General features: G+C 68.8%; 3 protein-coding genes across 3 annotated transcripts in view; 2 read left to right on the forward strand and 1 right to left on the reverse strand.

Annotated features, from left to right (window-relative positions):
* Positions 1–2375: 2375 nt before the first annotated feature.
* FAT2 (FAT atypical cadherin 2) lies at positions 2376–33594 on the forward strand (the record flags this gene model as incomplete). The annotated part of the gene is made up of 26 exons (XM_084242497.1): positions 2376–2518; positions 4184–4325; positions 5527–5748; positions 6083–6294; positions 6475–9752; positions 10433–10747; positions 11713–11771; positions 11852–12151; positions 12717–12927; positions 13953–14092; positions 14516–14797; positions 15638–15848; positions 16312–20379; positions 21529–21725; positions 23133–23286; positions 23602–23835; positions 25320–25703; positions 25942–26156; positions 26538–26675; positions 26893–27036; positions 28556–28753; positions 28930–29737; positions 30373–30518; positions 30956–31758; positions 32035–32498; positions 33092–33594. 26 exons carry the CDS (start codon positions 2376–2378, stop codon positions 33592–33594), a joined length of 13971 nt encoding a protein of 4656 aa, XP_084098623.1.
* A 13361-nt stretch (positions 33595–46955) lies between these two features.
* LOC311176528 (proton-coupled amino acid transporter 1-like) lies at positions 46956–53178 on the reverse strand. Its single transcript, XM_084242119.1, has 10 exons — positions 53021–53178; positions 52446–52536; positions 52113–52201; positions 51818–51913; positions 51454–51538; positions 51063–51281; positions 49962–50060; positions 48888–49054; positions 48541–48710; positions 46956–47817 (listed from the first exon to the last, which is right to left on the reverse strand). Exons 1-10 carry the CDS (start codon positions 53161–53163, stop codon positions 47546–47548), a joined length of 1431 nt encoding a protein of 476 aa, XP_084098245.1. The 5' UTR covers positions 53164–53178; the 3' UTR covers positions 46956–47545.
* Positions 53179–66848: 13670 nt separating this feature from the next.
* LOC311176858 (proton-coupled amino acid transporter 2-like) overlaps positions 66849–67056 on the forward strand; it is a gene marked incomplete at both ends in the record, with an annotated part of 11262 nt that continues 11054 nt past the window's right edge. Inside the window, one exon of the mRNA XM_084242498.1 lies at positions 66849–67018. Coding sequence (XP_084098624.1) covers positions 66849–67018 — 170 coding nt within the window. The remainder of the gene's footprint in view (positions 67019–67056) is intronic.

Raw genomic sequence — 67056 nt, forward strand, 5'->3', positions numbered from 1 at the left:
CCTGAGGTCAGCTGCTGCCAGATACCGGCCTTGCCAGCTGCGGGGCCCGGGAGGCTGCGGGCGCTCTGGTGGTGCTGTGGCCTCTGCACCAGCTGCCACAAGCCGCGCCCACCCGGGGCCTTTGCACCTTGTCATAAAAGCCAGTCCCCTTGGAGGGGCTGGGGGCGGGGCCGGGGCCCTTCCGTCTGCGCCCCCGATGGGCTCCTTCAGAGCTCCCATCCCGTGTGCTCGGCCGTTGGGGGCTCTGGGTGTTGGGTCCGGGCGGGCGAGAGCCGCCGTCACGCTGCCCACCCTGAGGTCTCTCCCTGGAGACCAGCCAGCACACCCTGGGCACATCTCGGGCCCTCACCTGGCCTCGACCCCCACCTGTAAAATGCAAGTGCTCCACCCGGCCCAGAGGGGCTCAAGCCAGAGAGGGGGTCAGAAAACCGCTCAGACAGAAGCAGCTGCCCTGACCCGAGCACAGCAGGCAGGAGAGGACCCGGGACCGGCCGCCCGTGGCTAGGAAATCCGCAGTTCACCTTCCAGCGCTTTTACGTAAATGTCCTCTCTTTCATTAAAAGCCTTCTTTGAAGCCCTATGCCAGAATCTCTGGCGAGCTGGCGAGCGAGGCGTAACGTGCACACACGGGGCTGGCGAGGGCTCGGGGCTCCTGCAGGAGGAGCCGCGCCTTCCAGGAGCCCAGCCTCCCGGGCTGCCCGCTAGCCTGGGGGCAGTCCCTCAGGGAGAACGTGGCCCCGGGGGCATTGGGGGTCTCCTCTCTGCAGGATGAACCCCTGCCTCGCAGCCGCTGTCCCCAGGGCGCAGGTGAAGGCGGCAGCCTCGTGGGCCTCATGATGGCTGCACTGAGGCCGCTCCCGGAGGGGCGGGTGGACGCGGGCGCAGCAAGCACAGCCTCCCCCACCTGCTGCCGGGGGAGCCCCGTCTGGCCCAGGTCCCTCCCGACCTCCGCCCTCCCGGGCCAGGAGAGGCCTCTGGGGACTTGGAGGCAGGTAGAAGTGGGTCACCTGGCTCAGCAGATCCAGATGCCAGTCGCCCCAAATTCCCCGCAAGCTCGTGACCACTGCTCCTGAGCCGCACCCCGCGGTCTGACGGAGCAGGTCTGGGCGGGGCTGGGAGGAAGCGGTCACCCCACCCCGGCTCCCCGGAGGGGGTCCTGCTCCAGGCCACCGCCGCCCTGCTGGGCCCCTGAGCCCTGCCTGCGGCGGGGGAGCACAGGGCTGCAGTGCAGGGATGGGGGCCTCAAACGCAGAACTTGGGGACTTGAGAATGGACTTCGGGGCGCTTGTGTATGAAACTGGGGCTGGAGTTCAGAACTCGGGGGGCTTGGTTTGGCACTGAGGGTCTGGAGTGTGGAAGTGGGGGTTCGTGTATAGAATCAGGGGCTTGAGTGCCCAACTAGGGGGTTCGAGTCCCAACTGGGGGGACTCGAGTGTGGAACGGAGGGTCTCGGTGTGGAATTGGGGGGCTGGCCAGGAGGCCCCAGCGGCTGGCCAGTCTCTGTGGGTGGCCTGGTGTCCTGGCCATGGCCTCTGCCCGCAGTCAGTCCGTGCCTGCTGGCTGGGTCCCCAGGGCTCTGCTCGGGGGGTCGGGCCTCAGGGACAGGCCTGGGGCGGGAGGGAGGCCTGGATGTGGCGCTTCTGCTGTGATGGCCCTTGGCCGTGAGAGGGCCGGGGTGGATGTCCAGGAGGACCACGGGGGGAGGCGGCCGGAGCAGGCATACAAGGGTGGCTCCCCGCCCGTGCTGCGAGGGCTGTGTGACCCCGGGTGCCTCTCTGCACCCCTCATCGCCAAGCCGGAGTGATTTCAGGCTCAGGGAGTCAGCATCAAAGCAGCCGTGTGTACAAGGGCTGACCGCAGGGCACATCCCGCCGCTCACTGACCACACGGCCCTCAGGGAGTCTCCACAGGCGGGGTGGGCAGGCAGGGCGGGGCCAGGCCCATGGCAACGGCAGAGGCCGGGAAGTGCGGGGCTTGCTGGGGTCCCCGAAACGTCACGGGGAGAGTGTGGCCTGCCGTGGCGGCCGCAGAGCCCTGGCCAGCACTATGGATGGTTCTGGAAGGCCCGAGACGGCCTTCTCAGTCCACACTTGCAGACGAGGCTCAGGGCCAAGCTGGGGCTGGGGCAGAAGCCGAGCCTGGACAGGGTCCCCCACCCTGGGCCCAGCCCCGGCCTGAGCAGTGGGCAGAGCTGTGGGAGCGGCCAGTGCCTGCATCCCTGGTGGTCCCTGCGCAGGGGACAGGGCTCCGGCCCAGTGTGCACGTGTGTGTGCGTGGCGCGTGCAAGGGGCCTGGGCGGGGTCCAGTTGTTGGACACACTAACAGCAGCACCGTCGTCACGCTGGCCCGTGACTGACCAGTGACCTATAACCGAGATGTCCCCACGCGGCACCGAGCCCGACGCTCACTACCGGCTGTCAGTCGTCCCGCGGGGCAGCCCGGCCCGTTCGCTCCGTGCCCCATGCGGGCAGGCGGCCTTGGGGGCGGGTCTGGCAGAAGCGGCCCCCGCAGCCAGGCGGTGAGCAGGCAGCGGCAGCCGTGGCCCGAGGAGCACGGGGTGGCCCCAGGGGCCGGGCACTGGGACTCCCAGCTCCTAACCCCAGCCCTTGGGCCCGCCTCGTGCTGCTGAAAGAGGGGTCCTGCTCTGGCCGGGCGTGGGAGGGCCCGTGGCTCGGGCCGCGCTGGCAGCTCTAGGCTGCGAAAGCGGCCTGGGGTCTCAGGGGCAGCCTTGACAGGCTGTGAGACCTGGTTTCCAGGACCGCGACCTCTCCCCTCTGGCTCTGCGTGGCCCCCGCATGACCTGGCCACCCCCTCCCTGCATGTCCTGAGAGGCCCTCCCTGACCCTGCGTGCCGTCTCTCTGGTCCGGCTGCACGGCCACCTCCTGCTGCCGCGGGGCCCTGGCACTGGCTGCTCCCCCGCCTGGAGCCCTCTCAAGACTCCGGCCCTCCCCGCCATTCCTGAGATGTCCATGTCGCTGCGGCCCCCGAGCCCCGGCCCCTGACCTCCCGGCCCCCGGCCCCCCGACAAAGCAGCACTCCCACCCTCCGACCCTCCCGCACGCCTGGTCTTCACCTCAGCCTCCGCCGCCTGACTGAGGGTCTTTGTCATTTCTGCCCTGCCCGAGAGCCCGTCCACGAGAGCCACCCCCGCCCGCCGGCTGTCCGTCCCAGGCCCTGGGCCAGGCGCAGGACGTGGCACCGAATGAACGAGCAGTCAAGGCAGGCTCCTGGGAGACCCCGCTTTATCCCGGGGCCCCCCGAGACATCAGGGTCCAGGCCTCCCAGCCTCGGGGCCTCCCGGAAACAGCACCACTGACCGCACGGACGGGAAGGGCGGATGCTGTCGTGGGTGAGATGTTCCTGGGCCTGGATGTCTCCTTCCTCGGAACTGAGAGCTTGGCAGGCTGGTTGGGGCTCCGGAGGGCAGGGGGCCCCTCCAGCCCCAGCCAGGCTTCCTGCGCCATCCATGTTAAATCAGAGCCCCAGAAAATAAACACCAGCCCTCCATGGAGCCACCCGCAGCTGTGCCCGGGGCCAGGTGTGGGGGCCGGGACAGCACGGCGGGGACGCTGGCCCTGAGGAAGCCGTGGCCAGCCCCGAGGATGCTGTGGCCAGCCCACCTGAGCGGGGCCGGCAGCTGCTTGCACCAGTGCCAGGGTGGTGCGGGCACGACAGGTGGCGGCTGGGTGGGGCGCGGAGCTGGGTCCACACTAACCCGCGCGGTCTCGGCCCCCGTGCCTGTGAGCTGCGATGCCAGCGTGCAGATGCCAGCCGCGCGGCGGGAAGGAGGAAATTGGGGCCGGTGTTCCTCCACCCCCGCCGGCCCCAGAGCTCCCGACAGCCTCAGGCCAGGCTACCTTCCCGCCACCCTGGGTTCTGGGAGGGGCCTCCCGGTGGCCCTCCTGCCGCTCACCCCTCACCTTCCCAGCCCGCCTGCCTGCGCCCTGGGGAGCAGGTGGAGGAGCCGTCATTACCTGCATTTTACAGGCAGGTAAATTGAGGCTCAGAAGTGGCTCTGTGGCTGTCCAAGGTCACGCGTGCCCCGAGGGCCTCTGACACCAGCCCTGTCCCGCCGGCGTCCAGCTGCTTGATGGCTGGCTGGTGGGGCCGAGCCGTCCCGGCTCCTGAAGGCCGCCCAACCTCCCAGGGCGGGGCCCCGAGTGGGCAGAGTCTTCTCCCCAGCTCGGGCTTCAGGCTGAAGTGGTGGCTCCTCTCGGGAGATGCGCCTGAGGACAGCAAGGGTGTCGGGCGCCCACGCCCGTGGGCAGCTGCCCTTTTTGGGCTGGCCGGAGACTCGGAGCCCACGACTGGCTTCTGGGGCCAGGTACTGGGTTCTGAGTAGCCTCGCCTGGGAAGATGGCGCTGGCAGAGGCCTTGGCCCGGCCAGACCCGGCTGCAGGCGGCTGGCACGGGACTAGGGACTCCTCAACATCACCACATGCTGCACCGACCCGCCTCAGAGAGTGCGCCCCACCTGCGGCCACAGCCAGGGTCTACGCAGGCCCCCCACCCTCCCCACCGTGGACGGGCTGGGGTGAGGGGTGCTCACATGTGGCTCAGTGCATGGCTGCAAGGGGTAGGCGCTGCCCACATGCTCCTGCGGACCCGCAGGTTCTGGACCCCGGGGAGCCCAGGCCCCGGCAAACGTGGGCCATGCTCCCAGGGCTGCCCGCGGGCCCCAGGCTGGGGCTCAGCTGAGTGGCTCCCTGCTCCCTGGGAGGAGGCCGGACCTTCTGCAGAGGGCCCAGAGGACCAGCCCTCCCACCTCCAGCGGTTGCGCCTGGGCCTGGGCCTGGGGACAAACGCTCACCAGTGCCGGGAGCTCCTCGGGGGGCCAGGCCCCTCCCCAGCCCAGGAGTGCGTCCTAGGCCCTCAGGGCCGTGAGGGAAGGCAGCACCCGGCCCCTCTGCAGACCAGAGGCTGAGGCCAGAGCTCGGGGCGGGGGCTGGGACCGGCCCGTGGACCCTGAGGCCGCAGCTTCTGCCTGGCCCTTCGGGGAGGCCCGGCCTGCCTGCTATGGGGCGAGCCCTCTCTGGGGTGGGGACCTAGTCCCCAGCTTCAGAGGAAGGGCGGCTGCAGGGTCTCCCTCTGTCGCGGCTCCGAGCGCGGGCTTCGGCCTGGCCGATGGTGCTGAGTGGCCGCCTGGGGTCCTGCCCTGGGTCCCTGCAGCTGGCGGGAGCCCGGGAGGCAGGGCAGTGGGCAGGGGAGGGCACAGGCCAGGAGGGCCACGGAGCCGACCACTGACAGCGAAGGGCCGGCCAGGGAGCCCTGCGCGAGGGGAGAGCGGACGGCTCCGGCAGCAGGGCCTGGGGAGCAGGCGGCCTGGGAGCCTGGGGCTCGGGCTGGAGGCTAATCCTGGGCGCGGGCAGCAGGGAAGCAGATAACCTGGTCTATGTTTTCACAAGATGTTTCAAAGATGTCTGAGGCGTGGTGGGCCCTGGGGCCCTGCGCCCCCACCCAAGGGCGCCCTCTCTGCACCTTGGCCCCCTCCGGGGAGAACCCCCTCCCTGCACTCGTCTCTGCAGCTCCGAGGCTGTGCAGCTGCCGAGCAGGATCGTGTCAGGGCCTGCCCGGCGCGGCTGACCTGGGAACAGGAACCTTCCGCGGGGCAGGCAGAGGAGGGCGGCCGGGCGCGGGCGCGGGCGCGGGACCGGACCCGGGTGAGGACGTGCCTCCAGAGCCGCCAGGGCCGGGTCCCCTTCGGCTTGGCAGGACGGGGTGAGCACGGCCTGGGCCCGGCTGCAGGGGTGAGCGGGGCGGGCGGGAAGCCGGGCAGGAGACGCCGTGCCTGCCGCCGGCTGCGGGACCCCCGTGCGCAGGAGCCTCCTCCCTGCCCCTCTCCTCGGGGGCCTGGGCTCGGCTCGGGGGTCCCCAGCAGGGTGGGGAGGGGCAGCGGGAGCACGGCCGCAGGATGGGGCAGCTTGGGGTTCTCTGCCGCCAGGGACTTTCCGAGCCGAGCGAGCCCGGGGTGGGGGGGCATCCCCCCTCGTGCGGGCGTCCTGGGCGGGTGGTCTTAAGGGGCCGGCAGAGCCCCCTCCCCGGCTCTCGGAAGCCGCACAAGCCCCCTCCCTGCCCTGGCAGCGAACCTCGGCCTCGCCTTTGAAGACGGCCGGGAGAACCGGTCGGCCTGCCCGCTCCAGGAATGCTGGCACCGCTGGCCGCTGGCAGCTGGTCCCGCAGGCGGGCGGCACGGCCCAGCCCGAGGCGTCCGCAGCCCAGCTGCCCCCGCCCCACCCCACCCACGCTGGGCCCCTGCACAGCTCCATTTTGACCCGAGAAGAGCCGGTGGGCAGGTTGGGGGAGAGAGGTGGACAGCCCCAGGTCTCAGGGTGGTCGCCCCCATTCCCAGCAGCCCAACAAGCCCCGGCCAGGGCTCCCCGGCCCCTCCACGCGCTGTGGGGCACCCCCCTCGCACACTGGCCAGCCCCCACTCGAGGCAGCCTGCTCCTCATTCTCTCCCCCCCCCCCCCCAGGGCTCTGGAGCTCCCCATCATGGTTGTCGCCTTCCTGGGCTTTGCCGTGCTCTGCCTCCACGCCGCCGCCTGCGAGCAGCCCCTGGAAGGGCCGGGCCCCCCCTTGGCCTGGGGCTTCACGCACCCCGTCTACAATGCCACCATCTACGAGAACTCGGCCCCCAGGACCTACGTGCAGAGCCTGGCGAGGATGGGCGTGCGCCTGGGGGCGGCCGGCTGGGCCGTGCGCTTCCGCATCGTGGCGGGGGACGCGGCCGGCGTGTTCAGGGCGGAGGAGCAGGTGCTGGGCGACTTCTGCCTCCTGCGCATCCGGACCCGGAGCAGCAGCGCGGCCCTGCTGAACCGGGAGGTGCAGGACAGCTACGACCTGGTGGTGCAGGCCACGGAGGGCACCCAGCCGCAGGACGCCCTGGCCCGGGTGCGGGTCCGCGTGCTGGACCAGAACGACCTGAAGCCGCTCTTCTCCCCGCCCTCGTACCGGGTCACCATCTCCGAGGACACGCCGCCCCGGACGCCCATCTGCAGGGTGACGGCCACCGACGCTGACCTAGGCCAGAACGCCGCCTTCTACTACGCCTGGCGCGCCCGGCCCGAGGCCTTCGCCCTGCACCCCACCAGCGGCGTGGTCACCGTGGCCAGGAGGCTCAACGCCACGTGGCGGGGCAGGCATGAGCTGCAGGTGCTGGCTGTGGACCGCACGAGGAAGCCCTCCGAGGGCGCCAGGGCAGGCAGCCTGGCCCCGCTGCTCATCCATGTGGAGCCGGCCCCCCGGCGGCCACCGGCCATTGTCTCGGTGCGGGTGGCCCCGCTGGGTGGCAGCGAGCAGGCCACTTACGCCACCGTCATGGTAGACGTCAATGGCTCGGGCGCCCACGTGGACGCCCTGGACATCGTGGACGGGGACCCCGGGCGGCTCTTCAGGGCCGTCAGGTCCTCCTACACCCGGCGCGGTGAGTTCCGGCTGGTGGCCACCAGGGACATCGACTGGCTGGAGCACCCGCACGGGTTCAACCTCAGCCTCCAGGCCCGCGGCGGCGGCCAGCCCCCCTCCCAGGTCAGGGCCTTTCACCTGCCCGCCTGGACGCTGGCGCCCCTCACCTTCGAGCAGGCGGTGTATCAGGTGCGGCTGAGCGAGTGCTCCCCGCCCGGCAGCCGCGTGGCCCTGGTGAGGGTCAGCCACGCGCCCCCCGGCCTGCGCTACCTGCTGCAGCCCAGCCCCGAGAGCGCGGGCTTCAGACTTGACGCCGACACTGGGCTGGTGTCCACCACCAAGCGCCTGGACGTCCGGGCCCACGCCCAGCACCAGCTCCTCATCAGAACCGACCCGGGTCTGGCCACCGCTACAGTGGCCGTGGACCTGGTGGACTGCAACGACCACGCCCCCGTCTTCAGCAGGCCTTCCTACGAGGCCGCCTTCGACGAGAACGTCCCTCCCGGCACCAGCGTCTTGACAGTGGCCGCCACGGACCTGGACCTCGGGGACAACGGCCACATCAGCTTTGCCATCGCTGGCCCCAGGCCTGTGCCCTTTTCCATCGACCCTGACCTGGGGGTCATCGCCACCTCCGCGCCCATGGACTACGAGCTCATGCAGAGAATCTACACCTTCCGCGTCCGGGCGTCCGACTGGGGGTCCCCGTTTCGCCAGGAAAAGGAGGTGTCTGTCTCACTGAGGCTCAGGAACCTGAATGACAACAGCCCCATGTTTGAGGCCGTCAACTGCACAGGGTCCATCCACCAGGACTGGCCGGTGGGGAAGCCACTGGCCACCCTGTCGGCCATAGACGTGGACGAGCTGCAGAACCTGAGGTACGAGCTTGTGGGGGGCAACGAGCTGGGGCTCTTCGACCTCCACCCGCTCTCCGGGGTGGTCTCCCTCAAGCGCCCGCTTCCGCATCAGGCGTCTCGGCGACCCGCCAACTACTCCCTGAGGGTGACGGCCTGGGACGGGGTGCACCGGGCCCCGCCCACCCTGCTGAGCGTGGCTGTGGTGCAGGACGCCGGACAGGAGGAGCCCGTGACCTGCCAGCAGACAGGCGCGCTGGCGCTCTTCACCAGGGCCGTCCTCCACGCGGTGGGGCTTGCGGGCCCGCAGCCGGATGACCAGGAGGACGTCCCGCCCCTGAGCGCCTACCAGGTCAACCGCCACACCCCCCAGTTTGCGGACCGCTCCCCGCTGTCCATCGACGTCCTGGAGCGCGCCCCCCTGCACACGTCCCTGGCCCGCCTGGCGGCCTCCGACCCCGACGCGGGCGCCAGCGGCCACCTGGTCTACGTGATCGCGGACGGCAACGAAGAAGGCCGCTTCGACATCGGGCTGGAGTCAGGGCTGCTGACGGTGGCGGCCCCTCTGGACTACGAGGTCACCCGCTCCTACGTGCTCAACGTGACCGCATCCGACCTGGGCACGCCCCAGAAGGCCTGCTGGAGGCTGCTGACCGTGAACGTGAGAGACTGGAACGACAACGCCCCCAGGTTCCCGCCCGGCGGCTACCAGCTGACCATCCCGGAGGACACGGGGGTGGGAGCCACCGTCGCGGAGCTGAAAGCCAGAGACGCAGACTCCGAGGGCAACGGGCGGGTGCGCTACAGCCTGCTCAGCCCCACCGAGACGTTCTCCCTCCACCCCCTCACCGGGGAGCTGGTGGTCAGCGGGCGCCTGGACCGGGAGTCGGAGCCGCAGCACGTGCTCCAGGTGGAGGCCCGGGACCAGCCGCAGGACGGCCCCCAGCTCTTCGCCATCGCCGACCTGACGGTCACGCTGGAGGACGCTAACGACAACTCCCCCCAGTGCATCCCAGAGCTCAGCCGCCTCAAGGCCCCCGAGGACCTGCCGCCGGGGACGGTCCTGACCTTTCTGGACGCCGCAGACCCCGACCTGGGGGCAGCGGGAGACGTGCGCTTCACACTGCTGGATGACGCCCACGGAACCTTCCGCGTGGAGCCGGCCACCGGCGCGCTGAGCCTGGAGCGGGAGCTGGACTTCGAGAGGCGCGCCGCGTACAACCTCAGCCTCTGGGCCAGCGACGGCGGGTGGCCGCTGCCCCGCAGGACGCTCTGCCACGTGGAGGTGACGGTCCTGGACGTGAACGAGAACCTCCACCCGCCCCGCTTCAGCGCCTTCGTGCACCAGGGCCAGGTGCAGGAGAACAGCCCGGCGGGGACCCCGGTGCTGGCCGTGCCGGCCCAGGACGAGGACAGCGGCGTGGACGGGGAGGTGCGGTACTGGCTGCGCGCCGGCTCCGGCCTCACGGCCTTTGGCATCGACCAGGACACAGGTAGGGGCCGTGATGCCGGGGGAGGGCCAGGAAGGCGGGTCGCCCCTCAGGTGCGGGCTGCAGCCGCAGAGGCGGAGACAGGCAGCGTCCGGCCTGCTGTGGCAGCGCGAGCTCGCCCCGTGCGGGCGGAGAAGTGTGCGCGGAGAGCGGGGCCGGCCGCCACCCCGCCCGTGTGCACACGCACGGCGGCCCGACACGGCTGTCAAGGTGACGGCCCCCACGGCGCCCACACGGGCCGGAGCCTCCGCTGCGCCCCCTCCCCAGAGACGCCGCCGAGCCTGGCTGCCGTCCACTCCCTTCCCCTTGGCACCTCGCGTGCCGTCGCTGCCCGTTCTGCTGCCTCCAGAGCAGAGAGCAGGAGACGTTCATTCCGAAGCCTGCCCGTGCGGGGGACGGAGCCCCGGCCGCTCCCTCACGCCAGCGGGCAGCGAGTGTCTGGGCCGCAGAGGGACGGGGACCTGCGGTGCCAGCCTGCCCTCCCGACTGGCTCCTCCTCTTCTGCGGCATAAAAAAGCTCAGACGGGCAGATGTGACTGACCGGCACCCCTGGTGTTGGGCCCTGCGATGGGGGTTGAGAACCGCCCGGCCGGCGGCTCCAGGCTCAGGGCAGGCTGGTGTGGAGGCCCCCGAAGGACACGGGCCGGCCCCGCCCTAACGCTCTGGCTGTGCGGCGTCCCCAGGCATGATCCACACCCTGGCCGCGCTGGACCGAGAAGCGGCGTCCTGCTACTGGCTGACCGTGCTGGCGGTGGACAGGGGCTCCCAGCCCCTCTCGGCGGTCACCGAGGTCTACATCGAGGTCACGGACGTCAACGACAGCCCGCCCCGCATGTCCAGGCCCGTGTTCTACCCCTGTGTGCCAGAGGACGCCCCCCCGCACACCTCGGTGCTCCAGCTGGACGCCGAGGACGCCGACCCCAGCTCCCAGGGGAAGCTGACCTTCAACATCACCGGCGGGAACCAGCAGGGGCTCTTTGCTCTCCACCCGCTCACAGGTAAGGCCGGAGCAGGGCGTCGCCACCCGCCGCCTCTCAGAGTGGACAGCATGGCCAGCGCCCCTGGACCGCACAGAACCTGTGTCGGCCTCAACCGGGCCTGCAGCATCAGAACGGGGTGGGGGACATGCAGGGACCTCAGCCTGCACTTGAACAAGGCGCGGGGTCCGAAGGGCCGGTGCGGTGCTGCCTGTTACAAAGTCTAACGGGGAAAGAGGAACCCGTGGGGTCCCGGGGGGCATAGGCCAAGTCAGGGCGGGCGGGAGGCCAGGCTGTCGATGTCCGGCCGCTCCCAGGCCTGGCTCCAACCGCGGGAGCTTCAGATAGAACAACGAGCCGCACGGGCCGGCCCCACCGCCCCTCAGGCCTCCCCTGCCTCTTCCCCTGCGCCTGACTGCGCCCCGGGGCTGCCCACTGACCGCCCTCTCGGCTTCCCTCGCCTGCAGCCCGGCACGGGGCCTTTGCACACACACTGGCCCCACCTGAGTCTCCTCCCTGCCGGGGGAGCCTCCGCTGTGGAACCCCGGCCGGCACCCCCACAGAGCTCCTGATGTGTCACATCCTCCCCCCCCCCCCCCCCCCGTCTCAAGGCTGTCCCGGGACGTCTATTTGTGACCATCCTGCCCTTCACTAGACCCCACCAGCTGTCCAGGAAGCATCCTGGTGCGTTTCCTTTCTCCAGCGCCTGGCGCACAGTAGGGCCTCGCGAGCCGGGGCAAATGCGCGATGCACCGTGGCGTCCCGCACCCCCGGTCTCCGCCGAGCCCAGATGCGGCTGAGGCAGCGACGTCCGCCTTGCGAGGCCCTTAGCTCTGCACCCGGCAGTGCGATGAGCTGCCCCAGGGCTTCCGCTCAGGCTCCGATCCCCCAGCGCCCAGGAGAAGCCCTCAGGGAGCAGACGTCCCCTTCCCCGCCACGGGGTGGCCCTGGGCGCCCTGCTCACTCCGAGCTCCCGGCTCCCCCAGGTCTGCTGACCACGGCCCGGCGGCTGGACCGCGAGGTGAAGGACGAGCACGTCCTAGAGGTGAGTGGCGCCGGGGCCAGGCGGGGCCGTTTCTGGGGCGTCCGGGCGGGGGCGCCCGAGTCACGCCCGTCTGCTCGCAGGTGGCCGTGCTGGACCACGGGGAGCCCCCGCTGCGGTCGGTGTCCCGCGTGGTGGTGTGCGTCCTGGACGTCAACGACAACGCCCCGGCCTTCCCCCACAAGCTGTTCAGCGTGCGTCTCCCCGAGGGCACGCCGGGGCCCGTGTACCGGCTGGTGGCCGCGGACGCCGACGCAGGCCTCAACGGCGCAGTGACCTACAGCATCGAGGAGGGCGGCGAGGGGGCCTTTGGCATTGACCCGGCCACGGGCCTGGTGTCGGCCACGGGCGCCTTCAGGGCCGGCGAGTACAACATCCTCACGGTGCGGGCGCCGCGGGGGTCTGTGGGGACGGGGGGGGGGGTGGTGGGGGGGGGCAGCGCCCACCAGGCTCGAGCGCCTCCCCCACTTGTACCCAGGAAGCCGGAAGCCCAACTCTGGCCAGAGGGTCAGAACTCTGGGCCTTTCTTGGGGGGCCCGGGGGTCTCCCCAGACGGCAGTCTGTGTCAGACGCGGATTTTGGCGGGGGAGGCTGCTCCGAATCAGGCTCAGCCTGGCGTCCTGCCCCGTGTGGCCCGGACAGGCCCTCCCGCGCCGGGCCCTGGCCCTATGGGCTGTGGGGCGGGTAGGACTGTTCTCCTGCGGGAGGGGCCCGGGGCCAGCAGTCAGGGCGGCAGACAGGGACGGCCAGCGCCTCCCACGCAGGCCAGCCCGGGCTTCCATTAGGGGACAGCAGGCCCCGCCAGGCCAGACCCCACAAGAGGGAGGCCCTGAGAGACCCACAGTGCTCGGCTGGCGGGACCAGCGTGGGCTGGTGACCCTTGGCCTCAGGGTGCGCGACCCTCACCTGGCCGCTCCGGCCCAGCAGCTTCGCTCCACCCCTCTTCAGATCCAGGCCACGGACGGCGGGCAGCCCGCGCTCTCGGCCAGCGTCCGGCTGCACGTGGAGTGGGCGCCCCGGCCCCAGCCCTCCTCTGTCCCGCTGGCCTTCGACGAGCCCCACTACAGCTTCACGGTCATGGAGACGGACCCCGTGACCCACATGGTGGGGGTCCTCGGCGTCGAGGGCCGCCCCGGCCTCTGCTGGTTCAGCATCACAGGTGGGGGCCTGGCCCGTGACCCGCCCAGCTCCCACAACCTCGCCCTCGGGGCTCCCCCTGCCACCCCCGGGCGCTGGGGCCGAGGCCAGCACCTTCCGCGCTGGGGACCCGCCAGGGCCAGTCAGTGCCTTGGTTTCCCAAGCGCCTGGGAGGTGGTGGGGGAGGAAGCCCCATCTGCCCTTCCCCTTCCGCGGGTGTGACACGCAGCGCGGAGCTGGCCACGCTGTCCCTAAAGCCCGGGCCGCTACTCCCGCACGGGCGTCCTGGCCGCTGCGCTCCTGGGAGGCGTGTTCCCGACAGCAGCTAGGGCCGGCCCCTGGGCCTCTGATGGCCCCGAGCAAGCTGCTGCTCGTCCATGTGCGTGCACGCACACACGTACCTGCACACACACGCGTGTGTCTGCACATAGCACTGTGCACACATACAGCACACACACGTGTCTGCACACACCTGCTAGCGCACACATGTACCGGCTCGCGCATGCACAGCGGGCCTCCAGGCCGAGTCTGCTCCGGGCCGCCCTGCCCAGCTCGGGGACAGAAGCGCCCGCCAGCTGCGACCTCTGGCGCCCTTGCAGCCCCGGTTCTCCACCCTGTGAACCTGCCGGGCCGGTCTTCCTGCTGCGAAGTGGGTGCCCGGTGCCCTCAGAACATCTGGAGACACAAACTCCTGGCGCCGGGGCGGCCGCTGTCCCCACCTCCCCTTGCTGCTCCCCACCCCTCAGGCTGCCCGCCGGTGTTGCCCAGCTCGCCCTCGGGGCTGCCGCTCAGCCCACTTTGGGATCTCACAGCTTCCAACAGGGATCACCCTTCCCTGGGGGTTCCTGTAGCCACCCACCCCTGCCCAGCGCTCGGCTCGCCGTGACCTGGACACCCACCCGCCAGGACGAGCCTGGCCTGTGCCCACCCCACACGCCCCAACGGCCCCGGAGCCACCCCCGGCTCTTCCCCAAAAGACAGTCCCTGCACCCCCACCCGCTGACGGCCAGGCCCCCGGGCCTGCCCCCTGACCACCGGTGCCCCCAGGTGGGGACCACGACATGGACTTTGACGTCGAGAAGACCACGGGCAGCATCCTCATTGCCAGGCCGCTCGACGCCAGGAGGCGGTCCAGCTACAACCTGACCGTGGAGGTGACGGACGGGTCCCAGGCCATCGCCACCCAGGTCAGGGCCGGGGGACCCCGCGTGGGAAGGGCGGGAGGCGGCCCGGTGGGGCGAGGCCTCTGAGAACGCCGGTGTGGCGCGGAGCTGAGACCCGTCTCCCTGGGGCCTCTCTGCTTCTGGGGCCGCGGGGCCGTCCCCTGCGGGGCTGCAGCAGGGGCTGGTCTGGAGTCCAGCCGAGGTGGCCCCAGGCTGCCTGGGGAGGGCGGCGGGGGGCACCCTGAGGGGCCCGGTTTCAGGCAGAATCTCGTGGGGGCTCGACGCAGAGTTCTGTGAACAAACCTTTGGCGCGGAGCCCGGCAGACGCGGCCCTGCCTGAGAGCCTCGTCTGAGCCCCTCGAGCTTGTGAAGCCACCAGCCCCCGAGCGTGGCTGCCCGACGGGGTGGGGCACAGACTCACGAGCCCCCCCACCGCCCGCCCCCCAGGTCCACGTCACCATGATCGCCAATGTGAACCGCCACCGCCCCCAGTTCCTGAAGGCCCACTACGAGGTCAGTGTCCCCCAGGACACGCCGCCCGGCGTGGAGCTCCTGCAGGTCCAGGCCACCGACCCGGACCAAGGCAGGGGCCTCGTCTACACCATCCAGGGCAGCCAGGACCCAGGCAGCACCAGCCTCTTCCAGCTGGATCCGGGCAGCGGCGTGCTGGTCACTGTGGGCAAGCTGGACCTGGGCCCAGGGCCCTCCCAGCACACGCTAACAGTGATGGTGAGTGAGGGACACGGCTGGGCGGGGGCACGCGGCTGAGCTCCGGGGCCCCTGAAGAGCCGGGACCCACCCTGGCTGGCTGTTCCGCCCTGTAGAGGTGGCCCCAGGTGCCTGGCGCGAGGCAGGGGCTGCAATCCTAGACGCCCCCCAAACACCTCCGGGCTCTCCTGCTCCGTCTCCACGTGTCAGAGACGCCCCACCCCGGGCCAGCACGGGGGCCCCTCGAGGGGATGCAGGGCACAGCACATGTCCTGGCTGAGCTGCCCCCCCACCCCTCGGGTCCTGTGTCCTCCCACCTCAGGCCCCACGATAGCTCCGCCCCGCCGGGGTCCCCGCACCACCAGGGTCTCCTGTGGGACGGATGCGGGGTGCGGGGCTCTGAGGGCACGTGTCCTCTTGGGCCCAGGAAGGCGCGGGCCCCACACCACTGACCCGACCTCGTCTCCTGGCCAGGCCCAGCCCAGCACAGCGCCTCAGCCCGCGAGTGCGCATCGCTGCGGCGGGCTTGGGAACGCCGCCCTGAGGCTTGTGCCCGCCTGTCCCTGAAAGCGGAACTAGCCGCTCGTACAGCGCAGCCTAACGGGCACGGAGGGGCGAGCCTATTAAAAGGGCAAAGGAGCGTGGAGGGTCTCGTCAGGCCCAGGCGGGAGCACATTTGGCCACGAGCCCCGTCCGCCCCCAGCCCCGCTTGGCGGCCCCACCCGAGGCCAGGAGTGACCGCGGGTTCCTGCCGGCCAGCCCTGGCACAGGCCCCTGCGGGGGTCCCTGCTGCGGCGCTATCACCCGTGGGCGACGCCCACCAGGCTGCGCTGATCCTGCCCCCACTGTGCCCGGCCACAGGTCCGAGACCAGGAGATGCCCCCCAAGAGGAACTTCGTGTGGGTGACCGTCCTCGTGGGGCCCGCCAACTACCACCCGCCCCGCTTCACCCAGCCGCGCTACGTGGCCAGCGTCCCGGCTGGCGCGGCCCCCGGCACCGAGCTGCTGCAGGTCCGCGCCGCGGACGGGGACCAGGGAGCTGGCGGCGAGGTCCACTACACCCTCCTCAAAGGTGAGGCCCGGCCTGAGTGCGGGCAGGGCGAGCGCGTGTGGGAAATCGCTGGGGCCCGAGGGTTCAGGGGCCCGGCTCTCAGAGCAGGCAGATGATCCGTCTAGAACGTTCCGCCTGGCAGGTCCACGCACCGCTATCGCCTGGGCCGGGGAGGCATGTTCACGCAGCGGGGTTGAAGTCCCGGTGACGGCTGACCGCCGGGGGCCAGCTGGGGCCCCACCTGCCGCGTCCCCCCTGTGTGCTCAGGACCACGAGGGGCTCTGTGGAGCAGAAGCCCTTCCTGCAAGGGCGCTGACCGCAGGGCAAGGCATGTCCCCTTGGGGCCTCAGAGGCTGATGCCGGGACTGGAGGCCTAGCTGGGAACAGCCCGTGCAGGGTTCTGCCAACCAGCTCCGGGGGCCAGGTGGGTGCAGTGGTTACCTCTGGGGTGCGGTGACTGTTGTCCATCTTGTCTTTGCTCCAGGGAACAGCGACGGTCTCTTTGACTTTGATGCCCTCCTGGGCACGGTCACCCTGGCCCGGAAGCCCGAGCAGGGCCAGTACACGCTGACGGTGAGGGCAGAAGACGGGGGCTCCCCGCCGAAGCATGACCTGGCCACCGTGGTCGTTGACGTCCACCCCTCGGACAGCAGCGCCCCCACCTTCTCGGAAGCCGAGTACTTTGTGGAGATCCCGGAGTCCATCCCGCCGGGCTCCCCGATCCTGCGTGTCACGGCCGCCAGCCCCTCTGGGGTCACCTACGAGCTGAGGGAGGGCAACAAGGACGGCGTCTTCTCCATGAACACGTACTCCGGCCTCATCTGCACCCGCGGGGTGCTGGACCACGAGGCGGTCTCGTCCTACCAGCTGAAAATCCGCGGCAGCAGCCTGGCGGGCGCGTCGGCGGACGTCTCGGTCCTGGTGTCCATCCTGGACGAGAACGACCACGCGCCCGAGTTCCTGCAGCCGGCCTTCGTGGGCCGCGTCAGCGAGGCGGCGCCCGCGGGCAGCCTGGTGGCCGGCGAGGGCGGCCATGGCCCGCTGGTGCTCCGCGCGCGGGACGGGGACCGCGACGCCAACGCCCTGCTGGCCTACCGCATCCTGGAGCCTGAGGCCGCCAGGGCCTTCCGGGTGGACCCCAGCATGGGCACCCTGAGCAGCGTGGGCGCGCTGGACCACGAGACCACGCCCTCCTTCCGGTTCAGGGTCCATGTGCAGGACCAGGGCCGCCCTGCGCTGCTGGCACCCGCACCCGCCTGGGTGTTGGTGCAGGTTGCGGACGTGAATGATGCCCCGCCCCGGTTCGCACAGCGGCTGTACGAGGCGGCGGTGCTGGGGCCCGCGCACCCGGGCATGGAGCTGCTGACCGTGCAGGCCCGCGACCCCGACTCGGAGGTCACCTACAGCGTGCGGGCTGGCAACGCTGACGGGGCGCTGGCCGTGCACCCCCGCACGGGGCGCGTGTCCGTGCTGTGGCCCGCCCTCCTGGGCCGCGGCCGCGAGCTGACCCTCGAGGCCTCAGACGGCCCGCACCAGGACAGCGCCCTGCTGAGGGTGACCGTCACGCCCGCCCCGAACTCCAGCCTGCGCTTCGACCGCAGCGTCTACCGGGCGGCGGTGCAGGAGGACGCGCGGACCGTGGAGACCCTGGCGACGCTGGGCGTGTGGGGCCGCCTCCCCAACGACACCCTGGCCTTCGCGCTGCTCAACAGCACGGACCTGTTCCGGATGGTGCCGACGGCGGGTGTGCTGCAGACGCGCGGCCTGGCCCTCGACCGGGAGCAGCAGGACACGCACGTGCTGGCCGTGGAGGTCAGGGACGACCGCTCGCCCCCGCGGGTGGCCCGGGCACTGGTGTGCGTGTCCGTGCAGGACGCCAACGACCACTGCCCCGAGTTCCAGCACCTGCCCTACGCTGCCGCGGTCCCCGACGGCACGGAGCCGGGCGACGTGCTGCTGCAGGTGTCTGCCACCGACCGGGACACGGGGCCCAACGGCGCGGTCACCTACGCTTTCGCGGAGGACCACCCCTACTTCCGGCTGGACCCCTACCTTGGGGACATCTCTCTCCGGAAGCCCCTGGACGAGCAGGCGCCCAATGAGTACCGGCTGCGGGTGCTGGCGCGGGACGGGGGCACCCCCGCCCTGCAGGCCACGGCAGAGGTGCTGCTGGTCGTGCGCAACGGCTCGCGCCCGCTGTTCCAGAGCCCGGCCTACCGCGTGTGCGTGCCCGAGGACGCGCCGCCCCGCACCCCGGTGCTCCACGCGCAGGCCCGCAGCCCCGAGGGCCACCGGCTCATCTACAACTTGGCGGAGACCACGACCCCGGCCGGCATCGCCGTGGACTTCCGGACCGGCGTGCTGACCGTCGCGGGCCCGCTGGACTACGAGTCGGAGCCCAGGCACATGCTCACGGTGAGGGCCACGGACACGGCGCTGGGCGCGTTCTCGGAGGCCGTGGTGGAGGTGCAGCTGGCGGACGTGAACGACAACGCGCCCACCTTCCCCCAGCGTGTCCATGCCGCGGCCGTGCCCGAGGGCCTGCCCGCCCACACGCCGGTCATCCGGCTGCTGGCCTCGGACCGTGACTCGGGGAGGAACCGCGACGTGTCCTACCAGATCGTGGAGGATGGCTCCGACGCGTCCAGTTTCTTCCACATCGACAGGGACACTGGGGAGATGTCCACCATTCGGGAGCTGGACTATGAGACCCGGCAGCACTTCGACGTGAAGGTCAGGGCAGTGGACGGCGGTGACCCCCCGCTCACTGGGGAGACCCTGGTGGAGGTCAGCGTGTCCGACGTCAACGACAACCCCCCCGTGTTCAGGCAAGCGCAGTACGAGGCCAGCGTCAGCGAGCTGGCCACCTGCGGCCACCTGGTCCTCAAGGTCCAGGCTCTGGACCCCGACAGCGGGGACGCCGCCCGCCTGGAGTACCTGATCCTGTCCGGCAACCGGGACCGGCACTTCTCCATCAACAGCTCGTCGGGAATCATCTCCATGGTCAGCCCCTGCCACAAGCCTCTGGACGCCTCCTACAGCCTGAGGGTGGGCGCCTCGGACGGGGTCTTCCGGGCCTCGGTGCCCGTGTACATCAACACCACGCATGCCAACAGGCACAGCCCGGAGTTCCCGCAGCGCGTGTACGAGGCCGAGCTGGCGGAGAACGCAGCCGTGGGCACCCAGGTGATCGAGCTGCTGGCCACGGACAGGGACAGCGGCCCCTTCGGCGCTGTCCACTACACCATCATCAACAAGCTCGCCGGCGAGAAGTTCACCATCAGCCCCGGGGGCCGGGTGGCCACGCGGCACAAGCTGGACCGGGAGAACGCCACGGAGAGGGTCATCGCCATCAAGGTCATGGCCCGGGACGGGGGCGGCCGGGCGGGCTTCTGCACCGTGAACATCATCCTCACGGACGAGAACGACAACCGGCCCCAGTTCCGGGCGGCCGAGTACACCGTGTCGGTGCCCGCCGACGCGGGCAGGGGCTTCCCGGTCATCCAGGTGCTGGCCCACGACGCCGACGAGGGCCGCAACGCCGACGTCACCTACTCGGTGGACTCCGCGGGTGGCCCGGACCCGGAGGTCGTGGGGGTCAGCCCGACCACGGGGGTGGTCCGGGTGAAGGAGAGCCTGGCGGGGCTGGAGCACCGGGCCCTGGACCTGAAGATCAAGGCGCAGGACGGGGGCCCCCCGCACTGGGACTCGCTGCTGCGGCTGCGGCTGCAGGTCGTGCCCCGGGAGGCGCCCCTGCCCAGGTTCTCGGAGCCCCTGTACACCTTCTCCGCCCCCGAGGACCTGCCCGAGGGCGCCGAGCTCGGCTCCGTGCGGGCGCTGGCCGCCCCTGACCCGGCCGCCACGGACCCGGTCATCTACAGCCTGGTGCCGGGCACCACGCCCGAGAGCAACCGGGACGGCATCTTCTCCTTGGACCGGAGCTCGGGGCTCCTGAAGGTGAAGAAGGCCTTGGACTACGAGTCCACCAAGTGGTACCAGATGGACCTGATGGCCCTCCGGCCCCACAACGGCACCTACTTGGCCTCCCTGGTCTCCGTCAGCATCCAGGTGAGGGACGTCAACGACAACAGGCCGGCGTTTGAGGCCGACCCCTACAGGGCCATCCTCGCGGAGAACATGCCCGTGGGCACCTCGGTCATCCAAGTGACCGCCAACGACCAGGACACCGGCGATGACGGCCGGGTGGGCTACAGGCTGCCCGCCGGCCCTGGCAGCGACGCCGACGGGCTCTTCGCCATCGACGCGGAGACAGGCTGGATCACCACCCTCCGCGAGCTGGACTGCGAGGCCCGCCGGACCTACCGCTTCTACGTGGTGGCCCACGACCACGGCCAGGCTGTCCAGCTGTCCTCCCAGGTCCTGGTGGAGGTCACCGTGACGGATGAGAATGACAACCCCCCGCGGTTCACCTCCGAAGACCACCGGGGGTCTGTGGTGGAGAACGGCGACCCCGGGGAGCCCGTGGCCAGTCTGCGGACCCTGGACGCCGACGTCGCTGAGCAGAACCGGCAGGTCACCTGCTACATCACAGGTGAACGGCCGCTGTGGGGCGGAGCCGGAGGGCGCGAGGCCAGGAGAGGGCCTGGGGCTGGCCCTGGCTCCGCCACTCCCCGGGAGTGTGACCTGGGCGCGGCCCTCAGAGCCAGACCCTGCTGGCCCGGGGGGAGCCGCCGGCCTCCTCCCTCCCCTCGCAGGGCAGGCGGCTCTCGCTGGGGCCGAAGCCCTGGCAGCCCCAGTAAACCGGGAGGTGCTTGGCCATGAGGGTCTCCGGTTACTCTAGGTAACGGGGGTCACGCTGAGCGCGCGGGTGGGCCGGCAGAGACACTGTCCGCTCACGGTCAGCTCAGACGAGGACACCCCAACCTCTGTCCAGAGATGGCCTGCTGCGGGCGTGGGCAGATGGTGGCCTCCGTGGGCCTCATGCCGCATGGGGCCCCGGGCAGATGGGACCCCCAAGCCGATCCCCCCTGAACATGGGAGGGCAGGCGGGCGGGGCATGCCTGGCCCTCTCAGGCGGGCAGAGCCACACCTGGCCGCTGCGTTCCTCAGTGGACTGCAAGCCGGCCATGGCCACCCTGCCCAGCGGCCAAACCACCACCAGTGGCCGAGAGGATCTGTGCTGGCCGGGCCCCTTCCCGGTCCCTCCTCCAGTGGAGGGTGGGCAGCAGGAGCTTCCGCCGCCTTCGAGGCCCTGTAAGCAGGTCCCGTCAGGGCTGGAGCAGGGCAGAGGCCTCGGGCCGGTGGCCCCCGCAGCGTCAGCAAGCACAGCTCTCGTGGTGGCTGCGTCGGGCTCCACTCTCTGAGGGTGCCTCCCGCCACGTCTGGCGTCTAGGCGTCCGGCATGGGCAGCTGGTGCCCCTGAGGCTGTCCTCCCCGCGACCCCTCAGCATGCGAGTGGCCCTTGCTGCAGAGCAGACCCTGGACACCAGGCGGTGCAGCTGGGGACTGTCGGTGCCCCTCGCTCCCCCTCACCCTGCCTGACGCTGGCTGGAGCTCCTCACAGGGCGGCGCCCTGGACAGGGGCCCTCGAAGCCAGGGCAGAAGTCCCGGCCACGCGGGGGCTGGGTCGAGCGGCGGGTCTCCCGCACGGGGGCCCTGGGCCTTCCTCCATGCTGGAGTCGGGCGGGCAGCTGCCAGCTCCCGGCGCTTGGCTCCTGGAAGCTCCATCCTGTCCTTGTAGAGGGCGACCCCCTGGGCCACTTCGGCATCGACCGCGTTGGAGACGAGTGGAAGGTCTTCTCCAGGACGGCGCTGGACCGCGAGCACACGGCCAAGTACCTTCTCAGCGTCACGGCCTCGGACGGCAAGTTCCAGGCCTCCACCCTCGTGGAGGTCTTCGTGCTGGACGTCAACGACAACAGCCCGCAGTGCGCCCAGGTGAGGCCGCGGGGGGAGGAGCCGGGGCCGCAGGGGTCGCTCTGGCCAGCTCCTTGGCTGCCCGCGGGGTGTCACCACGCTCTCTAGAACCGCGGTCCATGGTTCCCGCCCCGCCGAGTCCACCTCTCAGGCAGCGCAGAAGAGACCTCTCCGGCCTAAGGCTCAGCCCAGGGTCTGGCCGCTCCCCTGGGGGGCACTAGTCACTGTTCAGTGCACCAGAGACCCCTACCCAGCCCATGAGAGCTGGGGGCCGTCTGGCACGGACCCCCCAGGTCACGGGAGCACGACATGGGCTGGGGGGCATTCTTGGGGGACCTCACACAGCCCAGCCCACTCTTCCCCTGGGGGTGCGTGTCCGGGGGACACGTGTCCGGTGGGGTGAGCAGGGCTGTGTCCCTGAGGCGCTTCGCAGCCTCGTGGCTTTGCTTTGGGCCACATACACTTTCTGAACACAGGAAGGCGTTTTTAACTCTTGGGGTTCACGACCTTGGGACAGAGATCTCAGACACACTGAAACTCGGCCGGACTTGACAACGTCTCAAATGAGCACAGCCCAAGTCCACACCAAGCCGGCACGGCCACGTGAGCGCACGCTGACCACACACGCAGGTCTCTGGAAATGCGAGCACACACGTGTGCACACCCAGTGTCACCCGCCCTCACCACGCACCTCACACATGTGCACACGTCACCCTCACACACGTCCACGTGGACACAGTCCACATGCCCATCCACACTGCCGTCCACACTGAGACCACACGAGCAGCCGAGGCGAGGGGGGCTGCCAGGGAGCAAGGGCAGAGCCCACAGCGTCCGGGGGGACACCCTGGGTGTCGTCAGCAGGGCAGCCCTGGGGGGTGAGGGCGGCCACGCCCTCCTCCCCACCCCTCAGCCGCCCACCCTGGCGAGGGACCTCCATCCCGTGTGGGGGCCAGGACCAAGCCTCCCGCCTTCCGGGGGCTGCCAACAGCCCACAAGCACCCCAGGGCCCAGGCGTAGCCGCCCCGCCCGGGCCCACAGCCATGGCCAGCAGCGGCGGGATAGCCGGTTCCCAGACGCACCAGCCTCTGCCTGTGCAGGCCCCCGGGAGGTCCCGGCGGGGGGCTTGTGGGGTCCGGGGTCCAGGCCTGAGCAGACAGTGAGGGCTCCCGGGACGCGGCTGGGATGAACCTGCTGGGGCACCAGAAGGGTGAGGGGTCGGCCTGACCACCCCGTCAGGCCCACCTGTGCCGGGAGCCCAGAACCCCCAGAGAGGCCCTTGGTGCCCTGGGGGGCCGCCCTTTCCCGCCCCCAGTCTTCATGGCCAGCGTCCGCCACCCCAGTGCCCACAGCCCCGTCCCTGCCGCTCGCCGCCCCGCGGTCCCACTGCCCCTGCCTGCCCTCAGCGCCGCGGCTGTCCCCTGCCAGCTCCTCTACACGGGCAGCATCAGAGAAGACGCCCCCCCGGGACGCTTCATCCTGAAAGTCTCCGCCACGGACGCGGACTCGGACACCAACGCCCAGATCACCTTCTCCCTGCACGGCCCCGGGGCCGACGCCTTCCAGATGGACCCGCACACAGGTGGGCCGCCTGCCCGTCGGCGGGTGATGTGGGGCCAGCCGGGCCTCAGGGCCGGTGCCCGCCAGGGTGCCAGGTGCTAGAGGCGGGCCGGGGCAGCTCAGCCGCGGGGTACTCGCCACGGGAAAGAGGGGGTGCTGCCCTCCCCCGGGGTGCCCGCGCTGGGCGGCCCACCTCTCTGGGCTGCACCAGCATGTTGACGGGGGGGGGGGGCTGCACAGAGGGGTGCGGTGATGCCGCATCTGACGCCACGTCGAGGGGGCGGCTCGCACGGGGCCAGTGCCCAGGGAGAGCTCACTGTCGTGCTTCCCTGGCCAGGGGAGCTGACCACACTCATGGCCCTGGACCGCGAGCGGGAGGATGCGTACAGCCTGGTTGCCAAGGCAACGGACGGGGGCGGCCGGTCGTGCCAGGCAGACGTGCACCTGCGGGTGGAGGACGTCAACGACAACCCGCCCCACTTCTTCCCCGGCCACTGCACTGTGGCCGTCTTCCACAACGCCACCGTCAAGACGCCCGTGGCCGTGGTGCTGGCCCGCGACCCTGACCAAGGTGAGCGGGGCCTCGGCACGGGGCGGGCGGCAGGTGGACCCCCACACAGCCGGCGGGAGCTGGTGCCGCGATGGAGGCCCCGGCCACAACTGAGGGGGACTGTCCCGCGCTGCTCTGAGACCCAGCCTCGGCATGTGCGGGGTGGACAGCGGCCAGCACCCGGGACACGCCAGTGGGCTCCGTCGGCCAGGTCACACAGGAAGGGGCTGGCCCCAGCCCCGCCAAGCCTGTGGCATCCGGGGCCAATTTCCTGTCCAGTGACGGGGTTGAGTTCTCCTTCAATGTGGACGCAGCTGGGAATGCCTGCCACGGGCCGCTGTCCCCCTGCCACGGGGACGGGCTATGTCTGCGTCGGCCCCGCTGCCCCGCAGTCCGCCCGTGCCAGCCGCCCTGCACCCCTGGCTCAGACCTCATGGCTTGGCGGCTGCTGCTGGGGTAGACAGGCCCCCACAAGGCGGCCAGGCTGCTGCAGGCGGCCGGGCCTGCTCCCTGGCCACGCAGAAGGCTGAGGGCTCCCTGAGGCTTGACTTCTGGCTCGAGGAGGTGCGGCTTGGGGGAGTAGGTGCTGGGGTGAGGGATCCGTGCTCAGAACCGTCCACTCCCGAGGCAGGCACCCTGCTGCCCAGGCAGCCCTTCCCTGAGACTCCTACCATGGACACTGCCAGGGCCGGCCCTGCCCCTTGGGGGACAGCCACTCGGGGCTGGGGAGCGACTGCTCCAGCCCACACTCCCTTCTCTGGGCAGAGGGCCCAGCTGCCCGGGGCCATTGCGCCCCAGCTCCTCCTAGGGGAGCCGGTTCACGGGCACCCGAGTCCCCACCCAATGCCCCACGTGCCCCCACACAGCCGCCTGTCCTGAGGCCGAAGGGTTTACGGAGTGTGTGCAGTTTACGCAAACTCCCCGAGCGGCGGTCAGCGCCCTGCCAAGGGTGCGTCCTCCATGCGTGTCCCTGGCAGGTGAGCCCGTCTTGGGACGACGCTCACGGGAGCCCAGCTCAGGCCTGGCTGGACAGCAGAGCTCAGCTCTGGCTGCAGCCAGTGCCCCCAGGGCATCCACTCTCCCTGGGGCTGCTCTCGCGCCCCGTTACTGACCTGAGGACAGGCGCCAGGAGAGCAACCTGGGCCGGGCCGTGCTGCGTGCTGGGGCCTCTCTGCTGAGCGCTGTAGGGGTGCGGGACCCCACAGCCTGACTCGTGCCCGAGCCGGTCCAGGCCTGGTTCCAGGACCACAGTGCAGATCAGAGCCCTGTGGGTCGCTACCGGGAGTGGGCCAGGTAAAGCCACAGGTAAAGCCTGGACTCCCCCAGGGGCCCCGCAAGAGGACTGCACGGGTTTGTAGACGTCTTTCCACGAGGCCTCAGCCCTGCCCCCCGCCCGAGCCTCAGCCCCAGTCAGCCGCGCACGCTGCCCTGCCGGCTGCTCTGGGCCTCCTGGGCCCACTGCTGGTCACAGGGCCCGGCCGCGGGGTCACACGCTGTCCCCACAGGCGCCAACGCCCAGGTGGTCTACTCTCTGACGGACTCCGCCGAGGGCCGCTTCTCCATCGAGGCCACCACGGGCGTGATCCGGCTGGAGAAGTCGCTGCAGGCTGGGCCGCCGGCTGCCCTGGAGCTGACCGTGCGGGCCTCTGACCTGGGCACCCCCATCCCACTGTCCACGCTGGGCACGGTGACGGTGTCCGTGGTGGGCCTGGACGACTACCTGCCCGCGTTCCTGAGCCCCGAGCACAGCGTGCAGCTGCCCGAGGACGCCCGGCGCGGCACCGAGGTCCTGCAGCTGTCCACCCTCACCCGCCCGGCCGCCCAGAGGGCCGCCTACCGCCTGGTCAGCGGGAACGAGCAGGGCAGCTTCCGCCTGGACACCCACACAGGTGAGACGGCGCCTGCAGTCCTGCCCCGCACACAGGGACGGGGGAGGGGAGGTGACGGGGGAGGGGGAGGGGTGGCGGGGGAGGGGAAGGGGATGATCGCGGACGGACGGAATCGCGAGCCGGGACGGAGGACGTGGGGGCAGGTCCTTCTCCCACAAGCCTGTCCAGGGGTTCCCGCCCTCCGTCGTCCACCCCCGCCCCGGTTCCCTCACTGTCCCCCTCGCCTCTGGCCTCCCAGGGGTCCTGTACGTGAACAGGAGCCTGGACTTCGAGACAAGCCCCACGTACTTCCTGTCCATCGAGTGCAGCCGGAAGGGCGCCTCCGCCCTCAGCGACGTGGCCACGCTCGTGGTCAACATCACGGACGTGAACGAGCACCGGCCGCGGTTCCCCCGGGCCGCGTACAGCGCGCGGGTGCTGGAGAGCGCCGCGGCGGGGGAGCTGGTACTCACGGTGAGGGCGGCGGCGAGCCCCGGGCCACCCCCGGGCCCCGGCCAGCCGCTCCGGGTGTCACCAGTTGCCGCGGCCAACTCCATCTCGGCAGGGCTGGGCACAGGCGCCCCAGGGGCAGCTCAGGGCAGGGACAGGAGACCTGTGCGCCCCAACAGGTCGCAGAGCAGGCTGAGGCCGGCCGCCGCGGCCCTCCCTCGCCGCCCGCGGTGGCCCTGCACCCCGAGCCCCGCCCCACAGGCCCCAGCCCGTCCCGCCCCCCAGGCAGCACGGCCACTGTGCCCTGCGCCCGCAGCGAGCGCATCGTAGTGGGCCCCACGTTAGACACCCCCACGCCCGGCCCAGGCCCCCGGCCCCGCCTCCATCCCCGCCCACCCGTGGCAGGTGTCCGCGACGGACGAGGACGGGCCCCTGAACAGCGCCATCACCTACAGCCTCGTGGGCGGCAACCAGCTGGGCCACTTCGCCATCCACCCCGAGAAGGGGGAGCTCCGGGTGGCCAGGGCCCTGGACTGGGAGCAGGTGAGCGGCAGGGCTCCCCGGCCCCGAGGCCAGGACCGGCCTCACTTCCCCAGGCCTGGCCTCAGCCCCGCCCTCTCCATGGCCCGTGGGGCCGGAGGCGGGAGGGGCAGGGTGCGGACCTTCCCCACTGTTCCTCACCACTGCCTGGGAGGCAGCGGCGGCAGCGGCAGGGACGGGTGGGAGGGAGGGCTCTGCTGACCGCTGGGTCCGGCTCTAGATTTCGAGCTACTCCCTGCGGCTCCGAGCCACCGACAGCGGGCAGCCGCCCCTGCACGAGGATGCGGACGTGGCCATCCAGGTGGTGGACGTCAACGACAACCCGCCCAGGTTCTTCCAGCTCAACTACAGCACCTCTGTCCAGGTAGGCGGCCAGCACCTGCCCCGGCCCCTCCCGGAGGGCTCCCCCCGCCCTCGGTCCCCCGGCCTGCCCGTGCCCTGGACGGTGTCCCCGCGGCCGTCAGCCTGCCCTGCCGAGGCGGGTGTGCAGGGGGCTTAGCCACAGGCCGGGGCTTCCCGGCTCGCAGACCACAGTGGAGGCGCAGAACCGGGCCACGGCCAGCAGGTGGCAAGCCTGGCTTTGCCTCCCGAAGTCTCCAGATCCTCAGCTCTTTCTACCCCAGTGGTTTGTAGACAGGGCTTGGAGAGGACCTCGGGCGCTGTGACCAGAGGGGCAGGGAGGTGAGGCTGTGGGCAGGCGGGCAGAGCTGTGCGTCCTGCTAGGCGCTGGCCAGGTCACGCCACCCGCTTTGGTCATTTCCATGTTTTGGCTGCAAGCGGCAGGCCTGACTGAGGGTCCCGTACGCGATGAGGACTTCCTCCCCCGCCTCACGAAAGGCCTGAGTGGGAGACGCCCTCCCAGCACAGCTGTTTGAGCAGGAAGGTGACACCGCGCTCCGGCGGGCGTCCCGCCTCGTGGCTGCCTCGCGGCTACAGCGCTCCGGCACCACGCCCCCGTCCAGCCCAGCGCAGAGGCCAGCAAGGGCTCCACTCCTGCACAGCCCACGGGTATCACAGAAGAAGGCTGTGCAGGGCCTTTGCCTGGTGGACTTCCCTGCGGCCGGAACGGGAGCACACGACCGCCCCTCAGCCAACAACTGGCCTGGGACGCAGACCATCGCGACCGCCACCCGGGCACAGCCCAGCCCTTCCCGGACAGCGCACGCTTTTCGCAGATGCTGCCGCCCCGGCCCAGCTGGACAAGATCAGTGTTTGTACGAAGGAAGAGAAACATCTGTTTCCAAAGCCACCAGCTTGTCTGTCCATGAGACTGTGATGCTGAGACCACAGGGGACACTGCCCCCCAGGAGGGCGCCGGGCAGGGCCAGCAGACGGCCCGGCCACAGGGGATGCTGCTGTCCAGGAGGGTGCCAGGCAGGGCCAGCGGGCGGCCTGACCGCCTGTGGGTCTCCTCACAGGACGCGCGTTCCGTGGGTCTTCTAAGCAGGAGGCCTCCGTGGGTGCTCAGCTGACCCTAGGTGGCCCAGAACTCCCAGGGGGGCCCCAGGTGCTGACTAGTTCACACACGTGAGCCAGCAGCTGTGGACCCATGGCCAGTCACCCGCTGCCGGTGACGAGACCCGAAGGCCGCTCCGGCCCCCGTGGGCCTGTGTCTAAGGCCCGGCCCTGCCCTCAGAGGGCTCTGCCGGACAGATAAGGGACAGCTCGCTCAGGGGCACAGTGAACGAGTGAGTGAATGAAGGAACACGCGGACTGCTAACTGGAGGCCGGCAGACGGAGGGGCGGGCAGGCGGGAGGACGGACGGGTGGGGGCAGACGACGGCTGAGGTCCACGGCCTGGCCTGGCAGCGGCGGGTGCAGAGGACTCGTTTGGGACGGAGGGTCCCGTCCTGCTCCCTGACGCCCTGTTGGTCTGGCCCCAGGAGAACTCCCCCACCGGCAGCAAAGTCCTGCAGCTGATCCTCAGTGACCCCGACTCCCCAGAGAACGGGCCCCCCTACTCATTCCGAATCACCCAAGGGAATGACGGTGCTGCCTTCCGGGTGACCCCGGACGGCTGGCTGGTGACCGCGGCAGGGCTGAGCAAGGCGGTGCGGGACCGGTATCAACTCCAGATCGAGGTGCGGGGGGCTCGGGCGAGGCAGCCCTGGGGGGGGGGGGCAGGCACCTGGGAAGGCCCCTCGGGACGGAAGAGGCCGCGGTGCAGCTCGCCGACCCTCACCCCTGCGGCCGCTGCCGGCCTTCCCGGGCCCCGCTGCTGGGCCCAGTGGTCACGCAGAGCCCAACATGCCCACAGGTGTGGGACAGCGGCGCGCCCCCACTCTCGTCCTCCACGGCCGTCAGCGTCCTCGTGGCCGAGCAGAGCCGCTACCCGCCCTCCGCCCTCCCCCTGGAGGTCTTCATCACTGTGGGGCAGGGGGAGTTCCCAGGCGGCCTGGTGGGGAAGATTCACGCCACAGACCGAGACCCCCAGGACACGCTGACCTTCGCCCTCGCGGGCGGGGCCCTGGACGGGCGCTTCTCGGTGGGCGCGGCCGACGGCACCATCCTGGCAGCCCCGGGCCTGCCCTGCGGCCACTACGCCTTCAACGTCTCGGTCAGCGACGGCACCTTCGCGGCCTCCGCGGGCGTCCAGGTGCACGTGTGGCGGGCGGGCGAGGAGGCCCTGCGGCGCGCCCTGTGGCTGGGCTTCGGCCAGCTCGGCCCCGAGGAGCTGGTGAGCGACCACTGGCGGAACCTGCAGCGCTTCCTCGGCCACCAGCTGGGCGCCCGGCGCGGCCACATCCACCTGGCCAGCCTCCAGCCAGCAGAGGCCGCGGCGGGGGTGGACCTGCTCCTGGTCTTTGAGGGGCGCTCTGGAAACTTCTCGGAGCTGCAGGAGCTGGCGGCCACCCTCGCCCGCTCAGCCCGGGAGCTGGAGCAGGCGGTGGGCATTCAGATGCGCGCGGCCGTGCCCGTGGTGCCCTGCCCGGGGCCCAGCTGCCAGGACCACGCCTGCCGGCACGCGGTGCAACTGGACCCGGCCCCGGGGTCCACCTACAGCACCGCGCGGCTCAGCATCCTGACCCCGAGACACCGCCTGCGCCGCAGCTGCGCCTGCAACGGTGAGGGGCGGGGCCGGGGCGGGGGCGGGGCATGGCCGGGGCGGGGCCAGGCTGGGGCGGGGCCAGAAAGGGCGGGGCCAGAGGGGCACAGAGGGGCATAGCTGAGGGCGGGGTCGGGAAGGGGCGGGGCCGGAAAGGGGCGGGGTATAGCTGGGGCGGGGTCGGAAAGGGGCGTGGTATAGCTGGGGCGGGGCCGGAGGGGGCGTGGCGGGGGCGTGGCGGGGCATGGCTGGGGCGGGGCCGGCGCCAGGCGGGACACGTGGCTCCCCTCCCCGGCGCCTTCCCGGCCTCCTGGAGGGGACGGGGCTGCTGACCCGCGCCCTCCGCTCTGCCCCTCCCCGGCCTTTGCCCCCTCCTCGCTGCCCCCTCCTCGCTGTCCTCTCCCGGGTCCCCGGGGTGCTCCCCGGCCCCCCGGCCCCATACGCCGACTCGGGGGTTCGCAGCCGGACCGATCCCGGAGGGGGGAGGCCCAGCGTCGCGGGAGCCGCGGGGCTCGAGTCTGGGGCCACCTCTCCCGCGCGGGCCGAGCTCACTCCTGACCCCGGACGGCCGCGGGGCAGCTGGTCCCCGCCCGCTGCCAGTGGCCAGGCTGGAGGCCCAGCGCCCGGCTCAAGGTGACGCCCGGCTGCCCACAGGCACGGCCGCGAGGTTCAGTGGGCAGAGCTTCGGGCGGTACCGCCTCGCAGGGGCACAGCCCTGGCACGTGCGCTTCCGGCTGAGGACCCTGCAGCCCCGGGCCGTCGTCCTGTCCATCAACGGGACCTCGAGCGTGTCCCTTCAGGTGAGGCCAGCAGCAGGGCCTTGAGGGCACCGAGTGCACCGGGCCCCACGGCCCCCCCCGCCACGGCAAGGCCGTCCAGGCCGGCGGCTCTGCGGACAGGGGAAGGGCCGTGCCGGTCATCAGGCCAGCCGGGGAGGCGGGTCGCAGGCCCAGACCGTGAGCAGCGCAGGGGCACACGGGGCCCGGAGGGTGTGGCACCCAAGACAGCACGGGAGGTGCCCAGGGCAGGGGTCCTGGTCAGCAGCAGCTCTGGCAGGCGTCCTCACCGAGTGGAGGTGATGTGGCCGGATGCCCGTGGGGCAGAGCTGGCCAGCAGGGGCCGGAGGAGGGCCAGTCCTCTCCACGCACGCCTGGACAATGTGGCCGTGCCGCCCCGCAGACACGGGGGGCTCTGGCCTGGCCGCTCAGGCCGCGCTTATGCCTCCGTGCTTTTGCAGCTGCTGGACGGGGCGCTCCGGCTGGAGTACCACTGCCCCGGGGGCGTCCACGCCAACCTGTCCTCCCCGCGTGTCGTGAACGACCAGGAGTGGCACTGGGTGCACATAGAGGAGACTGGCAACGTGACCCGCCTGCGGGTGGACGGGGCAGCCGGCACCACCCTGGTGCTCCCCGATAGCTGCCAGGGCCGGGCGCCCCAGCGAGACCTGCTTCTGGGCGGCCTGGCTCCCCCCGGCGCCCGCCTCCACATCACCCATGGCTTCCAGGGCTGCCTGGATGCTGTGGCCATTAATGGGGAGCCGCTGGAGCTGCTGGCCCCCGAGAGGAGGGCGGGAGGCCTGCTGGAGACCCACACCCTGACCCCCTGCTGCCCACACAGTGGCCTCTGCAGCCAGAACCCCTGTCTCAACGGGGGGCGCTGCACACAGACCCCCGGGGCAGGTAAGGCCCGGCTGCCCTTCCACCAGCCCCCAGGGAGAGGGGGCTCCCCCCCAGAGTGCCTGGTGTTAGCCCAGGGGTGGGGGCAAGTGCTAAACGCCCCTCCCTCTCCCGCTGGGGTGCGTGGGTGGAGCCTCCAGGGCACCTCCCCTCCAGAGAGCTGCTCTCCTCGGGGGTGCTGCCCCCGCCCTTCACTTCCTCTCACCCCCACAGGCTACGCATGCGCCTGTCCCCCCCAATTCTCCGGGCAGCACTGCGAGCGGAGGGAGAACTGCTCCTGGGCACCCTGCCCTGAAGGCAGGACCTGCACCTCCGCCCCCGGGGGCCACCCCTGCGCCTGCCCTCACCCCCACACTGGGGACAGGTGAGTACGGTCTCCCCTGGGGAACACAGGGCGGCCTCTGTGGGGGCGTGGAGCCTGGGGCAGGGCCCGCCCTCCGCTGGCCTCGGCTCGGGCAACTGCCCGCCCCACACTCGGGCGGCACCACAGCCACGGGCCCAGGGTCTAAGGGGGCTGGAGACCTCTCTCCTGCCCCGCGCCTGGCCCCAGAGAGGCCCGCACTGGTCTTGTAGGGCGCAGGCTGGGGCTGCCCCGAGGCCCAGGAAGGTGGGACCGGCAGTGACCCCCCTCTGTCCCCAGGTGTGAGATGGAGGCCAGGGGCTGCGCGGAGGGGCTGTGCCTGGTCACCCCGGCCATCAGGAGTGGCGACTGGGGGCTGCAGGAGGCCCTGCTCTTTGCCCTGGTGCCCGCACTTGCCGTTGGGGCCACCGTGGGGCTGTTGTTGTGCCGTCGCCGCTGCCGCCAGGCCCACAAGCCCGTGGCTGCCGACGACCCAGACCTCCTGGCCAGGAGCGTGGGTGTGGACACCCAGGCTGCACCCGCCGTCGAGCTCAACCCCGTGGGCCCCTGCTTGCGTGGGGGCCTCGGCCAGGCGGAGCCCGGCAAGGCGGCCGGCCCCGGGGAGCTGGTCACCTTCGGGCCCAGCTCCAAGCAGCGGCCTGTGGTCTGCAGTGTCCCGCCCCGGCTCCCTCCCGCGGCGCTGCCCGCCCGCGCCGACCACCACACGCCTGTCATCAAGAGGACCTGGACAGGCGAGGACACAGGTGAGCCAAGGCCCCAGGCCGAGACACTGTCCCGAGGTGGAGTCCTTTGGGGGGGCTCAAGGTGGCCTGAGGCCAGGCGTCGGGGCTTGTCCACCGCCATCGCTGCACATCCAGTCCCCATGGGCAGAGTCCCCTCAAGGCCCTGTGAGTGGCGGAGCACTGCGTCCCCTCCCAGTCCCAGCACAGGGTGGACAGCGCAGGGGGCCAGGGGAGGGGGTAAAGGGGTTTTCCGGGGAGGAAGCAGCAGCCCAGGCCCCAAATCCTGAGGTCAGCCCTATGGAGGACAGGCCAGTGGACTCTGCCCTGCTGCCTTGCCGGCCGGCCCAGCAATCACACAAGCACTTCCCTCCTCTGGCCACCGGTCACTGGCCCAGAAGACCCAGCATGGGCTCTAAGTGGCCCAGCCCCGTGGGCCCAGAGCCACGTCTGTATCCTACAGTCAACAGGCGGCCAGCGGGGACCGGGCAGCCCCAGGGGAGGCGTGGGGTGTCACCTTCCCTGCCCCCACCCTACGTCAGCAGGGCAGGCCCTGGCGGGCGGGGAGCAGCTATCAGGAGCCCGGTTGGGATCTCACCCACCCTCTGTCCCTCCAGGGTTCCCAGGCACAGCCACGGTCTGGCCCCCCACCTACTCCAGGAAGGAACGCTGGGAATACGCCCCCCCTGAAGCGACGCCTCACCGCCACCAGCCCCCCGTCCTGATGCCGGAGCCCCCAGGCCTCTACGGGGGCTTCCCCTTCCCCCTGGAGCTGGAAAACAAGCGAGCCCCCCTCCCGCCCCGCTACAGCAACCAGAACCTGGAGGACCTGCTGCCCCCGCGGCCGTCCAGCCCCCGGGAGCACCTGCTGGCCCCGCGGCCCGGCGAGTACACGGCCGTCAGCTACTACCACCCACGGCCGGGCGCCGGGGGGCCCTGCCTGCTCGAGGGCGGCTACAAGGGGGTGAGCGTGCGCCTCAGCCGGGCTGGGCCCTCCTACGCTGACGGCGAGGCGGGGGGCAGGCTGCCCGCCGGCCGCATGCCCCCAGCGCCCCCCGACTATGAGGGCTCGGACCAGGTGGAGAGCGACTACGGCAGCTGCGAGGAGGTCATGTTCTAGCTGCCCGCGTGGAGGCCACGGGCCTGTCTGGGTGGTCGCCCAGCCCGGCTGCCTGTCTCATCTCGAGTTGCTCTTCCAGGTGGCAGTGGCTGGGGGGGAGCTGAGGGGAGCTTCAGAAGCAGCACGGCCCCCGGGGAGGCCTGGGCCCGGGAGCGCCAGAGCTGTCAGCCTGGGCTGCAGGCGCCACAGGGGCAGGACAAGCCAGGCCAGGGCCCAGCGCGCCCGCGGATGAGGCTCCACTGCAGGTCCACGTGAGCCAGGCCCCTGCGAGGCCACGGGGACGGGCCAGCAGAGCCCTGCCCATGTCCGGGGCACTGCCCGGCCCAGCCCGGCGTGCCGGCGCCTCAGCCCAGGGTCTGCGGACGGCTGTGCTGTGAGGGCGACCGGGCCGCGCTGTCAAGAGCCCAGGCCTCAGGCGGCCTCCCACGTTTCCCTAGCACTTTGGGCCAAAGGCCAGATTTTAGAAACTCACAGGCTCTGTCAGCCGGGCTGCTGGGATGAGCTGACCCAAAGGGGCCCCCGAGACAGGCGCTCAGAACGGCGGTCAGGGGACCGACGAGCCGGACCGAAGCCCGCAGGCTCGGCCCCCGGCGTGACCGGCCCTGGTGTGACCAGCCCTGGTGTGACCAGCCCCAGCAGGCGGGCACAGGGAGACACTGAGCGCGGGGCATGTAGCAGGGCGCGGCCGCCGAGCACCGGCGGTCACGCCCCCCGGTCCACTGCCTTTTCACGTGCTGCTTCTGGAGCCGAAAGTCGAGAGCGGCGGGCGCCTGCGGGGCCTGCCGGCCGGGCTGTACACAAGAGGGCGCGCTGGCCACACGTGCCCTTGGCTGTAGTTGACGGCACTTTTTTTTAACAATAAAGTATCTTTTTTACTGTCCTCTCCTGGGTCCCTGAGCCTGCTCAGCTGGGCATGGGGGGACAGGGGCTCCATGGGCCCGCGGGGGCGGGTGCACGTGTGGGGGTGGGAGGGGCCCCGAGTCCCAAGCCTGCGAACAGCTCACAGACGGGGGCAGAGCCTCCCACGCCCCGAGCCGGCCGTCCTGCCAGGCCCTCCGCGTGAGGACCGGCCGCCGCTGACCGGTCTGCTGGCCAGCAGGCAGGCAAAGCTCCCCAGGAGGGAGGCAGAGGGGAAGGGGGCCACGCAGCCACGGGGCCCAGGTCCCCCACGAGGACAGCCTCCCTCCTGGGTGGGCACTGTCCCGAGGGCACAGCGGATGGTCCGGCCTGGGGAGGACGGGTGGAGCCAGCTGCGGGGAGGATGGGGGGACGGGCTGGCCCCGGTCACGGCCTGGTGACGCCCAGACTCCTGAAGTCCCCCGGCGGGCGGGGGCCCAGGCCTGGACAGCGCCTCCCAGGGAAGACAGTAAGTCCGGCCGCCCTGCCCGCCCGGCGCAGGCCGCAGCACCTGGGAGAGCAGAGACTCTCAGACCCGCTGGGCAAGACAGGCCTTCGGCGTTCCTCACACCTCCAGGTCCCCAAAATAAACCCCTTGGTGGCGACTCGGTCTGGGCCAGGGGACCACAAGGCACGGGGTGACCAGCCTGGAGCCTCGGAGCTGTCCAGGCCTCCACAGCGCCCACTCTGCACAGGGGCCAAGGGGCCCTCTCCGCGCACGCAGGGGTGAGGCGGCCAGGGCGGGACGGTTCCAGGAAGAGCAGCGCCCCCGGTCAGCCTCAAAGCCGAGCCGGACCTCCCATGGAGACCCAGGGCGGTCGCAGCCAGAGGCAGCCTGGGGGGCAAGAGCTGGGCGCGGTGGGGAGCCTGCGGGCTGGGGTCCCGTTGGAGAAATCGGCCTTTCTCCCGCAGAGGAAGGACAAGCGGCACGTTGGGGACGTGAGTCACGGAATCTTCAATAGCGCGCGAGGGCCCAGTCTGCCGCTTCGTTCATGCACAAAGTCTGGGCCCTGACCAAAGACGAGGGCTCCCTGTCTGCAGAACCGTGTCAACATGTTCCACAGACGGTGCATTGTTCACAGCAGGCGCGACCTCGGGCGTCTGAGGGGGTGGGGGATGCAGCCATCCGAGGGTGCCCCAGAGAGACAGCCCTGCTGTCTCCTCACCTGACTCTGACTCACCAACACCTCACCTGACTCTCTGGAAATAACCGTCCAGACAAGGGGCCAGGACAGGCCCCGAATCTCCCAAGGAAAGACCTGCAAGGAGCAAGCTTGCAGTTACCCTGCTCTGGGACGTTCACTGCACCGGGGCTGGAAGGACCCTCGGGTGGGGTCTTGACTGTATCCACTTGCTCAATAATGTGTTTTTCCTCATTATTCCCCCTTTTGGTGCCCTTGTGAGTTATTTTCCCCATAAGGCATCACCTAATGTTTTAAGGCAAACATTATTCCCACCTGGTGGCCGTTATGGGGTGAAGCACGCACGGGACGAGGAATCCCACTTGGTTGCTGCTGCAGGGCCTCCTCCCTGCCGTCGGCTTGATCCCGGGGCCGGGTGGGTGTTTTCTGAACCCCCCACCCCGCAAGCTTGCTGGCATAGAAGCAACATCGTTCTCGCAAATCAGACGCATCCCCGGGCAGCGGTGAGCAGGTCTAGTCTGTGGGGTGGGGGCACCGGCTGGCGTTGCGGGGCCGGGGCTGAGAGTGTTGAGATTTGACGTAAGTCGGCCACCTGCCCTTTGTAACGGGTCTGCGGCTCCTAGCTCAGGCGCCCCGCACGCGGCCAGCAGAGCAGCTACGGCTGGGATGGTCGGGGGGCTGTCTTTTCGGTGTGGGGGTGTGTTAACACTGAGAGTCCCGCTCTCCCAGTTAAAACAGACAGGTTAGGCGCCAGATTAACACCACAGCACGGCTGTTTGTGTGGAGTAACACACGCCCTGAGCAAGGCCAGGGAGGCGCCGTCCGTGGCACAGATCTTCGAGGTACACGTCAAAGGGCCTGTGGCATTTCCCCCAGAGACGCAGGACCCAGGATAAGAGTCGAGAGGAGTCAGGTTCCCTTCGGAGGAACACGCCTGGGCTGAGCATGGCTCCCTCATGCTGGACAGGCCCCGGCTCTCTGCAGATCCAGCAGTCTGCAGCGAGAGCCGGCCGGGAGGCGCGTGCGGCTCTGGTTACGTCTAAGTTGGGACACAGGCGTCAGTGAGGAGAGAGCAGGAGCCCAGGGCGGTGGGAGGCCAGAGGGCTCCCTTGTTCTTTGTGGCCCTTCTGTCAGGCCAGGCACAAAAGCTGGCGTAGCTGCAGTTACTCGGGGTTTCGGGGGGAGTCCTCACATGCAGAGGGGTGAGGAGCAGGTGGGGCGGACCCTGGCCAGCGGGCTCATTTCACAAGGCACTCGAAGCAGGCATGTTCCGGCACAGCGCCAGGGAGCCCGCAGCAAGTAGCCGTGCCTCCCGCCCCAGGGCCAGGGGCCACCGCTAGGCCGCCTGCAGAGCCGGGCACTACGGAGCAGTAAGGACAGCAAACAAGAGGCCACACGTGTAGAAGGTCCTCAAGCTTCCGCCGTGCGTAGACCGACCAGCTTCCTGAGTGTGGCCGGAGCAGGGCTTGACGTCCGAGGCCGGCTTGGTGGGCTGACCTTTCTGGAGTCTCGGGCGGAGCGGAGTCTGGCTCAGAGGCTGCTGTCCCTCCGCTGGCTGGCGTGTCCCTTCTTCTGGAGTGCGGGCCCGTTTCACTCCGGAGCGATGCACCCCGTGGGGGGAACCTGAGCGCTTTACAGCAGCAGGAGCAGTTACAGTGACAGCTGGGCCACCCGTGCGGGTCTGGAGGCTGTAAACGACCATCCTGCCATAAGGACGGACGATGGATCCCCGGTCCTGAACGCATGCCCGACAGCGGGCGCCTGGGTGTGGTGACGCTGTTCTATTCAGTTGTGTTGTTGACTCTTGAGGGTCATGGCTGCAGTGTTTATATTCGCCAGGGGAAACTTGTAGAGCGAGAGAGCCCAGGAAACAGTGAAGATTTGCCGCGGTTGGGAGGCCCCCGATTCGCTGAGGGCTGCCGGGCTCCTGGCCCCCGGGCCCGCCTGCCTGTGTGTGCCTGGTTGCCGCACGACAAGTAAAAGCTCATTAAAAGCCTGAAAAGCCAGCGAGGGCTCCAGGTCTCTCCTTCACCCGTCTGCTCAGGTCACAGAACCAGCGCTGTGCCTTCCTGGCGCTACAATTGGGGTAAGTCGGCAGGATGATCCGATGCAGATGGGTGTGGAACCTCCGAAGACTCGGAGAGGGGGGCCTGAGGAGCAGCAGACCGTGAGCCTGTGGCACGCTGGAGGCACCAGGGCAGCACAGGGGGTGACCAGAGTCCAGGAGCTGCGGGAAGAGCCAGAGGCGCCGCAGGAGGTGGACAAGGTCTGGGAACTGCGGGGCGAGACCGTGCGTGGAGGAGACGCCCGCGAGGACCGGCCCAGGACCCGAGGCGGCAGAGCCGCAGAAGACGACCACGACATGGAGCTCGCCGGTGCCGACTCGGGGAAAAGCAATGGACTTGGACTGACCACCCCGCCAGGAGGAGGAACTCTGGCAGGTTGATGCTATGTTTTGGGGACCCTGGGGTGGATGGGATCGTTTGTAAACCAATGAAAATCATGGCAGCCCTCCTGGCACCCGAGTCACCTTGTCCACCTGTAGTGTAGAGCCAGCTTAGCATCGCTGTTGACCTTAAGCCTTTAATTTTGGGCCCTCGCTCGTAACCGTGAGCCTCTTCCCGGATGCTGCAATGGGCACTGCCCGGCAATCCCAGGGCCATGGCCCAGAGAGGCATGGCCAGAGCAGAGGAAGGGGCAGCATGAGCCCAGCGCCAGGGAGCCCAGAGTGAAGGCCTGCCAGCCCCCCCCCCGGCCCCCGCCTGCCGGCACCTGGTAAAACCCCGATAAAAGCCTGAAAAGTCACCGAGGGCCCCAGGACTCCCCTGACCCGTCTGCCCGGGCCGGAGAACCAGCTCTGTGCCTTCCTGGCACTGCCCCTCCTTCCACCTGGGCGAGGCGGGCGTCATCGCCCTCGGCACCAGCAGGCCTGAGTCCGCTCGGCCAGGCGCTGGCACCGTCTGTCTTTCTGCCCCTCAAGGGGCTCCTTTTCCCTACGGGTCTCACGGGGCCGGGGCGTGCGCTCGGCCCGGTCTCGGGCGCAGATCACGCGTGTGACTATGCCCAGCGAGGCGCGGGCGGGCGGCCGACGCAGACCTGCTCTGGCCGAGCGTCCCCGGCCGCCTCTGAAGCTCCACGACCTGATGCTACTTCAATGCAGGCCGATTCCCGCAGGCCGCGGCCGTCAGGCCCCTCTGCCTGGGGTTGATGAAGAAACCAGGAGCACCCGCGCCGCTTTGTCCCCCTGTAGTGCAGAGCCAGCTTCGCATCGCGGCTGACCTTCTCCTCTGGGGCCCTCGCAACTGTGAGCATCTTCCAGGGGCCGCCGAGGAAAACGTCGCCCTCTGCCGCCACGGGGTGCGTGAGCGGCGGCTGAGCGCGGCCTGGGTTCGCAGACGTGCTGCGGTTCCAAACGTAACAGCACGGAGACGACGGTGCGCTGCTGGCCTTTTCTTTAAAAAAAAGGCGGAACTTCGTCTGTGCCCGCAGCCCCCGAGCTGCGCTGCTGCGCGGCCCGTCTCGCGCGCGTCCCGGCCAGGCTGTCCCGCTGCCGGGGGATCGACTCCCGGAAGCTTCGTCTACATTTAATTTTTAAATTTTTTTTCAGTGGGTTCTTAAATACTAACACCCGGGTGCGAGCAGTAACTGCAGGAAAAGAGGCGTAACCACAGAGCGGCTGACCACCACCACATCTGCTGAATCCAGACACAGCGCGAGTCTGACAGACACTGTCTGCCTGGTCTCTGCCAAGGGTCAGGGAATCATCAAGATAAAAAGTCCCACTCTGCGCAGAAGACCCCGCCGGGAGAGCCGGACTCCAAGACTCTCGGGGTTCAGGTAACCTGTCCTGCAGTGTTTTCCTGCAAGAAGCTGCTGGGTGTGGGCGGGCCTCGCTGCCACTGTTGCTGGGGGACCCTCGGGTTTGGCCGTGGGCTTTGCACCTCTGGAGATCTGGCTTGTACAGCGGCCAGGTCCAAGGTGCCGGCCTCTGAGAACCTGAGCAGTGACACTGGCGCTCTGGAGGCACGGGGGGCTGGGGGGTGGGGGTGGGGGTGCCAGAGTGGGCGCCTTTACTGCGTGGCTTATCCAAGTAATTATGTTTTGGTCGCTGCTCCCCGCCCCAACCCCCGTGCGGGTCCACCGCGCCCAGCAGGTTTAGGCCTAGCCGCACACAACACCATCTCTCACTCTAAATCATGGAACTTACTGAGTGGGGCCTTGCTGCCCAACCAGCTAAGATGCTGGTAAACGAAAGGGCCTCACACCGTGGGGCTGAAGATTAATCTGCAACCCACAAACATCCCCTTGTTTTTTGTTCTTGGTCATATAAGAAAAAACTTCTCGGAAAGTACATTGGGCAATAAATTATACGTATAGAGTAATGCAAGTAAATGGCACAAAAAAATACCTGCTAAAAAATCAAACACTGTAAATTTGGCCTGCCTGACAAAGGGAAATAATTTGTTATACGTGAACATGCCTGACAAGCAATCCAGGACAACAATTAGAGTAATTCCTTCTTTAGCTTTTTCAGAAGTTTCTTAGGAAAGTTTTTTTATGATCTATGAAGTTAATTGTGTGAAGAAGTTTCTAGGTAGAGGGCCTCCCCGGTGGCGCAGCGGTTGAGCGCTGGGCTGCGAAGCAGCCCGCAGCCTCTGCAGCACCAGTTTGATCCGCGGCCGTGGGCGGTGAGGGTCCCACACGGCGCGCAGACCTCTCCTGCCGCCCGCTGCTCCCCTCAGCAGTGTCCTTCGGTCCTTCTGCCTGCTCTGCTGCCTGCTCTGGCTCTGGTGAATTCTCTCACCCTCCTGCGCTTCTGACTGTACCCAGTGCTTGTGTAAATAAATCTTTAAAAAAAAAAAAAAAAAGAAATATAAACTCAAAAATGTTTTATCTTTGAAACTCAGTAAAAACTGCTTGACTTTAAAACTGTTGTGGTTTTAGCCCTAGGTCTTTAGTAATGATTAAGATTAGACACTTTATGTAAAGATCTTAGCTTCTATCTCATTAAAAACCTCGATATGAAAGTATATTAAAAAAATCTTGGTAAATGAGAGTATCAAATAAACTGAAATCTAAGGTATTTCAAAAACTAGGTTATTTGAGGTGTCTTACAAAGCCTCTTTTACAATTTAAAAGGAAATTTTTTCTGGTCTTAAAAAAATTAACGTAAATTCTCTGTGCACAACTTTTTTAAAGCCAGAGTCACTCTTAAAAATACAAGTTTAGGATGTGTTTGATCAAAAGGAGTTGCCAAAAGAACTAAAATTGAATCAATTAACAGGCTTCTTAGACTCTTCACAAATACTGCTAAAATGACTATCTTTTAAAATTAGTACACATGGCCAAAATTTTAAATAACAAATCAAAAGTCCTCTGTGCCTGTCCGTGTTTTTTTTTTTTTTTTTTTTTTTTTACCTCTGGAGAGTTAATTATAAACGGCGCCTATATAAAGTCTAATGAAAACCAAATTTGAGATCACGATCCAAGAGTTTAGGTAAACAAGTACTAGTTCAAATCTAATAATGTAATTCAAAGCATGCGCGCCTGCTAGTTACATTGTTGGGTATCAAATGGTGGCCAAATGGTGGCCAAATTTCTTATAAAACTGAGGTTTTACTAAGTCTCAGCAATGAAATTTTGTTAATTAAAATCCTTTCATCTAAAATCACTGCGCTTTCAGGTAACTTTTTGATCCTTAGGGTAAGAAACCTAATTCTTATCTCTTTTACAACGTGGCTGACCAGCCCAAAGCAACTTTCCTTGCGCTGGTCACTGGGCGCGCACTAGGTCTGCAGGACGCCTGCTGGCAGCTTCGTCTCGGGTCTTGAAAAGCCTGCTTTTTCCCCCTTGCGTACAGCTCTCTCTTGTGGGCGTGTTTTTGACCCAAACGTGGCCTCCACCATGAGCTCACACAGCTTCATCCCTAGCTTGAGTGCTTTCAGTTTTTTCCTGGCCTTGAGTTTAAGCAGCCTTTTTCCATTAAACATTACCACCCGTTACAAATGTAAATAATTGGATAAAACCTGGTATACGGCCCATGATTTTACTTCTTGTACACACACGTGGGTGGTGCACAAGCCATCCCTGCTTTACAGTGTGAGCTTCTGCGTGGATTTTTGGTAGTGTGTGTAAGCGCCGCTCCACACGGTCGGCCCTGTGAGAGCACAAGTTCTCCTTCGCCTATTGAGAATACGCAACAACAAAGTCAGGCTCTTAACTGAGCGATTAAGAGTATGAGGGGGGAAACAAAACACCTTCAACTCATCAGGACAGGACCCTCAGTGTGACGAGGCCCCTCCCGCGCAGACTCCTGAGGCTCCACAGCCCCCCACACGCCCCGGGGAGGAAACTCACATGACGTCTCCCGGCCCCACTAGACACGGCGCCCGCTCTGGCAGGAAGGGGCTCCCTGAGGCAGGACGGTTTCCTCTCCGGCAGATGCCAGATGCCGATGGGGGGCTTGTATGAACATGGGTGACCTGTGGGTGCTTTTGGTCGTACCATCCCCGCGGCCCCCCTATGTGGGAGGAGCCCTCTCCCCTCGGACCGGCAGGCCCCTTAAGAGGATGGCGAACTTGTTTGCCTGTATCTTCCTCTCCCACCGCCCATACAGTCCACGCTCCAAACGCTGCTGACTCTGGACGAGCAGAGAATGGTACTCAGGAAAGCCAGGGAGGAGGCTGGAGGAGACTCCCCAGCGCCAGAGATGGGTGTCCCAGTGGCAGACCCCGACTGGGACCCAGCATTGGGGGAACGGCGCCGTTAGAGCTCTACAAAACCTGTTTACTGGTAGGGCTGCAGCAGGGAATCCCCAAACAAAAAAATTTCAGTAACATCTTACAACTCGAACAGGCGCTAATGAGGACCCAGACATATAACCACCCACACGGATATAAACCCAGATGCCCCAGAAAATACTCGTCTGGTCACTATGGCGGTCATTACACACAGCGCCCTGGACAAGGAGGAAGTTAGCAAACGTGGACGGCGTCACAGATGAGTCCGTCCCAGGCAGTGGACTTGGCATTTCGGGTTTATAACAGCAGCGAGGACCGGGGACCGAACCCTGCGACTGGTTTTGTACAAAGGGAGCACAGGACAGGGTTTCAGGGACAGTAACAGAAGGGGGAGAGGACCCAGAAGTGACCCCTCGGGAGGAGTCAATCGCTTACTGCAGGGGAGAGGGACGGTGGAAGCCCAGCTGTCCCAGATTGCAGGGGAGCAGCAGACACAATGACAGACGACATGACAGAAGGCCAAGGACACCACAACGTGACGATGCACACAGGGGCCACTGCACGGAATACAGACGGACACAGGACCCGGACCCGAGGAGGGGAAAGGACACGTGGCAGCCCCGAGCAGAGGCTCAGGTGAGGACAGGAGGGAAGACGGGCAGGGCACGGGGTGCCCGGGGGCTCCTAGGTCTAAAGAAGCCCATTAGAATAACCCCCTCGAGGCCCCGGGGAACACTCACTGTGGGGGACCGTCTGATTGATGTCTTGGCGGACACTGGGGCGACATACTCGGTTTCGAATTCTACACTGAGTAACGTGAGCAGAGACCGTCCCCGTCACTGGGATGACAGGCAGGTGGCAGGAGCAAGCCCCCTCCAGCACAGCCTCCTGCTCGCGGACGTGTCCGAGCACGGAATAGACTGTCGCACCCGATTTTCACTAAGTTTTGTTTGACATAATAGTGGTAATTCTTTGCATTTTTTTTTCAATTCAAAGAAAGTTTTGTTTTGACTGACCAGGGCGGCAGCAAGGCTGCAGAGCTAACTTGTGTTTGCCTTTTCTCTCCCCTTGATACCAGCACAGCATGAAAACAGTGGTAGTCATTTGTACTACTCATGCCAGTGTCTATTTTCGCGTCACTTCCACAGGTATTCTGTCTGCTTAAAACAAAAAACTGTTGGCCCTGAGCGTCACTGTGTGGCTGAGCGGACCCTCCAGGAAGCTGCAGAGTGGCCCAAGGGGAGGAGCCCCGCCTGCTCTGTCCGCAGGCACCAGAGACCCTCAAGGGGGGCGGGGAAGCCGCCTCCACGGGCAGGACTGGACGACCCGGAAAACGAAAAAGCCCCAGGACCCTCAAGAAGAGGAAACCCAGGCGGAGTCTGAGACCAGCTCTGTCCTTGAGGCCTTCGGGGACAGATGTCAAGAGTTCGCTCTGACCCTGTACGGAGTGTCCCGACAGCTGCTAAAATTGCTGCTTAGGCCTCTGCCCCGGGATTTCATGCAAAAACAGGTAATAAGGTTCGTCAGTAGATTTAGTTTGCAAACGTTTCATATGCTGTTGAACAAACTGGGACCAAGGTGGAGAGAACTCCTTTTTAAGTAAGTTGAACCAATTTTAAGATTTTTTTCTTCCTGTGACTTGGTGTATTTGCTGTCTTGTTTTGGTGATGCCTCCAGATGGTTTTCTCCTTTTGGCTTGGACTGATGAACTATTTTCCGGGAACGGAGGACTTTTGTTGTCCACAATGGACAGTATCTGGAGAGACGGGTTTGCTTTCGAATTGGACCTGTAAGGTAAGTGATTCTCAGGCTTCTCTGCCCTGCCGCGGTGGGGACTGCCCTGCCTGAGGGCGCCTGCATTGGCTACTGTTCTAAGCTGTGCTGTTTACTTCTGGGGGCCCGACTGCAGTGCTGAGACACTCACGGAGGGAAGCAGAGGCAGGAGAAGAGGCAGGAGAGAGAAGGGGAGAAAGCAGGCCAGGGAGCCCAGAGTGAAGACTTGCTGGGGGCTTGGAGGCCTCCCAGCCCCCCACCCCCCCGCACCCCTGCCTGCCGTGTGCCTGGATCATAAAGCAAGCAGCTCGGTCCCATCCACCCACTAGAGGTGGCAAAAAGTGAAGGGCGGGAATCGTTAGGGGGAAAAGCTGTCCTGAGCAAACTCCATACAGGTTTGTGGCTGCCACCCCCACTCCAGACCAAAGCCATCAAGACGCTGGGAACTACAAATCCCATCACCACCAGAGGGAGGGAGCTGGGACCTGAGGGTGGGGTTAAGCTGCCAGGTTGGGTATAAAACCAGCCACGTGGCGGGGGAGGCTCCCTCTTGGCCTCAGGACTCTCCGCTCTTCGCCAGCTCGTGGGCCACTGGATTCCAGGTCGGCGGAGCAGGTAGGATGCAGTCCCCAATTTATCTCCCTCTTTCTCCCTGTTATTCATTTCTTCATTTCCCCTTCTTTTGTAAATAAACCTTTTATTAACCTTTTGTGTGTGCCTGCACTTGAGCATTAGTAAGTCCCTTTTAAGCGCGTGGTGAAGACCCCGAGTCAGGCAACCCGTTTCATATCGGGGTTGCCCTGTAACCTACTGCCTTGCTGCACATCGCCAGGCAGGCCCTGTGGACACCGCAGGCGCGGCACCCTGTAACTCTGTTCCTCCCGTACAGCCCTCCTGGGCAGAGGTGCAAAGACAACTTCTCAGTGCGCTCCTCAGTAACCCGGGTCCATGTCAGCGACCGTAGAGACAAACTAGAGCAACAAGTGGCACAATTACAAGAAGCACGAAATGCCACAACGGAACATTTAAACAGTATCGCCTATTGGCTAAATCCAACAAAACTGGTTGTCAGGCCTCAATGTTGGAGTTTGGATTTTGCTTGGTATAAGCTTAATGTTTCTGCTACTTTTTTCTTGTCAGTCTAAAAGCCCTATGCTGCCTACGGCAAGAAATCGTTAGGCCTCCCTGGTGGAGCAAGGGGTTAAGACGCAACCTATAAAGCTAACTGCAGCCTCTGCAGCACAAGTTCGTTCCCCGGCCAGGGAGCCACCCACATGGCGCAGCAGACGTCTCCCGACTCGCCCGCTGCTCCTTTCAGCAGTGCATTTCAGTCAGTCTGCCTGTTCTGTTCCCCGCTGTCTCTGGTGAGTCCTCTCACCCTCCACACCTCTGGCCTGTACCCCATTTCTTGTATGCATAAATAAATCTTTAAAAAAAAATTAAAAAAATAAAAAGCAAGAGGGAGAGATGTTGGAGACATTGTTTACAATAGGCAAAACCTTGGTGGGGAGCAAAGCTGCTCCCCACGGAAGGGGATGCAGCCATCTGAGGGTACCCTGAAGAGACAGACCTCCTGGACTTCATCTGACTCTTTGGAAGTAACTGTCTAGACAAGCGGGCCAGGACGAGGCCCCAAATCTCCCAAGGAAAGATCTGTAAGTGAGCAGGCTTGTAATTACCCTGCTTTGGGATGTTAACTGCACCTGGGCTGGAAAGACCCTCTGGTGGGGTCTTGACTGTATCCACTTGCTCAATAATGTGTTTTTTCGCATTAGTCCAAGGGGATGGGGCAGGGACCACCCGCCTGCCAGCAGGACCCACCGGGAGTGAGGCCGGCTCAGAATGTGACAAAAATCAACACCACTCACAGGATCAAGTGGAAAAGAAGAGCCGAAGAGCAAAGACGCCACTGGGAAAGCTCAACGCCCCCACGAGCCCCCACGCAGCAGCAGGGAGGTGCCCGTGGACGGTCAGGTGGCGCCTCTGCCACCCAGAGGCAGTTCCGGGTGCTGCGGCAAGTGCACGGGCTCGAAGAGATGCCGCTTATTTGCTTGTGACGTGGCTGTCTCCGAAGAAAACCCCAAGAAATCAAAGCAAAGCCCACAGGACCTGAGAGCGAGCGCAAAGGCCGCCACCAAAGGCCAGCGCTGGGCCAGCTGCACACCCTGCCGAGGGACATGTGGGCCCATGACAAAGGACGGCGACGCCCACCCCCGCTCCCCAGCGCTTGGGCGTGACCAGCCACGGGGGGGGGGGGGGGGGGGGGGTTGGGAGAACCCTTGACGCCAGGTGAAGGGGCTTTCCCACAGTCCAGCAACCGCACCTGTGGGCTATGCCCAGGGCGTGGACACTACGCACAGGGGCACACATGCTTGTCCACGCAGCAGCGCCATCTCTGGGGCCTGGGGAGGGCTAGCAGCTCTGGGGCATGCAGGCCGAGAACTGCACTCATCGGCAAGAAAGGATGAGATTCCGCAACTTGGATGAGCCTCCAAGAACACTCCTGCGCGGAAGCCAGGCTCAAGAGGCCGCCCACAGCTTGGCTGGACCTGCCGTCCGCGGGGCCGCACTTGGTGGAGAGGGGAGCGCGTGGGGCATCCATGGAGGGCCAGGGGCATGGGGAAGGGGCGTGGGGTGCCAAGAGGGTGGGTACAGAAGCCTGGGGTTCAGGAAGCTCTTGAAGATGGTGGAGAATGCCCCGTGGGGAGGACCCCAGAGCAGACAGGCTTGGAGTGCGAAACGAGACGCCTGAGGGTCCTGCAATGCTGAATCCAGCCAGGAGCTACGTGCAACTGTGTGTGGGCGCCTCAGCCAGCCCGTCCCCTGCTATGTGTGGCCCACGGGGCCGTACTGGAGCAGGGGTCACTGAGGGAGAGAGGGCACTCGAGATCCGGGTTTAGAGTCTGGAAACAAAGCTACGTTTTAAATACATTTAAATATTTTAACGTGGCAGCACTGATGTGGTTCAGAAGCCACGGCCACTAACGGGTGGCGTGGCCCGGAGGTGGGGGTACCCAGGCCAGGGCTGAGAGATCAGCTGGGGCTGGCTGACCACCAACAGACAGGTCCAGGGGCCCCTGGAGGTTCCACTGAGCAAGGGAGACAGGATCGACAGGTACGGGGAGGAGAAAGAGGCCAGGCTCCTGGGGGGGAGGGGGGCTCCCACTGATTTACTCCAGGCCCAGCTGGAATGAGAAGAGGGAGCTGAAATGCGGACCTGAGCTGCGCAGCAGGAGGCTGGCGGTCCAGGGGGGCAGAGCTGCAAGTTCTGGGGTGGCTCAGGGTCGGAGCACAGGCTGGTCTGCCTCTCCTGGCTGCCCGCAGTAGCCCTGCCTGTCCCAGAGCCAGAACCTGCGGGGCTCTGCGGCAATGTGGGAATGTGAGGACGGCGCCTGGCCTCTACGCGAAGGCACTGGTGGGGCTGGCATGGGCGGGGGTGCTGGCCGGCACGGCCAGCTCGTACAACGCCTGATAAGTGCCCCCCACAAAGCCCAGGAAGCCCAGCACGCTGATCAGGGCGTCCTTGGCGATGACCAGCGGGCTCAGGCCCTCGGAGTAGTAGGTGGCGATCTCCAGCAGGGGCGGGATGATGAGGGCCAGGGCGCTGCTGCTCACGGAGCCCACCAGGGAGATGACCAGGTCCAGGCGGGGGATGAGCACGGCCAGGACGCCTGTGGGAGAGGACCGGGGCTCAGGGGGCGGGGGCCGGGCCCAGAGCGCTCGGTGCGGCGGCCAAGAGGGGGACCGGCGCTCGGCCCCCGGCCGTGGAAGTCCATCCTCCCAGGCAAAGGCGCCAGACGGCTCTGGCCGGCCCCCAGGCTGCGGCGGCGCGGGCCTCCCGCCCTGGCTGCGTCCACGCGGGCCCCTGTCCCCGCAGACGAGAGAACGCGGGGCCGGGCTCGAGGCGCGCCCGCCCCCGCGGCCGCAGGGCGCCCACACCCCCGCCGGGCCCCGCGAGCGCCCGAGGCCCCGCAGAGCCGCCGGCCCGCGGGAGAGACCAGCGCGGACACGGGCGCCGGGGGTCGGGGGGCGCCGCGGCCAGCGGACCCCAGGAGGGCCCCCCGGAGCCCCGCCAGGGCCCGCGCCCCCGGCCATCCCGGGCGGCCACGCGCACCCCCGCGGGCATCGCGGCTCGGGCCGGGGCCTGGACGCTGCGTGCGCCGCGCGGGCCGCACCAGGCCAGCCCAGGGCCGGGCCCAGCGCGGGGCTCGCGAGCGGGCGGGGAGGCTGCGGCTCGCGCCTCGCCACGTCCAGGCGCCGCGCTGGACACCGGTGCGCGCCGCAGGGCGCCGGCGGCCTGGCTCCCCCGCGCCCCGGCCCCCCGCACCCCCGCGCCCCGGCCCCCCGCCCCGGGACCCCCCCCCCCCGGCCCGCGCCCGGCCGCGCGCACTCACACGTCAGGCAGACCAGCGCGGCGCGCACCAGCAGGTCCACCGCCAGCTCGCAGCGCCCGGGCGCGCGCGCCGTGAAGGCCGGCACGAGCAGCTGCGCCGGCACGTAGAACTGCAGCGCGTAGGTGAAGAAGATGCCGGCCGAGTAGAGCAGCTTCACCGCCTGGTACAGCCTGCGGGCGGCGGGGGCGGAGCGGAGGGGGGCCGTGAGCGCGCCCCCGCCCCCGCGCCCGCCCCCGCGCCCCCCTGTCTACAGATGAGGCCCCGCCCCCGCCCGCCAGCACGCCCCGCCCTGTCCACGCGCGAGGCCCTGTCCACGCGCGAGGCCCCGCCCCGCCCCGCCCCCGCACCAGCAGTTGGGCAGGTTGAGGGTGATGCTGCCCTGGACCGCGGCGCCGAACTGCAGGTAGCCCAGGGAGCCCAGGCTGATGTACAGCGACGTGACGATGGCCATGCCCACGTAGAGCAGCAGGGGGAACTTCGTGGGGTCCTTCATCTTGTTCTCAAGGGGCAGGACCTGGGCGGGAGGAGCCGCGCGGGGAGATGACCGAGCACCGGCCGGACACGCGCCTTCCGCCAGCCCGCGCTCCACAGGCGCCCTGCGTGGGGCCCGGGGCAGGCCCGGGGTCGCGCCGGGAGCTGCGTGGGGCGGGAGCCCGCCTCCCCAGGCTCAGCCAGCCACTCAGCAGCCTGCCCTCCCCCAGCCGGCGGAGAGCCAGAGGCCCAGGCCACGTCCTGGGGGTGCTGGAGGGGGCCAGGGCGCTGAGCATCCCAGCAGAGACAAAGCCTACCTGCGGCCCCGACGCCACAGCTGGGGCAGCGCACTCCGCTGCCCAGGCGGGACCGGCAGGGCCAGTCTCCGGACCAGACCCCCAACAAGGCAGCCATCCCTCGTGTCCAAGCCCCATGCGAGGGCAGTGGCAGCCCAGCCCACCACCACCCTGCAGCGACCAAGGTGATGGGACACGGGCTCCCTCAGGTGTCCCACCACACCTGCCCACAGAGACGTTGGGACCGGTACCACAAAAACCACAGAGGCTGGGACCCCACCTGCTGCCCAGCGCAGACGCCCCAACCCGGACTCCTCGGGGAAGCACAGGGTGCGGGAGGTTGGTGAGGGGCTGACCACAAGGAAGGCATGCAGTGGCCACGGGGCCCACTGGTGGTCAGGTCTAGCAGTGAGCCGGAGACGCACTGTCGGGAGCCCAGAGTGCCCCTGTGCTCCCACGTCCGGCTGTGGGGCGGCTCCCAGCCTCCACCCGCCCAGCCCTGGCCCACAGCACCACCAAGGACAGTGGGCAGGACGCAAGGACGTGTCCCAAGGGTGCACAGGCTCCCCGGCACTGGGCCCCAGAGGGCACGGGGCACTCAGGCCCTCGCATGGACTGGGGAATGCCGGGTGTGCTCAGCCACCCCACACTCACCACGCCGATGCCTTCAAAGGCAAAGATAGCCGTGCCGAAGAACAGGGGGTAGGTCTTCCAGGAGGCTACCAGGGGCAGGTTGCTGGGGTCTGGGAGCCGCTGGGAGGGAGAGCGCAGACCGGGCTGGAGCCCACTTGGAGAGGCCACGTGTGCTCCCCACCCGGTTCTCCAGGGCCGCCCCTCCACAGGCAGCCTGCCCGGAGCCTTGCTAGCCCCCACTGGCGCCCCCACGGTGCCCCTCCAGGGGCCACACCCAACGCAGTGCACGTGGCAAAGTTGCTGCACTGAGGCCACGGAGCTCAGCATCTCCAGAGCATGCCATGTGCTCCGGGAGGGGGCAGCCGACGGTCAGGCCGAGGACCGACCATGGGGAGCGGCGGCCACACGCGATGGCACCAGAGCTGCAGCTCCCCTCACTCTCTGGCCTCCTTCCCTCCAAGCCCAGGCCTGTCTCTGCCTTCACACTCAGCTTGTTTTCCACTGAGACCTTCCTGCCACCAAGGCCGCGCAGCGACAGGTCAGGCCGGCCACTGCGTGCCGTCTGGGGCAGCAGGCGTGGGTGTCCCCCCCCCCGCTCCCTGGCCGGGCAGTGCCACACACACGAGCAAGCTGCGGGCCCTGCGGACCGGGCTCGGGAAACACAGGGTGTGCCCTTAGACCCAAGCAGAAGCAGCCTCGACACCTCCCGGCAGGGCGGGAGGGGAGCAAGCACCAGGGCGTGGCCCCCGGGCTGGCTCTGAGAGATCCAGGACCACAGGGGTGTCGCCCAGGTCACACCTGCCCCGTCACGGCCCGGCTTCAAATGGGCTCACCCCACGCCGCGGCTCCCTGCACACGGGCTAGCACACTTAAGGACACCGCCGCCAGAGCCCCAGCAGCCTGCACCCTGGGAGATGCCAGGAGGGGCCTCGGCTAGCTCTGAAATGGGCTATGTGGGGCACGGGGCTTGGATGCCCTGGAGAGGTGGGCACTGCGCCAGGCCCACGGCCACTGCCCCAAGCCAGCCGGTGGGCTGAGCACCCCCATGACTAGACACAGGCGTGGGCCCGGAGAGAGAGCCCGGCGCATTGGCTGTGGGGACTGTGCGGGCAGCGGGCTCACCTGCACGATGAACTGGTAGATGCCCACCAGGCTGACCAGCATGCTGGCGTTGGCCAGCAAGGAGAAGACAGACAGTACGCGCAGGTTTCGGATGAAGACGAGCAGTATCAGGAAGGGCAGGAAGGCCAGCATGTAGAGCCGCGAGTCCATGGTGGGGGTGAGGACCACCGTGGCGTTGGCCTGGCAGTTGCTGGTGGTGCCGTTGGCCGACTCGACCACCTGGAACCAGGGCAAGGAGAGCAGAAGAGCTGCAGCGGCCAGGCCAGCGCAGGCACGCCGGCCCAGGCTGGGGCGGGGCGCCTGGCCAAGCCCCGCCACAGCCAGCAGGCCCTGGGCCGCGTGGGCACTAGAGACGGACAGGCGCGGCCGGGGCCACCTCCTGCTGGCCCACCTGCTTCAGGTTGTCAGCCAGGAAGACGAAGTAGACGCAGCAGAAGCCCAGCTGCGTGACGACCAGAAAGAAGTCCACGCCACGCCTGCAGGTGGGAGGGAGGCCCCCGTGAGGGGCCCAGAGACAGCTGGAGGCGCCGCCCGCCCGCGAGAAGGGGGTGGGACAGTGTGTGCCCCAAGTCACCCCAGGTCCAGGCGTGTCACACCACAAGCCCCCAGCAGGGTTGGGGTTGGGGGGCCTGTAGAGGGTAGGCTGGGGGGCGCCCCTGCATAGGGGCAGCTGAGGGGTACTGTCTGGGGTCTCCCGGGGCCTCCCCAGAGCAGGGGAGGGAAGCGGGCGGTGCAGGGAAGCGGGCGGGCAGCACCTTCCCCAGTGCGCGTGGCTGCGCAGCCAGGCGCTGGGAGTGGCCTCCAGGCCATGCTTCACCGTGTCCCCGTAGTCCAAGAAGGGCTTGTTCAGCCTGGAGGGGGGAGGCGAAGGCGAGACAGGGTCAGGCCCTGTCCTGGGCCCCCAGGACAGCGTGTGGTGACATCAGGGTGTCCCCCGTGGGGTGAGAGTCACGCACCCACGCGAAGGTGACCAGGGCCCTCAGCACCAGACAGGAGTCCCCCGCAGGCCCCCCGCCCCCCCCCCCGCCCCGGTCAGCACCAGGGCCTCACCTGTGGCACAAGTGGTGGGCACACTTGACCAGGAGGCCCATGCAGTGCACCGCCACGATGCCGATGACCAGCAGGCTGAGGGGACCCATCTGGGGAGCAGGGACAGTGTGAGGAGGGGTGGGCCTGGCTCCGGCACCACCCTGGGGAGGGGTGACCCCAGGGAAGACCGGCTCAAGGGGAAGCAGGGCTGGGCAGGGGTCGCAGGCGCCCAGGGGAGCGAGCCGGCCAGAGGCGCTGGGTGGGTGGACACTGCACTCTGCTTGTCCTCAGCTCAACTTGAGGAGACAAGCTCCCCACTGCAGCAGGCTGTGTGCGGGGAGAAGGGTGCCTCACCAGGATGCCCGCGTTCTTCACCGCCATGGGCAGCCCCAGGAGGCCGGTGCCAATGTTGCCTTTCAGCAGGTGGATCAGGGTCTGGAACCATCTGCAGAAGGAAGGGCAGACTGCAGTGACGGGGCCACAAGCCCGCGGGGCGCCCGGGGCCAGCGAAATGCATGGCCATGCCTCGGACGTGCAGCCCGGGGCACCCGGAAGGGGCGGGCTGAGCGGGGGCCGGGCAGAGCTGCGAGGCCAGGAGGTCAACTCAGAGGGTGCCCCAGGGCTCTGCCGAGGTCATGGGGCAGGATGCCAGGCAGCCACCCATGCTGATGGCCCCAGTCAGCCCAGCTTTGTGGGGATCCCCCGCCTCCCCACATTTGGGGGACCCGAGGCAGAGTTAGGCCAGCCCAGGTGAGTCAGGGGGCAGCCTCTTGGGTGGGCGCACAGCGCCTCTCCTCCGCCTGCCACCCAGGCCTCTCGCCCCTGCCAGCCTGGAGCCGGCCGCCCCTCGAGGCGGCCTCCTCTGGCCCGGTGCAGGGGGAACAGCTTCCCGACCCGCGGGGTGGGGTGGGGAGGCCGTGGGTGCTCACGTGGTGGTGTTCCGCTCCCCGAGGCGCTGGTAGGAGCCGGGGGAGGACACGCTGCTCAGGCCCTCGGACGGGCTATCCTCGGGGCTGACCTCGGTGGAGCTGTAGTCGTGGTAGCCCTCGCTGCGCAGTCGCTGCGTGGACATGGCGGCCTGCGGGCGAGGGGCAGCGCTGACACCTCCGGGGGCCGGGGCTGGCAGCTCCCCGCCGGGGGTGGGCTCGCTGGGGGTGGGCTCGGGAGCAGAGGAGGCCATGTCGCCGCGGCGGCCCGGCCACACTGCGGCGGAGGAAGGAGGTGCCGGCAGCAAAGAGGTGGGAGGGGACAAAGGGCGGGGGCAGGCGGGCCCCATCTTGGCCACACACACCTGCTAGAGCAGAGGTGACCATGTGGGGCTGGGCCGGGGCCCCAGGGCTTCCCCCCCCCCCCCCCGCCCCGCTCTGCAGGCTGGGGCTCGGTGTCTCTCCCTCGGCCACTTCCTGGGCTCTGGGCAAGAGCACTCACTGCCCCCTGTATCACTCCGGGGTCAGCCGCTCCTCCAAGGTCCCCGCAGCTCCGAGCCACGTGGGCTGTGCTGCGTGACCCTGGCCCAGGCCTCACCTTGGAGGTCAGCGGCGGCCCCACAGCCTGACGGAGGGCCCTCCTGGGGCCGGGGCGGCTGTGTCCCCTGCCCACCTCCTTCCTTTTCGCCTTCACGCGCGCGCGTGCCGTCTCGCGAGTCAGGTGGCGCCTGCCGTGCGGCTGAGAAGAGCCCAGGGCGTGGGCCGGGCTGGACACGGGCCACACTCCTCACACGCTTGAGGAGCAGCGTTGCGGGGTGTCGCCAAGGCCTCCAGAACCCCGCAGCCTGTGGCTAAGAGCCATGTGGGGCCGGTGCACAGGGGAGGCGCCCTCCACGCCAGGAGGGGGGCGGCAGGGGGCCTCTGCCGCTCAGCCAGACTCGGGGTGCACGGGCAGCGGTGGGCAGGGGCAGCGGCATCCACGAGCGTCACTGTAACCCCTCAAGAACCTGCGGGGAAGGGCACGGCGTGAGCACCGCGGGCCGCCCGGGCTCTGGGAACAGCCGCATCTGGCACCTGAGGGGCAGGGCGGCCTTGCTTCTCGTGGAGGGACCCCATGTGCTGTCAAGGGGATGGGCTTGGGGGCTGACAGGGGCTGCCCCCTGCCCCCACAGTGGCCAAGCGACAAAGGGGGCACCCGTCGTGGGCAGGAGGGGGCCACGAGGTCAGCTGGAGCCAGGGGCTCGGGGGCATCTTCAGAGGGTCAAGGGAGCCCTGGCTGCAGTTCCGTGGGTCCCGGGCCACCCCACCCCAGCGCCACGGAGGCAGCCCTCTCTAACCACCCAGAGGCCAAGTGCAGGCAGGGGGGGGGGGGGGGGCGAAACACCCCAGCAACTCCGGGCCCTCGGGCCCAGAACTGCCTGTGTTCATCATTGATGCACGCGAGCTCGTTCCCAGGCTCCCCCACGGCCCAGAGGCACCTGGGAGAGGCCTGCGGTGAAGGCCGCGTGACCCTGCCCCGGGAGCCCACTGGAGCAGGAACCCAGCACTGCAGACGCCGACACTGCCTCGTGCTCGGAAAGCGACGTTACCCAGAGCAAGACACCTCAAGGGAGACGGCTGGGGAGGGGCTGCTATCGCTAGATCGCAGAACAAACACGACTGCAGGATGTGGGGTGTGGCCTGCGCCCTGTGTCGCTGGAAAGAAAAGAACAACGCGCTCCGGGCGGTGCTGATAAGGAGCCCAGAGAGTTCGGACGTGAGGAGCTCGGCACTCGCCAGGGGACAGGGCCCCCGGGGCTCGGGCAGCAGGAGAGGCGCCAGGGGAGAGGGCAGCAGGGGAGAGGCGCCGGGGGAGAGGGCAGCAGGAGGGCCCTGGGAGTGGACAGCAGTGCAGGCTTCCCTAGCCTGCCTGCCCAGGCCACTCCGTAAAGGAAGGGGTGACGGGGGCGTCCCTGGGTTCAGCACTGGTTGGGGGGACGGAAGCCAGTAACCAAGGGCGCTGGAGTCACCAAGAAGCGGCGACTTGGGCACGTGCCCCAGTCATGGAAGCCGTCCCGGGGTGAGACTGGCCGGCAGGGCCAGCGGGACGCTGGTGGGCAGGTTGGTGCCAGCAGGTCCAAGTCCTTCCCGGAGTGGGCAGCGTGCCATGGGGTGCAGCCGCCCTCCGGAACACCCAGATGACCGCGGCGAGCGTGCTGACGGCGCCCCGCAGCCGTGGAGGAGGGGAAGGGCCCGTCACACGCGCGGGCTCCGGGCACCCCGCGGCACGGGCGGGAGCGGGAGGCAGGGCCGACGCAGCTTCCTCCCCAAGGGCTGAGCGTTGCTTTGGGAGTGACTTGCCGACACATAAAACCGACCCGCTGAGAACCACGCGAAGTGACGCATTTGGCAAAGTCGCAGCGTCCGAAGACGGGCGGAGCGGCACGTGCTCGCGATGGCCCTCGGGACCGAGAAGCTGCTCCGCAGGGACAGCCGCGAGGGCACAGCACGGCGGCCGGGGAGGAGCGAGACGGCGCACAAACCCAGGCCCGACAGAGGCGCGTGAACGGGAAGACGCCCGCGTTCGTGGGCCGGAGACCCCAGGCCGAGGGCAGGGCCCGGGGCGGTGTCTCTCGGCAGGAGCTGCCGGGCGCCTCACAGTCCCCGTGGAATCAGACCAAACAGCTTCGCGAAAGAGCAAAGGCGCAGCCGCCCCAGCCGCCCCAGCCTCCGAGCTCAGCACCAAGCTGCCATGGCAGAGGCGAGGCGGTGCCAGCCCGAAAGCAGACCCGCGGGATGGTGGTCCGGTCCAGGCTCCGCAGGCCGGCAGGGATGCCTCCCCGCAAGCAGGGGACGGGCGGGCCTGACCCCCTCGCCCCGTCCAGAGCCTGCACCACAGAGACAGGAGGCGGCCTGGATGGAAGAGCCATCGTAGGAGTGAAAACGGGGACAACGGCCCGACTGGAGCGACAAGAGCGGAAGCCGGAGGAGACGTCGCGGCGGCTCGGCACGAGTGCGGGCGCCCCCCAGGACGCCCAGCTTGGCCCCCAGCCTGGCCTCGAGCAGGGCGGCACCGCAAAGCGCCCGAGTGGCCCACTGGCAAGGACAGGCCCGGCCGGTCAGCACCTGGTGCCGGCGGCGGGGAGCTGGACACAGCCGGGGCCACGCCAGAGGACGGCTGGGGAAGCGGGGCCAGGCGTGCAGTGGGCGTGCTGCGGGGGCCCTCAAAAGGCTCCACCCCGCTGCTGGGCGGGCCGGGGAGCGGGCCTGGAGGGGTCCTCCACAGCCGGCAGCCACGGGCTGGCAGGCGCACACACGGCCCATCTCAGAGGTCCTGCTCGGGAGGCCCGCCCCAGGCCACGCGCTGCTCCGCTGGCAGCAAGGCACTGGGGGGACGCCCGCACGCACAGCCATCCGCGCTGCCGGCTGGGGTGCTGGCAGGGGACAGCTGCAGGCCACGGGTTCTGCTGGGGGGATGGAAATGTTCTAGAATGCACAGCCCGCGCGCTGACCGCCCCCGAGCCGCCTGCGTGTGGGCACGAGCGACGTGACACGAGTGGCAGCTCAATGAAGCTGCTAAAAAAATCCAAACAGAATCGGGTCCAGGCTGATGGGACCTGAGCTTTTTATTTTCAACCACGTTCCCGGGAGATCCTGATTACAGCGCGAGGACGGAACACAGCACCAAAACAACAAGTCCCAGGGCGGCCGCAGCCCAGGCCTCACCTCCTACCAGATTCAGGGGTTGTTGGATGTGTAAACAGAGGCGCCAGCTTTGTTCTGGAACAATGAGGTGCACGGAACGCAGGGGGTGGGGCTCCACTGCACACAAGCCCTGTCGCTGGGGATCCGACGACACACGGCGAGGGGCGCTGGCCCACAAAGGATGGGGTGCCCACGTGGTTTGGCTCTAGAATTCGTGACAGGGGAGGGGCTCCCCAGAACCCGAGGGGCTGCCCAAAACCGGCTGAGTGGGACGTCAGGGATCGGGCAGGGGGAGGGGCAGGCGACGCGCCCACATTCCACCCACAATCACAGCCCCAGAGTCCACCGGCCAACCACAAGCGCCCACCCACTTCCCTCTCCGGCGGGGCACGGAGCCCCAGGCTGCCCAGGAGTGGGTCAGATCCGGCACACAGGGGCCGGGCCAGCGACCTCGCTCGCGCCCTCAGCGCAATCCCTGTCCCTGAAATCCTCCCTAGGAACCGCACCAGCCGGCCGAGGTGGCGGCGGAGCAGCTGCTGCCAGGCTGGCCGCCGCCCGGGAGGGTGCTCGTGTCGGACAGAGGAGATGGAGCTGACGGGTCCGGGACGGGGGCCCTCGCTGCGGCGGCGCCGTGATGACCGCCAGGGAGACGGGGCCCACACTCCCGCCACCACCCGGGAAACGCTGCGCCAGCCTCGCGAGCAGCCAGGGCCACGCAGACCGCTGCAGGCCTGCGCGGGGGCGCACAGGAGGCTGCCCGCGAGGTAGGGCCCCAGGCGAGGCGCCAGGCTGTGTTCTCTCGGGGGAACACAGAGGGGGGGCAGGAGACGGGTTCGGCTGCCCTGTTCCGGCCCTTCCCGGCCAGCGGCCACGAGGCAGAGCAGGCCGCGTGGTCAGCGTGGCCAGGCCCGTGGTGGGGGGCACGCCCCGGGCCTGGGCCTCCTGGGAACAGAGCCGGCCCGGCTGGCGCGGGTCCCGCGCCTCTGGGGTCAGCAAAGGGGAAGGGACGTCACCGCTCTGTCCGGGCAGGGCCAGCTTCGGGCCAGCACGGAAGCCACGGGCTGTCCGGCCGGGGCCCACGCCTGAAGAAGAAGGGAGAGGGGGACGACCAAGAGGCCCCCCGGTGAGGAAGGAGGGACCCCGCGGCACCACCGCGGCCAGCAGGGCCCAGCGCGCAGGACTCGGGCGGGAGGGACGGGCTGCTCGCGCCCAGCCGCCCCGGGGACTCCGGGGTGAGGACCGGCAGCTCGGCTCCCCCACACCGCGTCCCCCACTTCCCTTCCGCCCCTCCGCGTCCGGCCGAGGGGAGCAGCTGCTCCGCGGCGGAACCTGCGGGATCCGGCCCGGCTCGGCCTGCAGAGGCCCCGGCTGCCCCGCGGGCTGCCCGGGCGAGGCGGCGCGGGGAGGGGGCCCCGCCGGGGGCTCGGGGTCTGCACGCGCGCGGGGCGGCTCCGCGGCGTCGGGGCGGGGGCTCCGCGAGAGGGTGCGGGGCGGAGGGTCCCCTGCGGCCCCGGGCCCCGGCGGGCGGAGGGGCGGCGCCGCATCTCCCCGCCGGGCAGCGCCCACCGGGCCGCGCCGCAGGCCGAGCGGGGCCCCGCCCCTGCCCGGGACCCCGAGGGGCTGCGCGCGCGGCCGGGCCCCCCGCGCAGGCCCCGCCGCGGCCCACCCGGCCCGCGCCCCGCGCCCCGGCGGGGGGGGTCCCGCGCGCGCGCCGAGCCGGGGCCCGCGCACCTGGCGCGCACCTGGCGCGCACCTGCGGCGGGCGGCCCGGAAGGGGCGGGCGACCCCGGCGCGCGCGACCCGCCGCGGGCCCCGCTGCAGACGCGCCGGCGCTCGGAGCCCAGCCCGGGGGCCCGGCCCGCCCCGCCCCAGCGCCGCCGCGGCCCGCGGCCCGGCCGGACTCACCTGGCGCCGCCGCCGCCCGGCCCGGCCCGGCCTCCGCGCGGCGCTTCCGGCTGGTCACGGGGCCGGTCACGTGCCCGCGCGGCGCCCCCTGGCGGCGGAGGGCGGAGGCGCCGGCCCGCGCATGCGCAGCGTCGGTCCGGCCCAGGCCCGGCGGCTGCGGCGGGTGCGGCTCGCGCCGGGGTCCCCGCGCCACGCCGGGCGGGGGGCGGGGGACGAGGGGCGGGGGGCGGGCCCCGAGGAGGGCCGGGAGTGGCCGCCGTCCCGGGGGCGGGCAGGCCCGTGGGGCGCAGGCCCGGGCGCCGCGGGGTGTGCGCCCCAGGAGCCCCGGAGCCGCCCGGGACGGCGCCCCCACCCCCGCACCCCCGCACCCCCGCCGGGGACACGACCTGCCGCGGGGACACGACCTGCCGCGGGGCCGCGAGCCCGCCCGCCCGCCCGCCCGAGGCCTCCGCGGACCAGGCGGTGCCCAGACGGCCGCCAGGCGGTGCCCGCGGGGAGTCACCGCGCCGGGGGCGGTTCCAGCGCCCCCCGGGGCTGCCCAGCCGCGTCCAGGCCCCCCGCTGGTTTCGGAGGACGCGGAGCTAGATGACCCGTGACGGGAGGCTCACCTGCGGGCTCACCTGCGGGCTCACCTGCGGGGCGGGGACCCAGCGCCCACAGCTGTCTGGATTGGGGGAGGGGTGCTCAGGGGAGCCCGAGTCACCTGGGGAGTCAGGCAGGCGCTTCATCCTTCACCGGTTAGAACTCGTGGGGTGTTTTAAATATCAAGAGGGGCCCCTGGTGGCGCAGGGGTTAAGTGTCAGCGCTGCGAAGTTAGCCGCAGCCTCCGCAGCACGAGTTCCATCCCCGGCCAGGGAGCTGCCCCTCGCCCCTCGCGCGCGGGGGACCCCTCCTGTCTCCCCACTGCTCCCCTCAGCGGTGGATTTGGTCGGTCTGCCTGCTCTGTTCCCCGCTCTGGCTCTGGTGGATCCTCTCACCGCCCCCCACGCATCTCTGGCCTGTACCCCAGCTCTTGCATGCAAAATAAAACAATCTGATAATAAATACATGAAGAGGTCATTTTCACCACAAAATTCAGCCCTGTTCACACAAGGGCAGCAGATCAGAACAGATGCGTCTTCTGAGGCGGTCTGGCGCGCTGGCTGCGGGAGAAGGGATGGAGGCGCAGGACGCTGGCTCTTGGGGCGTCCATCCAAAGAGCGCTAGGCCCTGCCGCCAAGTGTGGTGCGTCAGGGGTGCACAGCACGCACAGGCGGTGGCCGGGATTGGGGGCAGGTGCCCTCGGCGGGGTGTCACAAGGAGACCAGCTGCAGCCAGAGGGGCTGGAGGAGCCGCGTGGGCTCCCTGTGGAGGGGCCGTGGAGGTGACAGCAAGCAGGCGCTTCTCACGGGGAGCAGCTGGAGCCACGCGGCCACTGAGGAGCACACACTCAAAAGCCTCCAACCCCACTAGGCCAGAGCCGCTCCCCTCTGGGCTGAGGGGCGAAGGGAGGGTGGGGGTAACACGGCAGAGACGGGCGCCCCGGCAGGGCAGGCAACTTCACAGCCTCTGTCCCGGGACTCAGCTCAGACCCGAGCACTGGGGTGATCAGCAACGATGCGGGGTGAATGCGGCACAGGCCACAGAGGGGTGAGTGGTGCTCCCCAAATTGCGTGGTTATGTAAACGAGGGGCACACCAGCACAGCCGGCGGGGAGCGCATGAGTGACAGACCACAGGACCCAAGAGCCGGCCTGGGAGGGCCTGGAGAGCGGGGCCAAGAGAAGGGTCAGGTGCGGAGCACGCGGGCCTGAGTCAGCACCCCCAGGCACTTGCATGCCCCGATGGAGGGCAGGCGCGGTCAGGAAAGAATGCCTGGGGGACGCTCCTGAAATGAAAACTGACAAAAATTGAGACCTCAAGAGAGGAGCAAGTGCCAAGGAGGGTGATCTAAAGGTGAGGTGCTGAGCGTCCGTGGGCGCACACAGAGGCAGGGCGGGCCTGGCCTGGCCTCAGGGACCCGTGCCTCGTGGGGGACGGCAGCAGCAGCCCCGGGACAGGAGTGACCAGGCAGTGGGGGAGCTCGGCGAGAAACAGCTAACCAGGCCCCCGCGGCGGGGCCTCCACACGCAGGCCCAGGGGGGCGTCTGGGGGAGGTCTGGGCAGAGTGGGGGAGCGGAGCCAGCTGGGAGGACAGGCGGTGGGAGGGAGCGGTCAGGAGGGGTGCGGGCCGGGGGCCCCGAGGACAGTGAGGGAGGAGTCTGGGCCAAGCGGGGCCATGTGGGGGGCTCTTTGCCTTCCTCTGACAGCCTCGGGCGTAAGGAGAAGGGGTCGCCTCCGGGCAGCCTCCTCTGGCGGTATTGGGGCCAGCGGGCCTCACCCCCTGACCTGAGGGAGAGTGGAGGCCAGGACGCCTCACCTAGGCCTAGCCCGGGCCCCGCGCCTGTGGCCCTCCGAGATGCCGCGATAGCAAAGGCAGAAGGGGCACATTTTTTAAGGAAAAGCGAACAGGACGGGCACCTTCGCCATCTGTCCGCACATCTGAGTGATGGGAATTCCAGATAACGGGACGTGGGAATATGGATCGCGTGCAGAATTTCAGCTGTTTAGCACCCGCCCAAATTTAACATCCACGAGGGCTCCCGCCGCCGCCGGGTGGCCATGGAGAGCGCCGTGCCTGGGGAGCTCGGCCGGGGCCTGCACGTCTGCGGGAGGGACGGGCCACCGGGGTGGGGGGTGACCAGCGGCCGCAGTTTGGGAGACGGTCCGCGTGCCTCGGCGGCATCAGCGTGTTCTGTACGCTTCGGCCACGCGGTTGGAAAATTCAGTAGGTGGCACAGAAGCTGGAAAACGAAGTGAAACATTCTTGCTTTGGGAATGGAAATTCGTGGAGAGAAAACTGTAAGGAACGCAGAGTCCTGCTGCGGGGCGCCGGGCCTGGAGAGCTGCCCACTCACGAGGGGCAGGGCCCGCAGGAGCACCAGCCCGGCCCGGGGGGAGGCCGCCCTGCGGGCCCCAAGCCCGTGCTCCCAGCGGGGCTCGGGGCAGGGCAGCCGGACGGAGTGCTGATGCCACAGCCCCCCTCGCCAACGTTCTGCCCGGCCAGGGGACTCAAGGGGAAATGCCGCTCTGCAGACGGGTGCGCTCTGAAGTCCCAGAAAGAGACGTGGCCAGTTCACCAGCCCATCACACTTGGGGCGGGCGGTGGGTGGCCACCAAGGCCAGGCTCTGAGGTGGAGCTCAGGAGGACCCAAGCGCGGGGGGCGGTGGCAGGAGTGGAGGCTGACAGCTGTAGCCCACTCTTCCAGCCACACGGGCAGGGCCCCCACTGGACATAGACCCCCCCACTGGACATAGGCAGGCCCCCCGCACACTGGACACAGGCCCCCCCACTGGACACAGGCCCCCCCACTGGACACAGGCCCTCCCACTGGACACAGCGTTCCTGCCCACAGAGGCGGAGGGGGGAGCAGGATGCCTGCGCGGCTTTTCCTGGAGGAGCAGCCCCAGATAAGGGCACAGTTTCTCAGTGCTGGGGCAGCAGGTCCCGTCCTGCTCCGGCTCTGCTCCGTGGGGAGTGTGAGCACCTCTCCCAGGCCAAAGCAGCCCAGAAAACCCTCCCTGGACCCAGGCCTGAGGTCGGGGCGGTGCTCCCCCTGGTGGCCCGCGCGCACCAGCACCAGCACCAGCATCCTCACGGCATCACCACCGTGGCCCTGGCACTGCTGGCATCACCACCCCACAGCACCATCCCCATCCGCAGGCCTGAGGCATGGACGCACAGAACGGCACATGCCAACACTCACATGTGCCACACTCATGCACACACGCGTGTACAAACATCCTCACGGCTCCGCAGCCACCAGGCCCGCGCTCTGTGCACACTGGCCCCGCACGCTCACACCCGCACTCCCCTGAAAGGAGATGTCGTCGCTCAGTCAAAGGGCTCCCGAATCCTCCAGACTTTCTCGGGGGGCCGCCCAGCAGGAGCGGTGAGCTGGGGCGGCCCTGGGAGCGGTCAGGGCGTGCAGCTCAGGGCCAAGGGGCAAAGTGCCCCGTGGGCTGGTGAGGGGGCCGGCGGCCCGCGCAGGGCTGGGCAGGGGCGGGTGGCCCGGGCTGCGCTGGTCTGTCTGGACACACACGCCCCCCGCGCCGTGTCACTTCCCGGCCAGCTGACGGCCGCAGGTCGGGAGTAATCCCTGCGTGTTAAAGGCGGTGTCTGCCAGCTGCCGGGCGGCACGGCCAGGCCACACCACCAGCGCGTGAAACATGTTTCCCCAAAAAGACTGACCCCGGGTCTCGTCTGCTCGGGCTCACAGCTCGGACACAGACGTTTCTCTGTTCCCCCCCGACTCAGCGCTGACGCTGACGCTGACGCATGCTGCGGACCAGGCGGGTGACCGGTCACGCCCGGAGCCTGGGAGGGGGGAGTGAAGGCCCCGAGGGGCGGGGCCGGGCCCGGGGTGTGGGGGTCTGGCCGGACTAGCACGCGGGTCCCTCAGTCGTCACTCAGAGCCCTGGGGTCACACGGGCCACGGGCGGCTCCTGGGATGGGAAGACACTCAGAGGGAAAGCTGAGGACCTCAGAGAGGAAGACACCTGCCTCGGGGGGTTCTCGGGGGTCCCCTGTCTCTAAAAGTCACATGCCCTGCGGGACCCCCGTTCTGTCCCCCGGGACCCGGGTCTCTTTATTATCCTCACTGATCTCGGCAGAGCTTTGGCCGTTTAATTCATCTTTTCAGACCGTCCCGAGCTTCTCTCTTTTCCAGGCGCACAGATTCCGCCTCTTGCGCATCGTTTCTTTCCGTCAGTTTCTATCCAGTTGGTCTTTTGTCGTCGCTTGGCAGCGATCATTGCCCGCTGATCTTTTTCAACCTGAGGATTTAATTTTACTGACACTGAAACGCGGGGAGGCCAGCGCTTCCCCCCTGCGCGGGAGAGCCCCCCTGCTGTCCCCGCATGCCCCCCTGCACCCCCGGGGGTGAGGCGGAGCCTCAGAGCAGGAGGGACACTGGGCCACTCCACCTCCCGCGGCCTGGACAGGAGACAGGCTGTGCCTCGGCTTCATCAGGCCCCCGGGCCGCGCGGCCAGGAGTCTGGGACTGTGGGTGCTCGCGGCTCCCCCTCCCCGCCGCTGGCCGCTCCCCAGGGCTGGGGCCAGGCTGAGCCGTCCTCCCGCATGCCGAGGATGCCTGCCCCGCGGCTCTGCTCCCGTGCCGGGCCGGGCCCGGGCCTGCCCTCCGCGCGCCCACCCCTGGCGTCCAGCCGCGCGGGCGCAGCGTCTCCGCGGGCGGGCGAGGCCGGGCCGGGCCACCTGCCGGGAGGCCGCGCCCTCAGCGGCTCCGCGCTCCGCTGCCCCGAGCGTCCGGCGCTGCGGGGCCGGGAGGGCCGGCGGACACTTGGAGAGGTGGCCTCGCGGGGCGGCGACTCTCCAGGCCCCGCGCCCCTCCCAAGGGCCGGGCTCCCGCCAGCGCAGGGGAGCCGCTCCGGGGGCGGCACAGGTGGCCGGACACCTGCGGCCCGACACCTGCCGCCGGGCACCTGCGGCGGGACACCTGCGGCCGGGCACCTGCGGCGGGTGCGGGCCGGGCTGCGCCCCCTGGAGGGCGCGGGCGGGAGGTGCAGGCGCCCGAGGAATCCGAACCCGGGGGTGACCCCGCTGCGGCTGAGCACCTGCCCGCGCGAGGACACCGCCGGCGTCCGGGTCCCACCCACATGACGGGGGCAGCCGGGCTGCAGCCCCCCGCCCCCCCCGCCGCTGCCAGGCTCGCGGGGTTTTCAGGACGGCAGCCCCGGGGCGCCCTGCCGCCTCCCCCGCGCCCCGCGGACGGGCGCCTGTGCCCAGCGGCCCGAGACGGCGCGGGCCGGGGAGTCCTGTTCCGAGTGGACAGCGGAGACCCACGGCGGGAAGGGGCGCACGCCCGGCTCCCAGGCTGGCAGCGCCCGCGCCGGGTGGGGCCGGTGGGGGCGCAGGGGGGACACCCCGCCGGGTGGGGGGCGGGGCGGGGCCGGGGCTGCACCTGCCGCCGGAGGCGCCCTCGGGCGCGGGCGGGATGCAAAGGCCAGAGCCCGGCCGACCCACCGCTGCGGGGGCGCAGGGGGCGCGCGGCGCACCCCCCACTTCTAGAGCCTCGGGCCCCTCATTCTCTCCTGTTTAAAACTGCGCCCCGCGGTGCCAACACTGACGCGCCGCTGGAAACCAAAACCTGAAACTGGCGAGAGACGCCCCGCCCGCCCCGCGCCCGCCCGCAGAGCCCCGGGGGCCCCCCGACCCCGCTGGGACCGCGCCCGCCCGCCCGCCCGCCCGCCCCGGGGCTGCTCTCGGCCCGGGCCGGGGCGCCCCAGAACCCGGTGAAAGCGCGCGGCCCGGGTTCCACCCGCCCCTGGGTCCCGAGCCCCCTGATCCCCGCCCTACAGACGAGCAACAGGCCCTGCCTTTGCTGGGGGGGGCGGGGAGGGGGCGGGGCGGCCCCGCCCCCATTCCACCCTGAGACCGGCGGGATGCCCGGCGGGGAGGGCAGCTGCGGGGCGCGTGCCCGTGGGCGTGGGAGGCCGGGCCTGAGCCGGCGGCCCCAGGGGCGCGCCCAGCGCGTGGGCCCGCGGGGCAGGGCTGCGGAGCCCGGCCGCAGGTGCCCGCAGGGAGGCCTGCATGCCAAGCTCTCCCTCAGGCGGGTCCGGGGCGCCTCCCCAGGATTCCGGGGTCTCCCGTGACCGCCCACCCCAGAGGAACAAGGACCAGCTGGCGTCCCGCGCCCGGCCCACCTCTGCCGATCTGCTGCCTGAGCAGCCCCAGCCGTGGGAGGTGGGGGAGTCTGGGGTCTCCGTGTTGGGCAGCCCAGGGCCGGAGCCCACGGGTCTCCCTGGTTCAGGAAAAGGAGCTTGCGCGGGGTGTGGGCTGAGGTGTGGAGAGTGGCCAGGGGGCGCCCACCTTGCCAAGGAGGCAAAGCGCAGCCTCACCCCGGGCAGCAGCCCCGGGGGCCAGATCTGATCCCCTCGGGACCCGTGGGGCGTTGGTGCAGAGCACCCCTTTAAAAAGGAGAAGACAGCCTCGCTGGTGGCGCAAGGGGTTGAGCACCGCACTGTGAAGCTGCCCGCAGCCTCTGCAGCACGAGTTCCATCCCCGGCCAGCCAGGGGGCTACCCACAGGGCGCGGCGGACCTCTCCTGTCTCCCGCTGCTCCCTCAGCAGCGTGTTTCAGTCCGTCTGCCTGTTCTGCTCCCCACTCTGTCTCCGGTGAGTCCTCTCACCCCCGCACCTCTGGCCTGTCCCCCAGCTCTTGTGTGCAGAAATAAATAAATCTTAAAAAAAATAAATAAAAAGGGGAAGAAATGAGGCATTTAAGATGGCACTCAGGACCCTGGAAGTCTCCCCCTGCAGGGGCCAAGAAATCGGGGTGCTGCTTGTTCTGGGGGAGCCGTCGTTGTAGGGGAGCAGGAAACGGTTCAGCCTGTCACTGCAGGGGGACACAACAGGCCAGGGACCAGGAGCCCCAGGCCTCCAGAGCCCTTGGGGCCAAGGCCCAGGAGCCCAGCCCCCCGGCAGTGGGTGGCCCTTGCCCTGCGCCCCAGAGGCATAGGAGGGGGCAGAGGTGAGAGTGAGAGGGAGCAGGGAGTGGGCGAGTGACCTTTAGTCCACCCCAAGGAAGGGGGGTGCCCAGCACACCTCCCAGCAGGCTGGCTGACCCCAGGGCAGTGCAGGACAGTGTGGGTGGGGACTGACACCCCCAGGCAGTGCAGGGTGGGGGACAGTGTGGAGGGGAGATGGGAAAGCAGAGGTGGGGGCAGCGGGGGTGGGACAGCAGGGGTGGGCAGTGGGGGGGGGGCAGCGGGCTTGGGGGGCAGCAGGGGTGGGGGGCTCTTGGAGACAGACATGGGGCTGGTCTGGCCTGATCCGGGCCCGGGTCCCTGCTGTCTCTCTCCAGCGGTGCCGCCGCGGGCAGGAGCCTGGCCCCAGACCTCCTTTCTTCCCTGTTTAATTTATGGGGCGGAATGAGAGGACACAGGTGAAACCCCCAGCGGCGCGTCCTTCGGCAAAGTGCCCCCTTAATGCTCGTGGTCAAAGGGCCAGAGCAGGCGCTGCTGTCCCCGCAGGGTGGTGCGAGGCCAATCAGGGTGGGGACTCCTCCCCAGCCCTCCCCAGCTGCTCGGGCCAGTCCTCCCTGGGGGCGGGGGGCGGGGCCTCCCACATGCTATTTGGCTCTGGGGCACCTGCAGCGCTCACCTCCCTCCCGGCCGCCTCTCCCCAGCCCTGTCCGCGGAGCAGTCATGTCCGAGGCCGAGAATGCTGCGGGGTCCCCCGGAGCCACGGCCCTTGCGCTGGGCCCCCTGGCCGCTGCCGGGGGAGGCGGGCCGCGGAGTCCGGAGCCCGGGGCCTCGGAGAGAAGCGCCTCGGAGGGGCAGGAGCCACGGGGCTCTGGCAAGACCAAGGGCATCACGTGAGTGTCCCTCCAGCCGCCCAGCGGGCAGCTGCTGT

This window comes from Talpa europaea (genome assembly GCF_964194135.1).
Source record: "Talpa europaea genome assembly, chromosome: 9".
Taxonomy (NCBI): domain Eukaryota; kingdom Metazoa; phylum Chordata; class Mammalia; order Eulipotyphla; family Talpidae; genus Talpa; species Talpa europaea.

What these genes read in the sequence shown, in the direction of transcription:
- LOC311176528 (XM_084242119.1), bottom strand. Translation starts at nt 53,163, where the DNA reads ATGTCCACGCAGCGACTGCGCAGCGAGGGCTACCACGACTACAGCTCC. An exon ending in CTCAACCTGCCCAACTGCTG is followed by an intron (nt 48,711 to 48,887) that starts GTGCGGGGGCGG and finishes CGCCGCCCGCAG; the next exon opens with GCTGTACCAGGCGGTGAAGC. An exon ending in CGCGCTGGTCTGCCTGACGT is followed by an intron (nt 47,818 to 48,540) that starts GTGAGTGCGCGC and finishes CCTCTCCCACAG; the next exon opens with GCGTCCTGGCCGTGCTCATC.